Source organism: Molothrus ater, chromosome Z, assembly GCF_012460135.2.
Source record: "Molothrus ater isolate BHLD 08-10-18 breed brown headed cowbird chromosome Z, BPBGC_Mater_1.1, whole genome shotgun sequence".
Lineage (NCBI taxonomy): Eukaryota > Metazoa > Chordata > Aves > Passeriformes > Icteridae > Molothrus > Molothrus ater.
In genome coordinates, this window is record NC_050511.2 from 57,950,759 (window position 1) to 58,022,847 (window position 72,089).

At 37.3% G+C, this 72,089-nt stretch overlaps 1 protein-coding gene across 2 annotated transcripts; it reads left to right on the forward strand.

Annotated features, from left to right (window-relative positions):
• Positions 1-2,766: 2,766 nt before the first annotated feature.
• Positions 2,767-58,074, forward strand: LOC118699215 (chromodomain-helicase-DNA-binding protein 1). Of its 2 annotated transcripts, XM_036403053.2 has the most exons (37): positions 2,769-3,095; positions 4,851-5,060; positions 20,961-21,165; positions 22,168-22,269; positions 23,565-23,632; positions 25,847-25,996; positions 26,301-26,575; positions 28,975-29,200; positions 30,071-30,171; positions 30,415-30,593; positions 31,605-31,732; positions 32,302-32,518; positions 33,172-33,261; positions 34,109-34,299; positions 35,364-35,552; positions 35,868-36,030; positions 36,437-36,589; positions 37,076-37,147; positions 38,805-38,954; positions 39,538-39,686; positions 39,951-40,047; positions 40,141-40,236; positions 41,161-41,337; positions 41,505-41,665; positions 43,006-43,047; positions 43,765-43,895; positions 44,283-44,421; positions 45,134-45,284; positions 46,212-46,334; positions 46,677-46,814; positions 49,035-49,298; positions 49,696-49,836; positions 52,616-52,794; positions 54,637-54,733; positions 54,956-55,013; positions 55,959-56,169; positions 56,375-58,074. In XM_036403053.2, the coding sequence occupies exons 2-37, from the start codon at positions 5,008-5,010 to the stop codon at positions 56,736-56,738; spliced, it is 5,430 nt and encodes a 1,809-aa protein (XP_036258946.1). In that variant the 5' UTR covers positions 2,769-3,095; positions 4,851-5,007; the 3' UTR covers positions 56,739-58,074. The 2 variants fall into 2 exon arrangements, with proteins under 2 accessions (XP_036258947.1, XP_036258946.1); XM_036403054.2 differs by lacking the exon at positions 49,035-49,298 and having other exon boundaries at positions 2,767-3,095.
• Positions 58,075-72,089: the final 14,015 nt, after the last annotated feature.

The window sequence follows — 72,089 nt, forward strand, 5'->3', positions numbered from 1 at the left end:
CAAGGCTCAGAACTGAGAAACTCTACTAAACATATCTAGGGTAAAGAAAACTGAAAAAGCCAAGAAGATTATTAAGTAAAATACAACAAACATGTAGGTGTGCTAGTTTTGGCTGGGATAAAATTAGTTTTATTTACAATAGCTGGAATGGGGCTATGTTTTGGATTTGTGCTGGAAACAGTGTTGATAAAGCAAGTATGTTTTAATTACTGCTGAGCAGGGGTTATGCAGAATCAGTGCTTTTCATGCTCCTCATCCCATCCCACCAGTGAGGAGGCTGGAGGTGCACAAGGAGTGGAAGCCAGGATAGTGGAGCCCGAAAGACCACAGGGTCAGACCATATGGTGTCATGCTCAGTATATAAAACTGAGGGGAAAAGAAGGATGGTAGGATAGGTGATAGGGCGCTGCTCCTCTAGGGATGGCTGAACAACCACCTGCCCATGGAAGGGGATAGGTATTTTTTTTTAAATTTACCTTAATTACAAGTTATTTTTATTTTGACACTCTTCAATTCAAACTTGAGTCCATTCCTCTTTGCAGCACTCTTATCTATCACAAAATATTCTCTGTTAAGATGACTTAGGCAAACTTCAGTGCTTCAGTAAGGAACATAGTATAATTATCCTCTTGTTGTAAACTTTCAAGCTGTTTTCTTGTCCAAGCAATTCCTAAATGCATGTTTCTTAACTCCAGAGGGAAATTTTTTTTCTCTGCCATCTATCACTGAGACTTTGTCCTAATCTCCTAGACAGTGCTTGATAACTGAAACAATGTATGTGCCTCATCTGGCCTCTGCAGCTCCTCAGACAGGGAACTGAGTGTGACAGCCAACACCACATCATACTTGGTGCACTGAAGGTTCCTTGGTAGGCTCCAGGAAACCTAACCAACTCAGCTGCAGGGTGGTGTGTGCAACAGCTGTCCCACACATCACTGAGCACCAAGGCAGCCAGCATTGCTCACCCTGGAAGAGTTACCATGACTTAAGGCCTCCAGCTGAGTGACTGTGGCTCACATGTGGGTTCAAGCCAACACAACTCTTCAAGACTGAATTAATTTGACAGCTGCTGTGACTATCTTCCTCTCGTATACCTACAGGGTGAGTAGCTTCCTTCAAGATCTCCTCCACTGATGACAGAACTGTTTTCCTGCTGATCTGACCTCTTTCACCCTTGCAGGGTGTTCAACGGTTTGGTGCCAGATGTCAGTCAGTAATGCCCCCATGTTATAAATGATCAAATCTGTAGTCAAATTTATAAAAATTTAACAGATTTATTAGATCGAATAACAAAAAAATAGAAAATTTTGAAATCCCACCACAGCCAAGTCAGCCTCGGGTGCAGCCGCTGGGTGATCTTGGGTTCCTGCTGACAGAGTGACAGTGTTTCCCCTAAGGTTCACCCTGAGTGCTCTGCGCAGCCAGCTTATATACAGTTTATTCTGCCTGAGGCAGAGATGACCACATATTTCTTTGTGTCTCCTTGCATGTAAAGTTGAATCCATACATGTGCAGAAACAGACAAAGACAATGCCCAAGACCCAGACAAGTGTCTGAGTACCCAGCAGAAGATGTATTCACATGGAGTAGGTGATGCTGGCTCCTTGAGTACCGTAGATTTAATCAGTACAGGTGTATGGTCTTGTGAGCTTCTCGAGACATTCCATTAATCATCTCCAGGAAGGTCCAGATGATATCTTCCAAATCCTGGTGCCAGAGGAAACCCCCTCTGCTAGCTCCAGTCTCTCCTATTCAGATCTGGTATTGTCTCCTCGTTGTCCGGGAATCGTTTACAATGTGCATAATTCCGTTCCCAGTCAGAGCGACTGCAAACGTAGCTCATGGCCCAGGGCTTCCCAATTCATACGGTAACAGGTTTGATATTATCTTAATGCCTTCCGGGAATTGGTTATAATGTGAATAGAATGCTGTTCCCGGCCAGAGTGGTTACAAACATAAGTTTGATTTTCTCCTAATATTTTATACATACATATATCTATTTCTACAGCATGAATTATCTCTGTCATATATAACACCCCACAATCCTCTTGCAGAGTGACAGAGCCTTACAGCGCAGGTGTGCTTTCATGGGGAAGAAGGAATGTAAGCTGCCTCCACTTTCCAGCGCCGTGCTGTGTTGTTTACAGCACTCTCTCAGTCAGCTGCTACTTTCCTTTGCCACTCACTCTAAGAACATTTGGACACACAAAATACTTTTTTGCTTGTCTGTTGCTTTTTTCGGGGTTGAGTTGTTCGGTTTTTTTCCAATAACAACCAAGCGTCTCGTTAAACCATGCCGATCACGGGAAAGGAGCAGGTGTAGATATTTGGATTCAAGGAGGAAGGCCAGCTCCCTGCCTGGGAACAGTCCAAACCTCTTTAAGCACGCTTCATCACCGCTTGTGACCACGTAAAGTGAGAAACGCCGTTGCATTTGTCGTCGGGCCGTGATTTTACACCGAAAACCGCAAACAAAACCCCTGCGCAGCGCAGTATCATGCGACCCTGCTCCTCGGGCAGCGCCCTGCGCCCGCACATCGGGATGGGAGTATTCCCAGCACTAGGCAGAAGGGAGGTAAGGGCAGATGGCGAGCGGGAGCTGCAGCGAGCCCGCCGGCTCCCAGAGCGACCGCACGACTCCGCCGGTGCTGTGCGATGCCCAGCAGCGGCGCTGCTACTCATCGCCCCCGCCCGAGGCTCCTCCTCCCGCTGCCGGTCGGTCCCAGGGCGCAGGGCTGACATCACGCCCGGGGTTTCCATCCGACCGCGGGAGGGGGAGGCTGAACGGAGCGGCGGCGTGATGGCGGCGGTCGCCAGGACTTAGGAGTCGGCTGCGGAGCGGAGCTGCGCCCACCCCGGTTCTCCCTGCGCCCCTCCCAGTGTGGTCCTGACCCCATTGTTCGAGCGATAGAGCGAGCGAGCCCGCGGCGCGGGCAGAGCGGAGCCGGCAAGAGCAGCGGCGGCCGCACAGGCCCGGCCGCGGCCGCGGGAGCCGCCCGCGACCCGGGGCTGCGGTACGAGCGGCAGTACGCCCCGCGGGGCGCATCATCGGGGTCCCGGGGAGGGTTGGGCCAGTCGGGCCCTACGCACTGCAGGTAGGCAAAGGCCGCCATGGCTCCCTTCGCCGGCCGGGAGATGAAAGCCAGAGGGGGGCGGGCGGTGCGGAGGAAATGCGGGCCCGCTGCCGGTCTCGAGGGGGGTCGATGCCCGGCTGGCTCGTCGGGCCCTCTGCCTGTTCTCTGTGGAGAAGAGGGAGGGATTCTCCGGGACCGAGGTGGGCAGTGTGGCCGAGCTGCTCCTGCGCGCTCCTGCGGGGGGAGCCAGTGCGGAGCCACCCGGGCGGCCCGAGAGCGGCTCCGCTCCGGGCCGTGGGGGGCGCCGGGGGAAGCGATCGTGGAGGGCGGCGGCGATGGCCTTGGAAGCGCTGCCAGAGAGCGGCGCCCGTGCAGGCCGCGCCGATTGCGATGCGAGCGGGCGGCGCTGCCCGCGCTCCCTGTGGGCGGGCAGCGAGAGAGAGGCCCGGGCGGTGGAGGATGAGAGTCAAGATCGGATCGGCCCAGAGCAGAGAGCAGGCGGTGGGGAGAAAGTTTTGCCGCCGCCCGCGATGTTTCCTGAGTGTCCAGGGCGCGGCGGTTCGTGCCGTCGCGGGATCTCCCGGCGCCCCTCGACTTCCCCGCGGTGTCCCCAGTCGTTCTTCGCGGCCCCGCTGTGGCTGCGGGGCTTCTTCCGATCTCGCTGCCGTTCCTCATCGCCATTGTTCGCGGTCCGGAGCGGCCCGGTGGTGTCAGCGCAGTGTCCGCCCCAGGGCGAGAGTTCCCTCACCACCGCCTCGATGGGCTCGGGTTTGGGCTGTAGCTTGTTCTTGGGGAGCACCCCGGGGCAGGCAAGACCCTAATCGTCTTCACACCACTAAGTCCACGAGGGCGCGAGTTGATCTGATTATCACTGAGCTTATACTTGCGGCCTATTTACCGTGAGCTTAAACTTTCTCTGGCTGCATCGAATACTGACTGCGTAGTAATCAGGCCTAGGAGACTAATGTATACGGTATAATGATCATTCCATCTCTGGGATCTTGCTGATTTGATTTTGTGTAAGCTCGTGTACAGTCTTTTATCTTCCCGCTCCTGCCCACAGCTGTAAGTGGGTAGCATTACTTGTGTTCCTGAAAATGCTTGCACTATATTTTGTGTATGAAATACATTTTACTAAGAAGATCTTAGCAGAATATTAATATTTACTTACCTCATCTAGTAGGCATTTTTTCTTTAATATTTACATCTGTTTTGTCCTGCATTCAATACTATGCCCAAAGTTCAGACACGACATGCAGTGCAGATAGGCAGTAAATTGTTCTCACTCCACAGTACTACTGAAAATGTGATTTCTGTAATTTTTCCTATTCTGGAGCTAGTAGTTCAGCAGAAACTGAGCACCATCCATGAAAAGTTGCATAAAGAAGCATAATGGCAAAAAGAAGTGCGCTAGACCCCTGCTGCAGTCAAACAAAAAGCAAGACAATTTTTCCCTGCATTTTGTGTATTTTATTTAGATATTCCAGTTTTTAAAAAAATAATTAATATGAAGACCTGTTGTTATCTGGACATTATTTTTTCTTGTTTTCACAGATAGCAGGAATTTTTTTGTTTTTCTTCAGAAAAGGAAATAGTGATAAAGTGATCAGCCATGAACAGGTAACACACACACAAAAAAAAGCTTTTTTTGAGTTACAGACATGATGTCAAACATGCCCCCTTTCACTGCTAGTGGAAAAAAAAGTTTATTTTTGGTATATCTTTAATTGCAAACATACTTTAAAATTGTGTTAATCTTTTCCTTTCCTGTTTTAGGTGTTTTGGGAGAAATCTTGAATACCCGCTGAAAACACTAACGCAAACTCGTGCAGTGTCCAGAAAACATACAGAGTAGCAAGAAGTGGATTCCTGATATCCACCTTGTACCTTGAGTGGACTTCTATTTATTTTTTTAAACTTTTTAATATTTACAATGAATGGGCACAGTGATGAAGAAAGTGTAGGAAACAGTAGTGGAGAGTCAAGGTAAGCACTTGTTTATTTCAGTTATTCTTGGCTATGTATTTTCTTACATTTTATTTACTAAAACTAATTTATATTTGAACTGAATGCTGAAATGTAGTGGTTAGCAGGCAGATCGTCGTAAGGAAGACTGGCTTTGCTTTCTTACAGGTGCTTAATCTGCTTGTTACATTCACACTGCTTGTTACGTTCACATCATTTCAGCTAAGAATGGGAGTGATCATGTATATGTCTTACATAATAAAGCTGAAGTAGCATTAAAGCCATGTCAGCATCCAGCAGCATAGTATCTCTCTTGAGGGAAAAAAGTGCCTGAAAAAACAAATTCAAAACCATTGAATTAAAGTGTTAAAGCTATCTTCTATAAAGTGCAACGCACACACGCATAATATATGTTGTATAAAACCCTAATTAGGATGTCTTTAAAGAAGCAGTGGTTCACGCCAGTTTTTGATATGAAATACTTTATGATTCTGTCATTCTTCAGAGCTGCCAGACTTGTGTAGCTGAAAGTGTTAACTTTGTTTTTGGAAGTGAAAGAACTGTTGTCCAGCTGTGTTCTTAACTAAAAGGAAACCTAAAATCAGTTCTCTAATGTCAAATTACAGTCTTCTATCAAGTGCAGAACGTTAAGATGTTTGGAGAAGGATTAAGAATGTCCTTGTGTTTATGCAGGGTGACAGCCAGTTTGTAGGGGGTGGAATTAAGTTCACTTACTGAAACAGTTCTAAGTTCAAAAAGCCCCTCCTGTGCTACAAAGTTCAAATTTCTAAAACTGGAAATATGATAAACCTAGAGGTTTAAAAATCAACTTATCAATAAAAGGTGAGCATTAGACTTCTCTTCTAAGAGGTGATTTGTGACTGTGCTGTTTTTCTGCCCCTCTTCCTGTCAGATTACAGCCTGTTCAACTGGTTAGCTAATTCTGTCAGTCAGAGGGCCATAAAGAAAACTACGTTCTGCAGACTATGAAACTTACAGCTGGGTAGAGAGAGATCTGAATTACTGCCTCAAGAGAAGAAATGCAAGAACAACATATAACTGGCAGCTAATCAGACAGCCTGTGCTGGCCATCAAACTTCTACAGTGTATGATGGACTGGGAAGACAGGGAAGAGAGAATTGTTTAGGAGACCCTGGGTACAAATCACAAGGAAATTTATGAACAGTGAAACTAAAGAGACTTTTATTATTGTGTATTCTTATGTCAAGATTCCGGTTATATGCAGAAGTGTCGTAGAAAGACAGTAGATTCTCAATTTTGTGAATAATTTGTAAGCTCTTAACACATAGTAATTTTTGAAGATTTCTGCTTCCTATAAAGTTGATACTGTTACAGTTAACAAACAAGTATGAAGTCTCTTATGGGAAATAATATTGCTTGTAGCTTAAAAAAAAAAGGCAAAACAAAACCTTCCAAGGAACATGAACCTACCTGGGACAAGTTAGCATGTGAATTTTCTTACTGCTTGAAAGAAGCCACCTTGCTAAAGGTCTATGGAGAATCTATTTTGTATTGAACTGTGATTGCTCATAACTATCTGTATATCAAAGTTACTTAAAAGCTGTAGCAGTTCATAAGACTAAAGTAACTAAATGTCATAAAGTTACCACGAATTTAATGAAAAATAAGTATCAGGAGGATGCACAGTGCTCAAAACTTCGTTTTTGCCTGGAAAGTGAGGCTTTATTCTTCCTCTTAAATGTCCTGCTGAGCACATCTAAAAACTTTTATAAATTTTAAAATCCAAACAACTCTGTTTCCTAGACTGTGTCACTTGATAACCCATAGTCTAATTCACAGGCAGGCCTTGGAAAGTTTATTTTCATGTTCATTATCAGAAAGCTGTTTGTATAAGTGAAGCAAGAAATCTTGGCATTTAAAATGATGGAACTCTCTTCAGTCTAACCTAGTTCTGTTATTAAAATAATGCAAAATATTTTTATATTACTTAGCCTTGGTTTATAGCTGAGCAGTTTTTTACTTTAAGGTGTAGATTTCGAGTACTCTAGATGATTTTCACCCTGAGGTGACGTACCTTAGCAAGGTGCAGCTGTAGACAGATACTTTACTGTAACTTGGGATGTGTTGCTGTAATTATCCTTCTAATCTGGATGTATGAATTTTAGAGGATGGAGGTAGAAATTGGCAACAGAATATGTTTCCTAAGCTTATAGTGATCCCATTCTGTTCAGAATGCTAGGGGTGGAAATGAAATAAGTGAAGAAAGCAATTGAGAACTGCTGCTGGGAATGCATTGCAAAGAAGATCAAATTCAAGAATTAGTAGGAAAAAAGAAGAGGTGAAGATGAGTACAGTGATCATCTAAGCGGCAGCATTGGTGTTAAGTAGGAGAAGTCTTTGAAAACTTGTGTCAGTTTGCAAATTTGATACTGCAGAAGTGCAGTAAAGCAGTTTGCTTGCCTTTGGTATATGGTGTCAAGTTCCATTCCTGTGTTGTTTTATTATCATTACTTTCATTTATTTTCATTCATTTCAGATTTTCATTCATTTTACATTCATTTTATGGAAACACCATGACTTGAAAAAGTTGTTGAAAGTTTGTAGTATTCTCAGCAGTAGGAGGGCTGGAGAAGGGACTGATCATAGACCTTTGACTTGGTGCACTGTGGTAAGGGATTGTAGCTTGCCTTTATTCACCGTGTCTAGATATGAAGGTGATTGTTTTTTCTTAAGTGAGAAGAATGAACAGTTTGCCACACTGCTTCACACCTTTCCAGCATTGCATCTATTCATCTGTCTGCTAGATCACTAGAAAACTTTCCCTCATTGCAGGTATTCATCCTGAAGTTCTCTTTTGCTACAGGTGGAAAAGTGCATGGTCACACCATTTGGACTTTCTTTGCCTATTTCAGCCTCTGAAGCTCTAAATCACTACTAGAACTGAGCGTGATGGAAATTGTTGTAAACATTGTTAACTAATCTTGTTTCTTGGTGTTCCAGTTTCTGTCCAGTAATCACAATGGAGTCTAGTTTCCAGTTTCTTGTTTACTAGAAATAACTATTCTATAATGTTTTTATGTAGCTCAAGGTAAAATATCACAGATACTGTTTATCTGGATAGCAAGTGGGTGTAGACGCAGACTTATTAGCAGTATGCTGAGAAGCTTACTCAAGCAGAGTATCTTTGTATAGTGTTCTTGACGTCATTCAGTACAATTCATCATATAAACTTCAATATGAATACATACATTCAAGTTACATAGCAATAAGAAAGCTTAATCAGCAAGGAAGGGCAGTTGTACCTGAACTGCAAGACAAGTGCTAGGTAGAACAAGGACTGCAGCAATGAAATGTTGGCACTATTAGAATAACAATCTGATTTCCTATCTCTTTGCTGTTATGTGTTTCTGCAGAACAAGGTATAGAGGACTTGAGCATACCTTTCTTTCCTAGGTAAAAAGGCATGTGCTCAGTGTTGCTTGAGTGGTAGGTAGCTGGCCATTTTTACAGTAAGCAGGAAACAGCTGCTTATACCAAAGACTTCTACAAGTTTTTACACACTTGAAAGTTGATGTTAAAATAAGATAGGAATTTCAGTGGGTTTAATTTGTTTTGTGAACTGCATAATCTCTGAACCACATAATTAAGTAAAGATGAGGTCAACAGGCTTCAATTTACTCTATAAATGCATACCTTCCATAGAAAGTAAAGATGATTTGTTTAAAGCTGTGACTTTAGGTTCTTGCTTTCCTGAAATCTAAGTAGGAGTTAAAATAGAGATTGACCAAGCATATTTGCAGAATTATTTGTATGCACTGGCTTCTTTTTAGTTGGAGTTTAATAGATGGTATTAGTAAAAATGTGTGTATGCATCAAGAGAGAGCCTATAAATAAAACTGTATATATTTAGATACATATTTACTGCACAGGAATTCTCAGATCAACGAAAGTACCTGAATGGTGAAGAAACCTGTTGGTAGCATGAACTGTAAATAGCTAGTGGATAAAGCAAGCTCTTTGCAATATTTTTCTCCTTAATTTACAAATGGTTATTTTATCAGGAACAATCTCTTAAAAAATTAAGCATACTAAAGTATGATAAGGTGTCCAAATCCAAGTTAAAAGCATCTTTTCCCTTCTTTTTGGAAGAGTTCAGAGAGAGCATGTATCCAAGCCCAAGTATTTTTTTCCTAGAAACCTTTCTAACTAAAAGGAAAAATTAAAAATTCATGGTCTGGCTCTTGATCTGCATGTGATCTTAACTTTGGTTTTGTAACTCTTGCTGAGTTTATCCCTGTGTTTTGTGTAACCCAACTGGATGTCACATACCTGTACCACATATTTTGAATTAAATTCCTTTATTCTGAGAGTTTCAGGATTTTAGCTGATGCAAGCTTTTCATGTTCCTCAAAACAAAGTGTTACGATACCAGCAGTGTATACATCAGACCTGTCCAGATGTGGTCCCTCAGCTGTCTTCAACTGTTTTCTTTGGTTGGGTTTTTTTGTCTGTTTGTTTGTTGGTTGTTTGGTTGGGTTTTTAAAGGCTTGTTTTGTTTGTTTGTTAAATTCCATGTAATACTTTTTTGCTGGTAGTCTCTAAGGAGCTTCCAGTAAAGACATCATTGTGTTGCTGCTGGATCCAGCTATGTGTTGAAGGTTTCTCAGATTACACAACAAAGTAGTAGACCCCTGGTAATCACTGATACCTCCTGCATGTGAAGCGTTCCTGGAACAACTTTGTGCTCTTAAGATGTGTGACTTGCATCTTTCAAATAAAGACTTCCAATGTAGTTCATAGGTTCATGAAAGTTGGTAGGTAATTAGTTTAATTTTGATAACATTGCTTTGCTTACAGTAGCAGCAGCAAATAATTAGTCTGCAGGACAGGAAACACAAAATTGGTGAACGTTAGCCCATACCAGGAAAATTCAATGCAGTTCATACTCTGTAATAGCTGAGAACAGGAAATAACATTTGGCAGATTGAACATTATACTCTTTGTGCCCTCTGTTCTTTACTGGCAGTGATGAATAAGATAAATCTGCCTTATGCATTGTAATTAAGTTAAATAGTTAAGATTTCTGGAAGAAATAAAACTGTATACATAACATTTGCATATAGAAAATTATTTGTAATTTTATGAGTTTGCCATTTAGTATCTGTTACTTCTGCATATTTTGAATGGGCTCTTCATATTCCTATGCTTTTCTTCCTTCAGCTTTTTTTAACAAACCCAGCAACCAAGCATCAAAGGAGACAGTCCGTTGTCATCTCAGATAAGTTTCAAAGACTTTGCAGATAGAAATCTCTTTACTTTTTAGTGTGTTGAGTTTCAGTTTGCTTAAATTCTTACACTCTGTCTTACTAGCCTTGAAACAGAAGATAACTAAGGTAACATTGTCTAATGAATGCACTTCAAATCAGTGATGTTTAATTAGCTGTTATTGGATCAGTTACTATCCTAGACAGGAGTCTAAATTTTCTGTCAGTTCTTCCAGAATGTGGCTTGTTTAGCTTTCCATTTTAGGATTTGTATTCCTAGTGCCTAGATTCTCAGTGTACGATCCTCTCAGGGGCATCTTGTTCTAAAGAATCAACTAGTGAAGCTGAACTTGAGACTGTGGCAGCTAAACTAATGGCTGTGTGGCAGGACTTGTTTTGAGCCTGTCATTTCCCCAAAGTGTTCCCCAGTTTCATTGCATAGGTATTTATCTGGGGAAGTTGGAAAAAAAAAATTTGTTTTAACCTGTTACCTGCTTTGGTACCTTCTTTAACCTATGTTTCTTTTCTTTCAAAGAGTTCATAAGTAAATACTACATTCAGGCATAGATTTGAATATGTAGGGAGTACCCAGAGACAGTGTTCATTAAAAAACCAGACAAATTCTTTTCAGAGTGTTTCTAAATTCCATATGAAATCAGATTTGACATGTGCTGCTGTACAGTTGGAACTATCAAGGGCTAGAAGCAAGAGATTTCTTAAGTCTATATCCTGGAAAATGCTCTTTCTAGACTTTACACCTCAGTTTGTCAACATACACGAAACTAATTTTTCATGTACAACTTCCGTCCTGACACCTGCTATTCATTTTCAGTATATGCTGTTGGCCTGCTACTGAAAGTTACTGCTGACTGGTAAATTTATCATCATTACTGGGGTGCACAGTAAAGAAATCGTCTCACTTCAGCAGTACCAAGAAGATCATTAGTGCTTTATCCATCATGCTTGTTTCTATTTTCCATATCCTTATGAAGGTCCACTGTTCTGCAAAGTCTTTTATACTAGTGTTAGTTTAGTTTGGAGAGGGGACATTCAGTGTTTTAGGAAATGCCTAATGTTCCTTGCCATCGTTCCCCTAGAGATATGGCACCAGAATCTCAGTAATTTGTGATATCAATTCAGGTGCTTAGTTTTGTGAAAGTCAGTGGTGCTGCTTTGCACTAATGGGCATTACTTATTGCAAGGAAAGTTGGTCAAATTATGGACCCTAGTTAAATTGTATTAGCTGACACTTATAGTTCTTTGGCTAGAAAATAAATTGCTTATAGACTGTGCCTGGAAAAATGAAGGTGAAGTTAAAGAATCCCATAGGCCAACATGGAAAAGAAAGCAATCAGATATTATGACTACCTCACTGCTATTATCTCCCTGTGTTTGTAATACCTGCATTGCAGAACTTAGGTTCTGTTTAAGTGCAGGTAAACCACCTTTCTGTCAGACAGGATTTTGTCTTTATTGTAGCAATAATTTTAAAAGTAAAATTTTAGCATAGGGTGAAATATTCTCATTTATCATTTGGTTTGCATGAGTAGCAGCCATTGAGTATTTTCAGAACATATATGTTTTCGTCTTATTTCACATTTCCTTTCCTTTCCACTTCAAGGAATATTAAACCATTTCTGAAATTCTGCTAATACAAGTTGTTGAAATCAGAGATTACTTAAGAGATTATTTGTCTTCATGCTCTGAAAAGCTTTTAGATCTCTCTCCAGCTGATTATAATTATTTTTGCCTTGTTATAGCTGATTGTTGGGGTGTCCCATTTCAGCAGATGAAGAAAATGTCAGCTGAGCTACTAAAAATCTGCCTGAAACTTCTGTATGTATTTTCCTATGACCTTCAGAAACTGAAACAATTGCATTTCAAAAACTGGTAAATGGGCTCTAAATTTGCAGTGGTGCTGCTAGACACTGCAGTGTGGTTTGAGTTGTCTCTGCTGTTGCCTGTTTTATCAGTCACATCTGCAGTTCCATGTGCTAGGGAAAAGGAGAGAAGGTGTTACACCATGTAGTAGATGTGCTGAAATTGAATAATACCAAAGACGCCTTTTTCATTTGAAATTGGTTTAGTATTTTTTCCTAGATTATATGTTGATTTCCACTGGTTTATGCCTTGGTTTCAGGAGAGCAGTCTCAAGAAATACTGCCTGATTGTTCCTGCTTGTTTCTTCCACATTTTCATAGATGCTTAAGGAAGTTTATGAGAACAGAAGTGGTTTTGAAAAGTTCTGTCTTCTCTTTGACACCGTAGGGGACATTGGAGAGGGCAAAAATATCAGTGTCAGAAAAGGTTGTTTTTATATATCCTCACCAATAGATGAATGTATTGGTGAGGACTGAATGTGTTTTCAAAGTGTGGCAGGGCATTCTGTTCCCAGTATGAATTGTGTAAATATTTCTGTAACTCAGAGCAAAGGTAGGAGCAGTTAAAGAAAAGTTTTACAGTTCTGTTTCTCGTTTCTGTGTTCCCCTTTTACTATGAGGAGATGACAGATGTAGATGTTCTCTTTGAATCCATGTGTGTAAATGTATATCCCTCTTCTTAAGTAATTCCATTTCTATAAGTTTAGCATCTAGCATACTAGGATTTAATCTGAATTACTGCTCATGTGGAAGAGGGTCATAGTTAATTTTGCAAAATAGATTACAGACTGATCTTTGTTTTTAATAACCAAGGCTTGCTCCTTGTCTGGGTGAAGGAGGACATCTCTCCTTTACCTTTTTTATTTAATGCCTTAGTGCAGTGGTCTCCAAAATTGTTGTTTGTGCACTCCTGTCAATATTTCAGCATGCATCTCAATGTATATATATTTCATTTATGAAGTATATAAATGTAATAATACTTGTACTAAAATCTACCTTTATAAAACATAAGCAAGAATTAGAAAATTTAAAATTCTGAGATAAAGATTTAATATTTGAAAATATTAGATTTTTATTGATAAAAGAGCTCTTTTAGCACTTACTAAAAATATTAAGAATATTATTGTTTAGTAATATCTTGGTTTAACATTTTGTGACACAGTGGCTTGAAGGTATGGTTCCTCATTAAGTTTATTTTGTTACCTTATTTTAATGACTAGCACATCTAAGAAGATACCCAGCAAATATACATGGCTTCATATGGAAGAAGTGCATTGTCTACTGCACTTACTAAGTTGTAGTACTATTTTTTTCAATCCCATCAGCTAATTATGTGAAGGTTTTTATTATATTTTGTCTAGTAAATTTCCAAGTACCCTGTCAATCATTTCATGCCTGTTAATCTGAAGGGATAGCAGTTTTCATGTTTTTAACAAATGGAATCAAAACCCACTGAAACTTCTTGGAAGATTTTTATAAAGGCTGGAAATTTTTATCTCCCAGCTTTTAATGTGTATATATACAATAGCTTTTTTAGGTAACAGGCATTGGTTTTAGTAATATCATATAATGATGGAAACCTTTCCAAATATATGTTTTCAAAATGCTATCTCTATGGCATGAGTTTCTTTTGAAAAGCACCTGCTTTTTCACTGTTAAAATGTCACCTTCACTTGGAAGGGATACATAAAGTCTGTTTATTTTTTTCAAAAATATCTGCTAGGTAGCATACTACTGGTAACAAATTATTTCCACAGAAACGGTTAGTATATTTGAAGCACTCTTCTTTTTAAAACAAACACCCTCAGAGCTCACCCAGAACTAATATTCCTTGTCGACAGTGCTTCTTAGCAGTTAAACCTCTTATAGCATAAATAGTTTCTTAAGTTAATTTCCTATCTTGTTACAAAATATGGTAAATATTTTACTTTTTCATAGACTTATTTTCATAAAATTAAGAACATCAGTGACTTCCTGCGTTCTTCTGGCTCCAGATTTTTTGCTGCAATAGCTTACCTGTTGTTGATGGAGTGGATGAACATATTTTGTACTGCAATCTCTTACCACCCTTACTAGACTGTTTTTTATTCCAGTCAAAGCAACCACACATTCCTAGTTATATTTGCATAGTTTTTTCATAAAACTTTTTTTTACTTTTTTAATTAAAGAAGTAGTTTACTGTTGATAAAATAACTTCTCTAATGCTTTTCCTTTAGTGGCTTAGGAAAAGTAATTTTTAATGTACCTCATTATTAAAATTCCAGAATTTGAGACATGTTAGAAACATCTGTACTTTCATCCAATTGTAGAGCAAACCTTCTGAAATGGATGATTTGTTCTAGTACTTGTTTTTTTCAAATCTTCAGCAATGTTTTCTGTGTGTCTTTGAACAGCATTTCCTGACAAAGAAATGAGCTTCAGGTTGTCACTGTAGTTTTCCATGCATTATTTTACCTATTTTTAAGTCACAAAAATTCAATTCTCAGATGGCATGATGGTTTTTTTCCCCCTTGATCTTAGGTAAGAAAACCTCAGAGTAGGCTGCTACTTTAATTTATCATTAAAATAAGGGACATTTTTAAAAGTCCAAGATTTACTATTATTGCATTCCTTGAAACATTGCTGGAAAAAAATGAAGGTTTATTTTTGTGTTTTGGATGGTTAATTTTCAGATGTCTTGTTAATTGTGATGGTTTCATGCTACCATTGGCTAATATCTCAAGATATGATACACATTTAGGGTACGGGTAATTGTTAACAATGGTAAGTAGTATTTTGAATAGTCTTGATAAGTGAAATTTTCTTTAATCCAAATTCTTGTCAGATGTCATTAATAGTCATTGTTTGTTACCTTGGAGTGTGGCTTATGAAGAGCTCTTACTGTAGTAGAAGTGTAGTACTGCCATTTTCTTTTCACATGCATTCACAGTACTTTGAGTCCATTGTTTCCTTACAGGACTCTTTTTAAACTACTCCATTCTGTAAGGGTTAATTTGGTTAAAACTAAGTAATACAATCCAGGAATCCACCTCATCAGGCAGAGATAAGCTGCACACAAGTCTGTCTCACTTGCACACAGAAGGAAAGGAGTGATTGTGCCACTGTCACCCTTCTGGGTGGTGGAGCACATACTTACTCCAGGGCCTCTCAACTGCCTTATGTGACACTGGGCCATCAGACAGACATATGGGCTGAGTGAGCTTACAGGTGTCAAACTGTTGACGATGGAGAGAGACTGGGAAGACTGATTCGTTGATGAGAATCCAGTTTTATTGGTGGATACAAACGCTTATATGCTATTTCAGAGAGACTAGTAATGTGTAGTACAATGATTAAGTTAAAATCACATACACAAACCTAAGCATATAACATCTCTTGCTTGCAGAGTTTAGTGGGATTTTTTTTCCGATAAACCTGTCTGATTTAATCTTCTTGCAATTTAGGTCTAATTTTCAAAGTTCCGTTTGCTTTTGCCAAGGCATCCTGTAATCAAATCTCTTATGTTAACCCGGTCCAAAGTCCATTATCTTTCTTATGTCCCTCAACATTCCAACATCAAACCATTTATTTAATAGTTGAATGTTTGTAGAGTTGAATTTGTGGTTTGGGGTCTCCCTTCCTCCCCTTCCTTCCTTTGTGTCCCTTGCTGTCCTTCCCATCCTTTCCTTCTTGCATTTCCTAGGTTGTTACTTTGGTTTGGGTGGTGTTTTTTGCTTTGTTTGCTTGTTTTAGATAAAAATTAAATCTTAATATCAGTTCCAATGTATTCTTTACATACCCCCACTGATTGTCTTGTCTGCTTATGTGCACTCCTCTTTGATAACCATTGTCTTCATGTGCCAGTTTTCTTTCATCTGTGAAGTGTTGGTGAGGCTGGGAGAGGGGGAAGCTACTTCTCATTCATAGAACACCTTAGGGCAAATAGTGCAGCTCCAAGGCTGGCTCCTTGGAGCATGATAAAGCCTTTAGGTAAATCCTGGCATTCCTCACATCAGTTTGAAGTATGGATTGTCTTGATCACTAGAAAGGCTGTCTTTAAGAGATAGTTTCTCAGCTAAGTCCTGAGGCAGGGTCAGTCTGGCTCATTCGATAATGTGAAGCAATGACTCATTGTTTTGTTCTACTGTGAAACAAAAGTAGAAGTACAGATAATGTCCCAGTGATGTTACATCTGCAGAGGCAAAGTGCTAGAAATCATTGGTATCTCTGTGTGTTAAATTGATATGATATAGTAACTGCTAGTATCTATGCTTAATAGAAGTTGAAATGGAAAACTGCTGCTACATTGGGTTTTCAGTAAGACTTAATTTTTTCTGCCCCATTTTTTCGTTATGGAGAGTGCTTAAGAGATATGGCTAGAAAATGCCACAGATATATTCAACTTTTCCATCTGTTGTGAGGGGAAACGTAATTCTTTATTCTCCTCTTTACATAACTCTTCTCCCTTTTTCCCAAATAAGTCTGTGCACATTTTGGTGGATTTGTTCATTGTTAGAAAAAGTTACATAGGTCTATGCTTTTACTTCATTGCTGGTGCTTTTTTACAGGTGTTTTGTAAAAAACTAATAAGGTGCTCTGTTATTTCGATAGTGGATTGTTAGTTGAGTCTGATATCGGTCTAAAACTGCTTTACGTGAGATATGTGAAGAAATAAAAAAAAAAAACAGTTGATAATCAACTCTATTCTTTCTGTCTGTCTTGTAGATACAGAACTTTATAGCTAATTAAGAACTAATTCTTGGACTGAAAAATTATATTCAATTTCTGTTTGAATAGATACCTAGTCCTGTTAGACAATAGAGGTTTTGTTGTTGCTGTGTTTATACAAAAATGTTTTCTTTAAACTGCTGTGTTACACAAAATATTATCATTAAAAGTGCTAGACAAATATTTTATTTTTTTTAAGTAGGGGAAAAGCAAAAGGACAGTATGCATCCAGAAGTGTATAAAATTTTGATCTTGGCATAAACATGCTCTCTTTTGGGTCTTTGACTTATAGAAAGAAAAATACTAATTTTCTCTCTAATATTGAAAATATTTTACACACTGAAAACTGAGCCCTAAGCCTGTAGTTCTTCCTGTAGATGTGTTTTTTGCCTTATGTGCCCCATCTCTGTTACTGTTGCTTCAAATCCTTCATATTTCTGTGGAGGAAAGTCTTTTGAAGTATGGACTGTTGAAGCTGTCGGGGATTTGTAAGTGTTCTAGCTCATGCAGTGCTGCTTGTCTATACTGTCTTGAAGATCTGCAATTTGTCATTATGCAGAGCTTATTTATTATTCGACTTTCTATCTCCTTTGCAAACAAGAGCTTTAGATTTCTGACTTATAGTGCTATCTTTGTAGAGTTTGTGCCTTCAGGTTTCAGGCTGAAAGAGTGTATGAAAGTACATGATAAGAGAAACATTGCTTTGGTAGCCCTCAAGAGAGCCTGTCAGTTCCTTGTTCTGCGGTAAGTCAACCAAGAAGAAGTCAACAGGCAAGTCAACAGTAGAAATGAAAACTTATTTGTTTTTCTTACCTAATTTTCTTAATACACACTGTAGTTCTATGAAGATATCCGGAACTATGCGGTGCACAGGCAGAACTTGTAGTTCACACAAGTTTCGCGCAACTGCATTAATTTGGATGATAATAGTTGAAGTAGGCTCTTCCCAACATAGAGTTGCCTTGTGTGTTTGAACTTCTGTAGTGCTTTTTGTGAGTTAATTTCAAATGTTTTATGCATGTATGTAAACTGTCATGGATTACTAAGCTTTGATAAATATTTCAGCAAGTTGTTGCTGTTACCCTGATTGTAAAATTATTTCAGGCTACTCAGTTTGTCTTTTCCCCTTTCCTTGTTCTGATTTGACGCTGTGGGATAAGAAAGCCTAGTAAGTTATTATTGGTGCTATAATGTTTGTATTTCATTTGACTATTTTTTCTGTTCTATATACCATATATTAATCTCTGGTCGGGATCCTACATTGTCCTTCGTGCATGGTATTGTGAGGGAAGCTCTAAATCAGTTGTGGTGAACTTTATTATTTTTTTTTCTTCTTGTAATTTCCTGTAATTTTCTTGTAATTTCTCTCCCCATTTCTTTTACTTCTGTGTGCAGGTTTGTTTTGTAGTCTTACATTTATTAGTAATCTGGTTGAATTAAGATTTTTACTCTTTGTCAAATGTTACTGTGTGTTGTGATGTGAGTTCTATTAGGCTGTTCTTCTCCAAATCAGGCCAATTTATTTTGAAAAACAAGGATTATGTTTGCTGGTCCTTCTAGGTCCTTCTTATAAGCCTAGTGGAAATTCATTACCAGACTCAGCTTCAATGAGAGGTAGCTGGCAAGATAAGGAGTCCATGTTCTTGTTTTCGAATACTACATGACCTACATCAAAATCCACATGTTGACATGTTGGTATTGTTTAACAGAGACCTTAGATGATAGGTAGCTGATCTCTTAATAAATAATAAAATCTGGCATTAGCTTTTTTTTTTTTTGCATTGAACTCTACAGCAAATAGCATTACCCACTACAGTTTTATTTTCCTTATTTCAGTCCCCTTTGGTTTTGAACTTACATTCAATTTCTGGGAAGAGCATAAAACAACTTAAAATTTCCCATCAATTGTTTATCCCTGGAGATGTCCAAGAGGCATTTCGTCTGGTGCTGGGTGATGTGGTTTAGGAGTTACAGTGATAGTGCTCGGTTCACTGGATGTTCTTGAAAGTCTCTTCCAATCTTGATGATTCTGTGCTTCTGTCTAATCAGTGTAATTCTTGCTTACTTATCTGAGTAAACTGAAATTTTTTTTGTATTTTCTTTAAACTCTCCACCATTCTCTTCTGTATCTGGTTTAGATATTTCTTACAGTGTTAGCAAGTTGACAAAGATGTATTATTCCAGTGTTAGTTTCCCCGTGCTACCTTAGAAAACAGGCACTTTGTCTTGGTTGCCTCTGTCTCTGTTATGCTGTTAAACCTATGGTTAGCACTGTATTAGTATGTGTGAACAATTTTACTGCTATATGGAAAGCTAACTTAATTACCATCCATATGGCTTAGTGTTTTGCATAAGTTTTTGATTTGGTAATACATGTTATTAATGTCCTCTTCAAGCAAGCCTTGTCCTGCATGAAGGTACTTGATTCCTTTCCCCTCCTTCAAGGTTCTGTAGGATTTACATATTTTGGTTAGCTTTTTATGACTAGAACTTTGTCCGGTATTTACTTGTGTCTCTCCATGCTGAGTTTTCTTCTATATATCTTCATTTACAGTTAGTAAAGGCCTTCTATAGTCTCTCTGGCATTTATTTATGGCACTTTGCTTTGCTGAGCAATATGGTTGTTTTATAAAGGTGCAATTTATAAGGTAAGGCAATACTTGTGTGCAAAAACTCTATTACAATAGTTTTTCCTTCTCTTAAGAAGACAGTCATGGAGTGTCATTAATTTCTGGTGTCATTTAACCTCCAGTCATATATTGTAGCATCATATTCTGTAACCTGCTTTTTGGGCAAGTGGAGTTAGTGTTACAGCACCATGCCTGAAGTAAGACTTTAATGAAAGAAATTGGAAATTTCGGAGCAGCCTTCTTGTTTCCTAGCTTTCCTCTTGGCAAGTGCAAGGAACCCAGTAGCAACATGTTTCTCCACATCTTGCTCTTCAGAGCAAGGAAGCTTTACTGTGTTCACTTTGCCCCTCTTTTCCTGGTTGCTGGTTGCAGATGGCTCATGGAGGTGCATTCTGCAGGGATCTGTTAATGAATAGCTTCATTTCTTCTTTTCTGGCACAGTTTTGTTGGTGGCAGCAAAAGCAGAGGAGCGATTTTGCTTTGTTCTGCAGTTCTAAACTAGTCAGTTAAGTATATTCTGGGGCAAATGATCAATCTTCCCTCTCCCCCACCTCACCTCCAGCTGATTGTCAGCCAGATGAATTGTGCTGGCAGAGACAACTGGGCTTTGATACGGTTTTGGCTTTAACATTTCAGTTCCAACTTCATGTTTACTCTGGTTTTTAAGCATTTGTGTCAGTGTGTACATAATTTGAAATAATTTTGCTGTGTGGTATTTCTTTCTCATGGTATCTTTGAAATATAGTATTAATCTAGTAAGGAATTTTACTAAAGTTTCAAACTCATCTTCTCTGTGGAAAACAAGTGCTAAAATTATAAAAGAAGTATCTTTAATTAATGCGTGTTCTAATTATGTTAAATGTGGTGTAAGATGAATATACAGATGAAGTAATTTAGACAGCTCAAGTGTATGCCAAGGAAAGTGCTTTGGCATAAGTCATACCACCTCTGACAAATTCAGAGTTGCCTGTGTGGGAAAAGTTTGTACTGCTCTTTTAAGAGAAGACCACAATCTGTGTAGCTTTTTGTTTTGTTCTAAGGACTACCATGGCTTTATGAAGATTGAAAACAATATTGGATAGTCTTTTGTGAAGTAGACAAAACCATTAGCTAGTATGGCATTTGATGTCGCTAAAGCAGGGATTTTGAAGGGAGTGAAGCTTGTTTGTATGGCTACAAAGTGTTTCTACCACTTTTAATTTCCCTGTATGACACTGCTGTATTATGGTAAATAAATGGTTTTGCTTTATCTTTATTTTGGCTTCACATAAAGTATCTAATTACACTTAAAATTCTTATTCCCTGTTTATTTTTAGTTTTATTCAACTCAGCTTATGTAGTCTGGTCTGACTTAGCACTTGAGTTATAGGTAAAGCTAAGGTGACTTATTTTTTAATCTTAACTTTTAATCCTGTTACTTTTGCACTTGTGTAATATCCTACTAACTTGTCATTGCAGCCGATCAGATGATGATTCTGGGTCAGCATCAGCTTCTGGATCTGGTTCAAGCTCTGGAAGCAGTAGTGACGGAAGCAGCAGCCAGTCAGGCAGCAGTGACTCTGACTCTGGTTCAGAGTCAGGGACTCAGTCAGAATCAGAGTCTGACACATCTAGAGAGAAGAAACAAATTCAGTCTAAACCACCAAAAGTTGATGGATCTGAGGTAAACAAGATATATGAATTCTTTGTCAAGGAAATGGCAAAGGAAATATTAAAAAAGTGGCAAGGAAATAGTAAAAAAATATTTTAAAGTTATTTTAAAGATCAGTGCTCATTAAAAAAAAAGAGGTAATGAAATGTTCTTAATTAGATTTTAACTTGATTGGGGTAGTGAAAGCATGTACTTTGCTGCCTTAAACATTGGGCAGGTTTCTCATATAAGTGTTTAGATTTGTGCTTTTAAAATTCTCACATTTGTAAGTATTTTCAGTTAAAAGGCTACCTAAATTTCATCATACAGAAGCATGTGCTAATTTACTGGAACTTACTTAAGAGAAAGATAACATATACTGTTGTTCCTGAATTCTGTTTTTACATTGTTTCTCAAATGCTTGGCTTCATTGTATGTATAAATAATTGTGTAAAAATTTCAAGCTTACATATGGTTAGCTTTCTTTATCAATAAGTCTGCTAAGAGCAGGAAAAAAGTGATGTTGAGAAATCTCTTCAATCCAGTGGGCCAGAATTACATGCACTCTCCCATGTTTATGGAGTGGTATACCATATTTATGAAGGTAGTCATGGATGAGTCACACCAAGAACTGAAGACTGTTAAGGATTCTCTGTTAAATTTTTTCCCATATGTTTAACTATTACTGTATGAAACAAAATCATAGCAGTTGAGCAATCTGAAAGAATTTATCTGTGTGAATTTAAAAATGTACTTTATGAAGTTTTGCTTTAACAATTACCTACACAACTATGGTTAAACATGTTTCAGTAATCATCCTAGTGATTAGCATATAACATTCTGTTTTGTAGAAATCTTACGACTTTAAAAAGCTGTCTGATATTGTTAGTTAATGTTAGTGTTTTGTAGTGAATTTTTTTGTAGTGAAATGTTTTAATTGATAAAATTAAGATGCTACTTAGGAAAAGTAAATATGTGGTAAACTGGAGATTTTCAGTATGTTTAACTGTCACTTGCATGTCTATTCCTGTTTAGTTTTGGAAGTCTAGTCCAAGTGTACTTGCCGTGCAAAGATCAGCAGTACTCAAGAAGCAGCAACAACAAAAGGCAGCCTCATCAGACAGTGTTTCAGAAGAGGTGATTAATGTAATTTTTAAAATGTACATATTGCAATAAAATTACATTGAGCGAATTTATATTCTCTGAGTGAGCATAGAAGCCTGGGCTTAGTCTATAAAATTAACATTCAAATAACTGTCATTTTTATGCAGAAAAGTAAAGATACCTCTGGTTACTTGTTTCCAAGTGAGTCGTCCCAAAATTACAGCAGTGCTATTCTGTGCTTTTTTTAGGTAGCTATTCTGTGTTGTCTAGACAAAATTTTCAAGCCACACAGTACTGACTTACACTATATTTCTGGCTTCTTGAGTTTATTGCAAAGACAAATAAAAATGCTAAATTATTTTTTCAACGTGTTTTTGGAAAAGATGTCTGCTATAGTTTTCAGAAATTCCATATGAAGTAGAAAACTATTTTTTACAAGTCTTGTAATAGTTACTACAGAAGAATTCTTGTATTTTAAGTATGAGGCCTGTATTCCAGGTATTTCAAAACCTAAATCATAGGCTAAAGAAATACTGACTTTTTGCAGTAGGAATATCTTTTAAGAACACTAATCAAAACTGAACTGTATTTTATTTGTAAAGATGTCTTTTTGTCCTGTATTACAAAGACTTTGTACTGTAGTCACACTCATTTGGTTGAATTTCTGGTTTTGTCTGATTTAGGAGCTCATCTTTTAAACAGAAAACTTAATCATGTATCATTAAAATTTTAATTTACACCTGTTAAGCACTCTCTTCCAGAAAGATGCTTTTCAGGATAAAAGTTATTCTAAACTAAGTTTAAGACAATGAGACTGGTCTTAAGAAAAGCTAGCCTTAAGGGGGTTCTTGTTTTTACTTCTATTGTAAAGAAAGAAGGGATATGCTATTCTCAAAATTTTCTTAAACTGGTGTTTTAATGTGAATGGATATGAAAAGTGGAAAAGCTCTTGAGGGTAGGAGATTTCATTAGAATTTTTATAGAGACGTCATCTTGAGTAATGTGGAGCAGCTTACACCATGACTGTTTTTATGTGGGCACAATGTTGATTTTTTAAGATGGGAGTTTTATGTGGTGTTCTCCAAAGCAGTATTGGCATAGTGTATTCATAGATGGATAAGTACAAAAACAATACCAGGATTCAAACAGCTAAATTGGAAGGCATGAAGAGGGTAAAATTTGACAGTGGAAACTCAAATTTGGCAGTGGAAACTGATATATCTTTTCAAAATCTACTTGTTAGAAGATTTCTTACATAATTGTTTTTGTAAAAATGAGTTGCCTTTGGTTTATTTCCTTTGGCTTTGGTTTATTTCCTTCCTCTGCAGGACTCCTCAAGTAGTGAAGATTCAGCAGATGACTCATCCAGTGAAACCAAGAAAAAAACACATAAAGAGTAAGCTATTTTCCTAAGTAATAGCACACATTTTTTATCAGAGACAGATGCTTATATTTGATTTCCTCACTCTTAAGATGCTTAAGTTCTCTTCTTGTCTTGATCTTTCATTTCTTATTTTGTAATTTTAAAATGAACTGTCAAATGAGCATCTCTTATCACACTAGTTTCTCAGCATGAGTCTGCAATATGTTTGAAAACATTCATCAGTGCTTTTATTTCTAAAATACTTTGTTGCAGTTTAACTTTGTTGCAGTTTAATAACAACTTCACTTGATTAAGTTGTTATTTAAGGTATTAAGATTGAATTTTCCTGTATAAAGTCAGAGTTTGAATCAAGATACTGTACATCATCTTTCCTGTCATGAAGTAAAAAATTTCAGTTAAGCAGAAATCAGGGGATCCTGCTACTCAGAGTTCTGTGTTGAAAGCAAAACCAGAGAGAGACTCCAAGTCAGAAATACAGTTTATTAGGAAAAGGGAACAAAACCTAAAGCGGCCAGCTGGAGAAGGATTGTCCTTCTCGGACATCCCTGCTAGCAATCCAGCACCGCTAGCAGTATTGGGGCACTATCCGGATTTCAGTGATCGAGGACAGCACCTAAGGCAATCGCCCTGTGCTGTGACAGCAGCGATAGCCTTGTTAAAGGACGTGGCTTGCAGCTACAATCAGCAGAAGAAGACAGCTTACTCCAGCTGTGGTGAATCCAGGTTTATCGGGTCCCAGGGGAACCAACAGCCAGAGACAGTTGCAGAGAGGTTACAGCAGCTTATAAGGGGCGAGGGAGACAGGGAAAGAGTCGGTCCTCAGGCGAATAGAATTTCAGAGGGGAGTGAGATACAAAACATTGACTTAGGGAAAGCACCAATGGGGATAACTTGAGGGTGGGTCCCCAGCCCCTGAGCCAATCACTTGACGCTCTAGCTGGAAGTTTCTGGAGAGAAAGTTGGGAGCGCCAAGTGATGGACAGGGCACTGGGGAGGGATTTGAGATAGGATACATTAGTTGCCATGGCAACTGGGGAGGAGTTGGGATAACTGGCAGCACAAGGGAGGGAGGAGATAACCAAGGCTGAGCCATTACAAGAAAGGGGGAAACAGAACAGTCCAACTTTAACAGACACAACACAACAAAAACCAAATACATGCAATAGTACAAAAGAAGAAAACCATTGACAGAGTCAGAATACAACCTGACACCCTGCTAGTTAGGGTGGTGGTAGCAGTCTAGATAAAAGGGTCTTGTTGAAGTGGTGATCCTGTGAAAAAGATCTGGAAGCTCTTGTCCTTTGGAAACTGGTAAGGGCTGCCAGTTCTGTCCCAAAGCCCAGATTATAGCCAGGTGGTGATGCTTAGCTCCTCCCCCCTGGGTGGAGCATCTCACAATGGGCTGATATCATTCTGAGTCATGCAGTGGGTTCTTGATTACCCATTAAATAGAAATGGCTCCTGGAGGGAGTTATCTCTGAGTGTGGCAATGTGGCAAGGCATTGTTGGGCCCATTAACAGGAGATGAGGGGAAAATGCCCCTCCTGGTTTCAGCAGCTTTTGAGGATGGGAATAGAACACATCTTTATATTGTAACCTAGGACACTCAGTCACAAGTGTCTTACTCATAGTACCTTGCCTGGCTGTGAAGCACTGATTTGAGAGTTTAGTAGAAGCTTTTGGGAGCCAGTGCCACTCACTAGTTGTTGCAGTTCAGGTTTTCAGGTTTTTCTGCATTTCTCAAATCTGCCTGTTATTTTTCATTTCTCGTGCCAAAGTTGCTGATTCTTCACATGGGCCACAGAGACCATAGGCATTAGACAATATGAGAAATATGAGACTCTCCAAAATACAGTATGATAGAACTTTATGCTTTGAACACATCTAACTTCTGATGAATATGTATCTTACCAGGTAGACTTGTTTTCTTAATGTCACTTTAACTCATTTCTTCATGCTGAAATTTATATAGAAATCCAGACTTTTGTTGTTATTTTAGATTTTAAATCTACCTCTTAGTCCAAATCCCTTTCATGCCATTGGACATTTTTTAACTTACCTAGTATTCACTGAGGACAAATTTCTGTCTCATCAATTGAAATAACTGTTACAAGATTTTTATTTCTGTGAAGGATCTTGAAATAACAGCAGGTCCCTCATGGGTGAATAACAGTTCTAAAAAATGCAACAATATGAAATTACTGTTTTGTCTTTCATCATGTACAGTGAAGACTGGCAAATGTCAGGATCAGGGTCAATGTCGGGAACAGGTTCAGATTCTGAATCGGAGGAAGACAGGGAGAAAAGCAGCTGTGAGGAGAGTGAATCTGACTATGAGCCAAAAAACAAGGTCAAAAGCCGTAAACCTCAAACCAGGTAAGAAGTTGGGCATTTGAATGCTCTATTCTAAACTATTTCTAAAAATAATTGAGTATTTACTACTACTATGCATGCAACTGAAAATGGTAGTACTTACTGATGAAAAAAAAGGGGTTTTTTTTAATATACATAATATGATAATATATTAATGCTTTCTAGTGACTGCCTTTTCCTGTGTGTTTTAAATGAAAGGAGAGTAATTGAACATTCATTATATACTTGTATTCAGAAAACAATGCAGAAAATTAATTGTTGCCTCCATTGAAACATCATTGTTGTGTCATACATTATTGTCTTGAAGAATTAAGCCAAAAAGTGGGAAAAAGAATGCAGGACCAAAAAAGAGGCAACTTGATTCTTCAGAGGATGATGATGAGGAGGAGGATGATGATGATTATGATAAGAGGGGATCTCGTCGTCAGGCAACAGTCAACATTAGTTACAAGGAAGCTGAAGAAACCAAGACAGATTCTGATGATTTACTAGAAGTTTGTGGAGAAGACGTTCCACAACCTGAAGAAGATGAATTTGAAACTATAGAGAAATTTATGGATAGTCGAGTTGGCCGTAAAGGAGGTATATTTTTTAAGTGTTTTTAAAATCCTTGTTAAGATCATGGTGCAACTTCAACGCATATTCTCATCTATAGGTTAAAAAGCAATCGTTTTAAAGTTACAAAGAAGTCATACTGTTGCACCTTTAATATTCGTAAGAATGCTTCTATTCCTTTCTAAGTATTGTAGAATACAGGAAAATTGCATACCTGAGGAGAAAATAAAAATCAGATGGAAGATAACTCTGTATTGCATGAATGCACACCATGTTGTTATGACACTGTTTGTACAGTTCATTGGTCTTGATAAGTGCAAGTTATGTATGTGGAGAAAGTAGACTACATGGGAGAGTTGACTAGTAGTCGGAACATTGAAAGACAGTGTTGGTAAGGCTAAACCACTGAAATAATGTTTTCAGGTACTGCAGTACAAATACAGAACAATGGGTGGAATGGCTACAAAAAATGCATCTAAAATTGCAATGGTATCTAGAATTCTGCTTTGTATTTGAGTTTGCAAGTTAAAATCATAGACTCACAGAATGATTTTGGTTGGAAGGGACCTTAAAGATCAGCTAATTCCAACTCCTCTGCCATCGGCAAGTATATGTCTCACTACACCAGTTTGGTCAAAGACGCATCCAACCTGGTCTTGAACGCTTACTTCCTGGGTTACAGCTTCTCTGGGTGTAGCCAGGCAACCAGTTATGGTGCCTCACCCCCCTCTTAGCAAAGAATTCTTCCAAATACTTTATCTAAGTCTCCTTCAGTTTAAAGTCATGACCTCTTGTCCTACTACTATGTGCCCTTGTCTAAAGTCCCTCTCCAGCCTTCTTATAGCCTCCTTTAGGTACTTGAAGGTGCTGCAAGGTCTCCCCAGAGGCTTCTCTTCTCCTGGCATAACAACCTCAACTGTCAGCCTGTTTTCATACCATAGCTATTCCAGCCCACTTTGCCGTGTTGGTGGCCTCCTCTGGATGTACTCCAGAAAGCCCATATCATTGTTACAGTGGGGACCCCAGAGCCTGGGGTCTTCCTTTTTTCTCTTTTTCGAAAATGAAGTTTATATTTCTCCTTTTCCAGTTAGTATGAACTTCCCTTGACCACCATGACCTCAAAGATTATGGTTGTGGCTTAGCTATTTCGTCTGCCAGTTCCCTCGGGACCTGTAGATGTATCTTATCTGGTGCCATGGACTTGAAACTTTCAGTTTCCTTAATTGGTCTCAAACCTGATCTTTTCCTGGAGTGGGTGATTCCTCCTTCTCCCATTCCCTCCCTGCCTTTGCTTTCTCTGGTGTGGCTTAGTCACTTGCCTAGTGAAGACTGAGGCAAAGCAGTTGTCGTGTATCTCAGCCTGCTCCTTGTCCCAAGTAACCAGTTCTCCCATACTACTCTTAAATATCTAAACAAACACATGAAAAAACCCCACCCAAATGCTGAGCTCCTTGCACTGCAGGGCTGCCTTTCTCCATTAGTTATACTTACTGTCTTAAATGATTGATCCTTGTCAGAAGTAGTATTCTTCTCTCAAATTCCCTCTCCCGTGCTATCCCATATCCTGCTCCAGTGTATGGTGTTACTGCTGTAGTCAAAGACTTAGGAACGAAGATTCTTTCATTCTTCCTGCACAGATGATGTTGCTGCTTTTTTGGCATTGCCTCTCTGGGCAGAGTTTATCTTCCCCAGCAGCTTGCTGGTCTCATTTCCTTATCAACACCACTGAGATAAGCTCACTTGGTTAGATCTGGATGGTAATAATGCCAGGGTTAGGGTTTGATCCCTATACAAGCTGAAGAGTTGGACTCCATGATCCTTGTGGGTCCCTCCCAGCTCAGAATATTCTGTGATTCTGTACCCTGTCCTCACCAAAATGAGCCTGTTACCTGCTGCTAGTGTGCTGCAGCTACAATACAGTCTGTGCTTAATCTGTACTTTATAATTTTTACCTCATAAGATAACAGAGGCAGGACAAGCAACAAACTTGTTTAGGAAAAAGGAGATTTATAGTGTCCCCGTTAGTAGGTTTTTCATGTCTTGAGGCTGATCAGACATAACATCAGATGTCTTTTTCATGCCCAGAGATAAAACTAGTGTAACAGAAGATGACAAGCATTGTTAGTGTGGAGCATTCCCTAGTGACTACTTTAAAAACCAGGAATACAAATAAAATTTTCGTGAGGAAAGATAAGATACTGCAGTGTAGAAATGTTGGTTGCTCTTTTATTCTCTTGACTACTTGTGCATATCTTAATATATCTACATCATAATCTTTCAAATAATAGTAATGACATGAGTCCAGTAGACACTGGTCTACTATATGCTCATCTAAAATTACCACCAATTACTTTGCTACATTTTTAACTGGTTAACTTATGACAATGCACACTTACTCAAGGCATATGATGTGGTTTCTTTCTCAGCCACAGGTGCTGCAACCACAATATATGCAGTTGAGGCTGATGGTGATCCAAATGCTGGGTTTGAAAAATCAAAGGAGCCAGCAGAAGTACAGTATCTTATTAAATGGAAAGGTTGGTCACACATCCACAACACTTGGGAAACTGAGGAAACACTGAAGCAACAAAATGTTAAAGGAATGAAGAAACTGGACAATTACAAGAAAAAGGATCAGGAAACAAAACGATGGTGAATACATTTTTTTAATTATACTTATTTTGAAACACTGTAGGTATTCTATTGTGTTTCTAAGACCTGTTACCTGGTTTTGAGAAGGTAACAGGTTTTTGTCTTTTTGGGAAGACAAAAACTTTGAAAGCCAAAGCCCCTTTAACATGTTCCAGTAACATAATTCTCTGAATCTGTTGTGTGTGTGCGCGTGTGTGTATGTGTCTGTATGGTATAAATGGAGTTTTAACAAGATGGGTAGTATTTAAAAATGAATAATAAATTGTAGCTTTTGGTAATTTTTCCATTATACTTTGATTGGAGTTCTTCAAGAATTGCTTCAAGGATCAATGTTTTTTTGGTGCATTAGCCATTTCAGGTGACTTTGCAGAATTCAATTTTCTTTGCTGAAACCTGAGGTTGAAGCTTGAGAATAAAAACCATGAAGGAATACATGCATTTTAAAGTCATCTCTTTGGTGTCCAGTTTTATTAGTATGTTTAATATAATCAGTCAATGCTGGTGGGATTTTTAGCAACTAATCATTAGATGGATTCTTACAGAGTGAGTCACCCTGAATACTATTCCATGAAAATAACCTGTAAAGTGTACTGCTTATTTGGAGGGATAGCTACTACAGTTATCAGTTGCACTAGTCAAGCAACTAATGGAGAATACTAATTTTCAGCGATAAGTATTTTCAGTCATTAATGGTGAGGCACTTAAGCCAGACGCAGCCATTTTGTAGTAGGGATTTTTAAGTTGTTCCTTAAAAAAACTTTCCAGGCAAGATTCGTGGGGTGATTACATTCAGAGCTGTAGAGTTGCTGAATTTTCTTAGTTTTAGAAGTATATGGTGTAATAAGTGTTGTGCATTAACTCCTGCTCCAGGCTGAAAAACGCTTCTCCAGAAGATGTGGAATATTACAACTGCCAGCAGGAGCTTACAGATGATCTACATAAACAATACCAGATAGTGGAAAGAATAATTGGTATGTTACAAACTTGTGGACAGAAATCAATGTCAGGGATTCTGTATGTTCTCAATGCTCTTGTATTTATAGTTAAGAAATGTAAGATATTGGTACCACAAAATTCTAATCCAAAACAAAAACGGTAAAGAGAAGAGCTGTCGGGCTGTCTGTATGGGTCTAGCTTCTGTTATTATGTACAATGAATGTTTCCATACAGTACAGAAGTAAAATGCTGATTAGAATTCTGATGCATTTTTGCAGCTCATTCAAATCAGAAATCAGCTGCTGGTTATCCAGACTACTATTGTAAGTGGCAGGGTCTGCCTTATTCTGAATGTAGCTGGGAAGATGGAGCTCTCATTGCCAAAAAGTTTCAGGCACGCATTGATGAGTACTTCAGCAGAAATCAATCCAAGACCACTCCCTTTAAAGATTGCAAGGTGAGTAGGTAACTTGCAATGGATTTATAATCAGCTGTACTGGGTCTGACTAGGATAGGGCTGATTTTCTTCATAGCAGCCTCTGCAGTCTGTGGTTTATTTTTGTGACCTAAATGGTTTTGGTAACACATATTGGCTGTTACTGAACAGTGCTTGCACAGTGCCTTCTCTGTATCCTGTGTACTCATTCCCCACCATGAGTAGGTTAGGTGGGAGCACACCAGTAACAGCTGAACCACCTGCTGACCAAAGGCGTGCTTGGTGCCATTTAATGTCTTACTCAGCAATAAATTAGGTGGGCCGAGCAGAGGCTGCCTGTTGCCTGGAGATTTGTTGGTCATCAGTCTGCTGGTGAATTGATGTGTGACTCATTCTGTCCCTTGTGGGATTTTTTTCTATGTGTTTTTTGTTTTGATTGGGTGGGTGTTTTTCCTTCACCCGGTAGACTCCTTATTTTGACCCACAATTTTTTTCTTACTTTTTACATTTTCATTTCTCTCTCTTGTCCCTCTAGGGTGGTAAGTGAGTAAGCAGTTGGGTGGCGGCTTGGCTCCTGGCCAAGTTCAACCTACCACATCAGTTGCAATAGTAAAAATGTGATTTTTTTTTAAATCTACATATCAAATACAGATTATGAGGTTTTTTGAAAGTTTTTTCAGAATACCAGTAATGATGTATAGTAGGATGTCTGGACAGTAGCACTACTGAGAATAGGTTTTGTAGATGCCAGTCCCCTGCATTTTTACTAGCATTCAGAAATGGATTTGTTTAGTATTGTAGTTTATTTTAAAAGAAAACTTTAAGTGAGTTAATGTCATTCATGTTGTGACATTTAGGTTGGCATTCAAACTAGTTTCAATTTGCTAATTACTTGGCCTGGCTTACATTGGTAGATAAAAACTAGAGTTGATGAACTAGTAAATACCTCCTGTTACTTTTTCTATAGGAAGATCTTTTGGTAATTTCAGTTACAGTTCAATCATTGACCAATGATCAATTTGCTTTTCACAGGTTCTAAAACAAAGGCCACGATTTGTTGCACTAAAAAAACAACCATCTTACATTGGAGGACACGAAAGTTTAGAGTTAAGAGATTATCAGTTAAATGGGTTGAATTGGCTTGCTCACTCATGGTGCAAGTAAGGACTCTAAATTTTGTTTGTAAATTGCAAGCATTTGTAACATATTGAAATGTTTTTTTCTGTTGGGTGGGTTTTTTTTAAAGTTGGAAACTTTCATATTGTAAGCTCAAAACAGAGATCTGAAGGGACTGGTTTTGCTCTGAGTAGTACCAAAATTATAATTTTATGGCCATTCTCAACAAAAAGCAGCTAAGATGTGTCATTACTTTGGTTTTAGTTTCAATGGAATAAGTAATGGTTTTAAAACAACCAACAGACCTAAAACAGTAATATGAGAACAAACATTTATGGAATGTCAATATTACTGTTAAAATTTAAAAATTAGACTCAGGAGAACTACTTGAAACCTTTTAGTTAATTCAGGGGGGTAGGAGGGATTGGAAATCTTTGGATGGAAAAACAATGTAAATAAATGTCTTCAAAATGTGTAGTAGTAAAATCTTGAAAACTGTTATGATTGGATTTTATATTCAAAAGATAATGATTTCTTAGAATCCAAACCTTCCCGATCTCCACACATCCCCTAAATAGTTTTGTTTCCTTTTTTTTTCTTCTTTTTGTTTTAGAGGAAATAGCTGTATTCTCGCAGATGAAATGGGTCTAGGTAAAACCATACAAACAATTTCTTTTCTGAACTATCTGTTTCACGAACATCAATTGTATGGGCCATTCTTGTTGGTTGTGCCACTTTCTACCTTGACGTCTTGGCAAAGAGAGATTCAAACCTGGGCTCCTCAGATGAATGCTGTAGTTTACTTAGGAGATATAACTAGTAGAAATATGGTGAGTATTTTTCCTTGTCATTGGAAAGTCTTGTTCGTAAACAAGACATACTTAATATTTTTATCATCTGAATATCTCAAATTTTTTTGGTTGGGACTGAGGAAATATTTGCTGAAGCCCTATGCCTTTAAAATGTGAATTGAAGACTTGGATTTTGATCTCATGTAAATGTGTGTGAGAAGTTTCCTTTCTACTTAATAGTGGACAGAATTAAGAATTTTGCATTTGAAAACCAGTTATCTTCCCCCATGTGATTATTTAGGTGGATATAGTGAAAATAAGTATATAAGAAAGCCAGTCATGATCTTACTTTCTTGAAAGGTTGTTGGTTTGTTAATGTTATTAATCTTACCCATTAAAGTAAAAAGTTCTTGTCTGTTATAAATGTGTATGTGTGTGTGTATATATATATATATATATATAGTATGCATATGCGTGTGTAGTTATTTATGTATAAAATGTATATATGTTCATATGTATATATATTTATATGTTATATACATACTTATATTATATATGTGCGTGTTGTCCTTCTGTTCCGTTATCATATTGTTTTATGCTAGTAAATATCTTCATTGTTGCAGTATTTCAGTTGATTCCAGTCAGCAAGACCTTTTTTCTGCAGCTAATAGTTTACTTGTTTCTTTTTATAGATAAGAACTCATGAATGGATGCATCCACAGACCAAACGATTGAAATTTAACATACTCTTAACAACATATGAAATTTTGCTAAAGGATAAGGTAATTGCCCTTCTTTGGGGAGGCAAAAATAATTTCCCCAGTATAGAATAATTCTGTTTAGGCTTGCATATATTTGATTTATGGCCCATTAAATTCGTGGAGAGTCTGATAGTTGTGCTACAGCAGTGTGTATTTTGGGGTTTTGGTTTTTGTTTCTTGGGAATCTTCTTATTTTAAGCACTTCTGGATTTTTCATACATGTGGTGAGGCTTTCAGCCTTTTCCCATTTTATGAGGTGGGTAACACTTAATTTTCTTCAGTTTACTTGAGAGTGTCATTGCTGTAATGATCTCCTCTCAGCTTCTTGCTCTGCTTCTTTGCAGACCACTATCAAGGAACTGAAGCAGAACCTAACAGAACCTTAATCCCAAATTTGATACAAAACTAGGAAATCCCAAATTATTTTTCTGTGATATTCTGCATATGTATGCGCACATGTATTAATACTGTCTCTGAAGTGATAGCACGCAGAGTTATTGTTAATACTTCTAACAGTATGTGGAAATTGATACAGTTATTCAAGAAGCACTTGACTTTGTTTACTTCATTGTTTGTATGGGAAGAAGTCAATAACGATTTTTTTCCTGCCATGTAAAAAAATGTGGGTCAGAGTTCAGGGCATTTTTTTAAATAAGAGATTGAATTTATGTTTTCTTAGGATGACTACACAGCTTTTCATTGAATGTGAAAATGTAAAAGCCATAATTAGTACTAAAAGCATATAGCTGTTATTTTATTGAAATAAACCAAGAAGTAATCGGGTTGATAGCTTGTTTATATTATGTGGAAAATAATGTAATTTGTTGATTTCAATAATGTTTTCCCCCATCTCCATTTCCTTTTCAAGTCATTCCTTGGTGGTCTGAATTGGGCATTCATAGGAGTTGATGAAGCTCATCGTTTAAAAAATGATGACTCTCTTCTGTACAAAACTTTAATAGACTTTAAGTCTAACCATCGTCTTCTTATTACCGGAACACCTCTGCAAAACTCTCTCAAAGAGCTTTGGTCTTTACTCCACTTCATCATGCCAGAAAAGTAAGAAAGATTTTTTTTGTTAAGTTTTTTATTGTGAAGTAGGTAGTGATGTGTGAGAATCGGTAGAAATAGGGAATTGTACTGAAAGATAGCTTAAATATCCTACATAAAGTATCTTTTTATGCTGCTTTAGGCAAGTAATGCTGGTAGCAGATGTCACCTTTTCCCATTTTAGCAGTGTGCAAAAATGATGGATTGATGTATGGGTCAGAACCTGGGGAAAAGGCTTCATCTTGACCTAAGAGAAAAACCATATAGATTTGCTCTGGGGGAAGAAGAATGAAATTTTTCATATGATAATACAATTGATGAAAACAAATTTGTGTCAAGAAGCCAAAAATACTGTAATTTAATCAGATAGCTGGTTTTCCCATGTGTTTTGGATACAGTAAACTTACTGCATTGACTTGATTGTGTACTGACTTGTTTAAACCTAAGGTAAACTAGAGGTCATGTGTGAAAGCGCATGTTCCTGTGAGACATCTTGTAAATCCCAAGCACCATAGCTCTGTTTAAACTGAGCTATGGATTATACAGGACAGTACAAGCAAAGCCACTGAGGTTGGGTAGCCATTATTCATTTGTTTAAACATAAACTCCATTCTCCAACTCTATTAGTAAAGACAATAGCTACACATTAGCTAGACCATACAAGCTGCAAGACATGTTTTGAGTCTATTCTTATTCTCTTGCACACCCTCTGGACATGGAGCTGGTTTTTTATGCTGTCTTGATAAAATATAATAATGGACTTTTCTGCAACCATCTAGACAAGTGTCCTTGCAGAGAAACATTGCATTTCCATTGTGGAATCAGAAGTTTTCATTCTGTAGACATTTTTGGAAAATTCCATTCTTCTATTTACAGGCACAGTATCTGGGATTTCTTGGGAGGTGAAAATTCAGAAATGGGATGAAACAGAAGGGAGTGGGGAAGAAATCTGAATGTATATGTGTTTTTGTGGTATATGTTCTGTGTCTGTGTTACCTTTCTTCCTGAATTTTGCTTCATCAGGGTGTTCACAATATTTCATTATTTTGTGCTTATACTTTTTTATGTTAAAGGTTTTCTTCATGGGAAGATTTTGAAGAGGAGCATGGCAAAGGGAGAGAGTGTGGTTATGCAAGTCTTCACAAAGAACTTGAACCATTTCTGCTGAGAAGAGTTAAAAAAGATGTAGAAAAGTCCTTACCTGCTAAAGTTGAGCAAATTCTGAGAATGGAAATGAGTGCATTGCAAAAGCAATACTACAAGTATGTACCATCTCTTCGTATAGTCTGCTGTTTCAGTGATTATGTCTATGTACAATTTACTGAATTACAGTGATTTGTATACTGTATGGAAGTTGGGGCTTTGATAGAGTTTCACAGCAATAAAATCTTGTGAAGCAAGGGCTCAGGAATTGCATTGGTCTAATGTCTATATATGTAATTTCTTTTATTCAGCATATTGATATACTCTTTTGGGAGATGCTTTTAATCTTTAGCTTGTTCATATTTTGACAGCGACATCTGTCTTACTTCCACATATGGTTAGAAGTTACTAATATTGCACATTTTATTTCATAGGTGGATTTTAACCAGGAATTATAAAGCCCTTAGCAAAGGTTCAAAAGGCAGTACCTCAGGCTTTTTGAACATCATGATGGAACTCAAGAAGTGTTGCAACCATTGCTACCTCATTAAACCACCAGATGATAATGAATTCTATAATAAACAGGAGGCCTTACAGGTAGTGTCACTTTTTAATTAAAAAAAAGAGATTTTACATCTGTAGTTTTCACAGAATTTTATAGTTTCTTGGCAGTTCATTGCTTCTTATTGAAGTATACTAAGGAAAAACAGGTTTTCCATTAAATGCGCATCCTGTGTATTTACATTGGAGTAATTTTTTATTCTTAATTGGAATTGAATAATTGACAGAGAATTGAGTAAATAAATATGCCCAGATTTAATTACATACTATTGTATGGTATTTTAAATTGTAAAATTTTTCAGGAATGTCATAAATACCTTTTATTTTTCCGCCCACGGTAATAAAAAGAAAGGCAAACTTCAGATGGATGTCCAATATACCCCCATGTCTATTAGTATTGAGATTAATTTATTTTGCAATGTGTGTTTCTTGGTTTTTGTAGCATTTAATACGTAGCAGTGGGAAGCTAATCCTTCTTGACAAGCTACTGATTCGTCTGCGAGAACGTGGCAACAGAGTCCTGATTTTTTCACAGATGGTAAGGATGCTGGACATCCTGGCAGAATATCTGAAATATCGTCAATTTCCATTTCAGGTAAAAAACTTGCTAATAATAACAGCTAAGAACTTTGATCTTGAATATTAATTTTTTTTTTCTTTACTGTGTGGGTGTCAAAGCACTGGAACAGGTTTTCCAGAGGTTATGAAATTTCTGTTTCTTGTTGAGGTACAAAAGCTACTTGGACATGACCTTGGGCAGCATGCTTTAGCTGTCCCTGCCTGAGTAAGGGATTTAGACAAGATGACTTTCAGCAGTCCCTTTGAGCTTTGTTTATGATTATGTAGCCTTTACCCCTTTGATTTAAAAAAAAAGGATGAAAATGTCTTCTTTTTCCAGGAGGGGACTGGCTCTATGATGAATGTTATTTTGGAAGTGAAACAGATGAATTAAAAATTATGTGAGCTGTTTATTTACTTTTTTTCCCCTTCACGTAATAGTTTGGCAGCTGGCAATTGAAATTGCTCTGATGTTGAGTACAGTATAAAATTACTTTTTAACTGTAGTTCTCAATCTCTCTAGAGACTTGATGGATCAATAAAAGGGGAATTGAGGAAACAAGCACTGGATCATTTTAATGCAGAAGGATCAGAGGTAAAGTTTTTTTTTCCCTGGGGAGTCTGTCTTATTTTTTCCCAAGTACCAAAAGACATTGCACAAAAAAGGAGAGAAGAAAAAAGTGAGGAATATATCAATTAGGTTGGAAATTCATTGCTACTGCCTAGAGTATAAGGTTTATGTAATATTTTTTTAAGATGTTAAGTAGATAACACATAAATTGGGAAAGTGGTAGCTGATTGCTCTATAAATGCTGCAAAATTTTAACCCCAGCTTTGTTCCTCTGTAGAAATTAGTAATATTTACAAAAGTACTGAACTTAAGCAGTTAGTATCCAGAAGTCCTTTGGCAATAGGGAGAACTAACTTCAGATATCCTTGCACAAACAATCATATTTTACTTGTTTCAAATACGATTCCCGTTGTCTTCATTTGTTGACACCCATTACATGCCGTGGAAGAAATAGTAAAGTACTGATTTCTAGCAATTCTTTGTGAGCAACCTGTGAGTACGTAGGCATCTGTCACGCTTCTTTAGATTCTGAACTGGAATATTTGTACCTTATTTAGCACTCCTGTTAGGCATGTCATTCCATACAGTTGGATTGGTTTAAATCTTTTGTCCTACACTCTCAGATTTGAGGGAGAGGAGGTTGGTTGGTCATTGATTTTGGTTTAGTTTAATTTGTATTTGAAGACAGCATTTCTTAGTTGCTGCTGAGCTTGTTTCTGCTTTGTGTAGGGAGAAGGACCAAACTCCATGTTAAGTACAAAAGCTAAAACTCTCTTTCAAATTTCTTTTGTAGACATTGTTGACATTTTCCGAAATCTTAGCAGTAACACTATATATTTTTTGAGATGAAGAAGAATTTATGCATTTCTAAAATTGAGGCAAACTCTGCATTTGTGCAGCAAGAAGAAGAATGCTCTCAGTTTTATTTTTTATTTCCTAAAATTTCATAATATTTTTGGGTGGCTTTTGTAGAGTTTTTGTGTTACTGAGCTACAGGCTACCTGAAAATCTTTAACACAATTCTCAGGACTCTTTCCTTATTGTAATGGTTGCTGCTTCCTGTAACTACTGAAAATTTGGTTTGGTTGGGGTTTTTTAACCTGCTTTAGTTTAGCTTGGATTTCATATCTTGTTTTTCACATGTCTCAATATCCTTCTACAGGATCATCCTTCTCAATAAGTTTATATTGCCTACAATATAAACTGCTTACCCATTTTCATATTGTTTGTGAATATGCTGAACAGCATTGAACTTGAGAGAAGATTTTTGCTTCTGTCTCTTAATCAGTTATGTATAGGCTCAAGTGCTTTCCCTGCTCTGACATGACTGTTTAGTCTTCCAGGGCTTGAGGCAGGGAGGGTGGGAGAGGGTTTTTGTAGCATTAAAGGCTTTGACAGTAAGATTTGGTAATTTTTTGGCCAGTCTGGTTTTGTTGGGATGTCTTGCTCAGTGATAGTCATCTAGGACACTATTTCCTTTAAACTGACTTGAGAAGTCAGTAACTTTATGAAAGAAATTGGTAATCAGCATTTGCTTTATATTTAAAGATGCTTTAAGCATAGAACAATTATGGATTTGGTAGCACCACATACTGCATAAAGTATATTATGAAGTGTGTTGTCTCCTTTAGGAATATTACCAGTATTGTATATAAAACTATTTCCTACTTTATGATTTCAGGACTTCTGCTTTTTACTGTCTACCAGAGCTGGAGGATTAGGTATCAACTTGGCATCTGCTGATACGGTGGTTATATTTGATTCTGACTGGAATCCACAGAATGATCTGCAAGCACAGGCTAGAGCACATAGAATTGGACAGAAGAAACAGGTAAACACACTCAGTTTAAGCTCCAGACCTGAAAGACAGTTCTGTACATTAGGCTGTCCACCCTCTGTCTGCACCATTCAGTCCTCATGTATTTTTGAGAATAACTAATACTTTCTGCATATCTCCAGAAATGTTAGTAATGCTGATTTCTTTTTTCCTAAGTCTCTATACAGGAAGAAATAATATGGCAGCTGTGGTATTTGGGTGGGAGAGGGAGAAGAGTTGTCAACTTGTCTGTCTTATGTTCGTTGGTATGATGTCATTCTACAAATTAACTGCTACATCAGGCACATCCCCAGTGCTTAATTATTCTAGTTCTCAAGATGATTCTTTCCTTCTTACTGAAGACATACAGTAACAATTAGAAATATGACATTATTGCCTCTGGCAAAGCTTGTGCCAAGTCACTGAAGTTTATAAAGAAAGGTCTAAGATGATTTAATATAAAACATTTCTGTAAAGACTGTGGTAATGTGATTAAATTAGTATTTCATATTTGAAACCCATGAAAAAGTTCAGAAATCATATAACAAAGACTGAAATTTCTGCTTTTAAATTTTTTTTATTTTTTAAATACACCTAGGTTAATATTTATCGACTAGTCACAAAAGGATCAGTAGAAGAAGATATTCTTGAACGAGCCAAGAAAAAGATGGTGTTAGATCATTTAGTAATTCAGAGAATGGACACTACAGGGAAAACTGTGTTACATACAGGCTCTACTCCTTCAAGGTACCTTTATGTTTGTTTCTCTACCAACTTACCTTAAGAATATTTCAGTTGTAAATGAAAGGCAAAACAGAAGATGCAAAGTCTTTGTAGATTTTTATTTGCATAATAAATGCATATCACAAATATATGAAGAGTTTATATTTAAGTATATTTAAGTATATATATATTTAACAGTAAGAAGAATGCCTAATTGACTCATGATTATAGAAGACTTTTGCAAGTTTATAAGTGAAAATGTTTTTCCTGAAACATCATTTATTTCAGCTCAACACCTTTTAATAAGGAGGAGTTGTCGGCAATTTTAAAGTTTGGTGCTGAAGAACTTTTTAAAGAACCTGAAGGAGAAGAACAGGAGCCTCAAGTAAGTAGTGCTTCTGGACTAGATAGATAAATCAGCCCAAAATATTTATGAATTATTTAATTGTAAAGAGAAACTTCTTTTTTTTACCCTCAGGAAATGGATATAGATGAAATATTGAAGAGGGCTGAAACTCGGGAAAATGAGCCAGGTCCATTAACTGTAGGAGATGAGTTGCTTTCGCAGTTCAAGGTATGGCTCTGTTCCCTCCTTCCTGCCATAATTATACTTTCCTTTTTAAACACTACTATTTCTCCTCTGTGTATCTATCTCTTGATTCTTCAGAAATAGATGCCTCAATAAGTCAACTCTGTATCACTTCCTAGTAAAATGGTTTTTGCCTCTACATATCTTACCATCAGTATAAACAATAGAAATACATTATGTATTTTGATAATAAAATGAGATGTATTTATTAATGTGTTAATGCTTAGAATTTAAGTTTACGTTTTATTTACTGTCTTTGTTATTAAGCAGCTATAGTTTCAATAAATGCAATGTGTTTTTTGTGTTTCTTAACTGATCATTTCTCCAAGTTGCTTTTAGCCCCAAAGTAAACTTGGAATGTCACATATTTTTAAGTGTTATCTGTGATACATATTATGTGTGCAAGAAAAAAAAATGCAGAGCATGATATGTTTGTTTAGTTCAGATTATTAAATAGCTCTCCTGCTAATCACTCATTCACAACACATTTTTATATCAGCATTGTATTAATGTTTGATTAATTTTATATTATTATAGTTTCACATTAAATCAGTCATTTAAATGTTGTTAGCCCTATTTTGAAGGAAGTTAAACCACAATCATACAGGTGTGAGTGGTGTGATTCTTCTTGTGTCTCTTCTTAGCCCATGCTGAAAGGAGTCTCTCTTTCCTAAATGATTAAAAGTACTTTCATTAGAGTCTGTTTCATGAAACATTTTTAATTTATAAATTTAGTATATATCTTATAAAACAATAGCATATATATAGATAAAATATGTAAGTGTTATGTGTATAAATGCATAAAATATGGGATCTGTAACCTTGTTTTCCTTAAATAGTAGTTGATTAGTTTTTTTTAATTGTATCATGTATTGACTTGATGAGAATGTATATGTTTTGATGTACAAGGTGGCAAACTTCTCCAATATGGATGAAGATGATATTGAGTTGGAGCCAGAAAGAAATTCAAGAAATTGGGAAGAAATCATTCCAGAGGTCCAGAGGCGAAGAATAGAAGAGGAAGAAAGACAAAAAGAACTTGAAGAAATATACATGCTTCCAAGAATGAGAAACTGTGCAAAACAGGTATCTCTTGGTTTTGACTGAATTATAGTTCTGTGTTGCTTTTGGTATAGTTTGTTGCTTTTGGGATTTGGCTTTTTTTTTCTTTTTCTGAACACTTTTTTTTGGCAGAGCAGGTAAAACTTGCTTGTATTTGTTACTTACATAGCTTGCTTGCTCTGGAATTCCAGATTAGCTTCAATGGCAGTGAAGGGAGACGCAGTAGGAGTAGAAGATACTCTGGATCTGATAGTGACTCCGTCTCAGAAAGAAAAAGGCCAAAAAAACGTGGAAGACCACGAACTATTCCTCGAGAAAATATTAAAGGATTTAGTGATGCAGAGATAAGGCGGTAAGATATGGGAGGACATGCATATTTAAAGGAACAAGAAATTATGATTATTTTTATTAATAATAATATTATTATCAGTCTGGAAACTACAGCTGGTAATTTGTTTTTCCTGAAGTTGTTTGACGTCTTTTTATTCTAGACGTTTCTTGCTTTTACCTTGTGGTGCTGACATAGTGAACTGTTATAGCAAGAATCTGAACCCCATTTTAATGAGGTATAAAATTAGGTTTTAAAAATATGTATGATTGGTTTAAATTTTTTAGTTCCTGCAGCCTATGAAGACAGTAATTTCACTGAATAATTACTGACATGATTTTACAAGGGGTGCTTTCCTTTAAAATAAACAAGCAGAATAATCTGGTTTCCACCAATTTATCTAAAACTTGTAGTGTTCAAAGACTATGTTAGGTCTCTTTGGTGACAAATGAAACAATTTGATTGGATTTTGTTTTCATTTTAAACTTCTTGGTACTATAATTGAATTGTTACATCCTGCTTTTTTAAAACTAAGAAAATATAAAATCCTATTTGAAACTCGTATTATCATTGATCCCTTCTGTATATGCTAAATGCTGAAGTATTGTTTTGGGAGGAGGAATTCTTTTGGTTAGCATTTTTGGGTTTGTGAAATGCTACTTTGCTTCCGAAATTGAAGTGTGCATGTTTCCCTAAATTGCTGTAAAGTCTTCAGAGTATTTTTTTAGAGGAATAACTTCAAAGATCCTTTTTGGCTTTCTATCTCATCTAACAGTGGGGCAAATTGGTACTTTTTTTAAGGCTATTCTTGTGCATGAACAAGCAATTTCGTTGTTGAGGAAGTTTTCTTTCTTCTTCTTCTTCTTTTTTTTTTTCAATTTTTAAAAAATTATTTCTACTTAATTTCCTTTCTCCTCCAAATATCTCCAGTTTCTTTCCATTGCTTAGATATTTGAACAGAGAGTATCTTTCATGTAATTTTCCTAAATCTTCCAGTTACCTGTTGGAGATTGCTCTTTTTAATAACCATACATAACGTGATGTCTGAAATCTTCATTTACTGTAAATCCACATTCAGTTTTCATTTTTAGATATGTACAGCTGTGGAATCCTCAGTCGTGTGAAATTAATAAAGTGATTTCTGAAATAAATTATATCTTCTATTGTTTTATTTATGTCAGTTCTTAAACCCATAGAACTGATTTTATTTGAGTTATCTGAATATATGAAGCTGCTCTACTTTTTTTTCCCCCCATTGTCCACGTAGCATTATACTAAGATTAAGAATTGTATCAATGCAACTTTAAAACAAATGTTATTTGCTAAGCATATATTTAAATGGTAACATCATTTTCTGTTACTAGGTTTATCAAGAGTTACAAGAAATTTGGTGGCCCCCTTGAGAGGTAAAGTTGTTTGATTATTATTTGTGTGGCAGCTTGAAATCTCTTTTTCTATAGACGTTAGAATGTATCATGAAACTTTGGGCAGTAGGGGAAATACATCATCTTGAATATAGAGTGACTTTAGTGTAGTATCTTCCTTTTCTTCATGTATGGTATGTGTGCAGACTGCCACACAACAGACTTTGCCGTTTGGAGGAGCACTTGCTTTATATGTATCTGCTGACTTCTATCTACTCTTCATTGGTGATAATCATTCGCTTGTCATGTTTGATAAGCCTGTTGAAAGCCTATCAGTTTATCCACTCTGTCAAAGTTAGTTTAGCATTTTACATTTTGCCAATTGTTATTTTTAAGCTTCTTTCATTATTCCTATTTTAAGAAAAACTTCCCATCCTTAAAAATATTAATCCTTAGAAATATTTATATTGCATATGATACATATATGTATGTATGATTTAAAGATTCATTTTCTTTTCTAAAGAAATGTGCAATAATTTAACACTAGGGTTATGGTTCTTTACAGTTCTTGTTTTATTGTCCTCATACCTCAGATTACTGAGGTTTTTTTCTTGGATCAAAATTGTACACCAAACAGAAACCACAGCTGACTACTAACTTACATGATCATATAGTTTGTTTTCAAGTCTGAAGGAAACATTCACAACTGACAAATTTTCAGAGTTACAAAAATTAGTCTTTTTTTTTTTTTTGTTACAGGTTAGATGCTGTAGCTAGAGATGCTGAGCTAGTTGATAAATCAGAGACAGATCTCAGACGTTTGGGAGAGCTTGTACATAATGGATGCATTAAAGCCTTAAAGGACAATTCATCTGGACAAGAAAGAGCAGGTACAGTATTCAGGGGGCTTTAGAGGACAATGAAAAATGACAAGAAAAATTAGTCACTCTTGCACTCTGATGATAACAGAAAACAGTTTTGTTCGGAAATACGAACAAAAATGTTAGGGTGCATACTGGATAATTTAAATAAACCCAGAGTTATAGTAAGGTGACTTTTTCCCCTTTCCGTGTGACTTACCACTGAAAAATGAAATAGATTTTTGATTTGCTGTGAAATTTAGATGTACTTGTGTTATGTAGGGACTTTTCAGTTCTGAAGCATTTAATTCAAGCATTTGGTCAAGAAAAGGTGATGTGATATAATTGTTTTCTGTCCGTTTTTCTCATGTTATTTGTAAAGGTAAATATTTTAATAGCATTGTCATTTATTTTAAGGAGGTAGACTTGGGAAGGTTAAAGGCCCAACATTCCGAATCTCAGGAGTGCAAGTAAATGCAAAGTTAGTCATCTCTCATGAAGAAGAGTTGGAACCATTGCACAAATCCATTCCTTCAGATCCAGAAGAAAGAAAAAGGTACTGATTTTTGCATATTTTTAAGGGAGTAGTAATGCAAAAAACTTCTCAAGTCCTTTTTTTTTTCTTTTTGCAACTTTGATTCAAACACTCTATTAAAAGCATTGTCCCTCTATTCCTCTATTCCCTTGAAGAACTGGCAGCAGTAACTTGCTCCACAGCTGTACTTTGTTTTTTCTTCCTTTGCCACAGAAGCCATTAAGAGCTTTAATTTTTCAATTGTATTAACTATGAACTGTGTTCAATTACTAATAATAATTAGGACTAGAATTCAGACTTGAGGAGGAGCTAAATGTGTCACCTCTGCTTGAGAGGAGTATCAAAGTGCAGCAGTAGTTGTTCCTACCCTCTAAACTTGCCACCTTGTGTATTGCAGTTCCTAAACTATCCACTTAGTTAGAACACTTGGATGTTCATTTTTGCTTTTATTCGTGGCTAGCCAATCCTATCACAAAGCTCATGGCTACAGACAGATATCTGTTCTTCATATTTTAGTCTTAATCGGCTTTAAAACACATTCCAGTGCTGATTTCAATAACTGTTTTATAGAAACACTAAGAAAATATTAATATTTGGATTAATTCCTTAAATTTACCAGCATCTCAGCAGAGAAAATAAATCTAGTTACATTGCCTTCAGTATGTTCTCTTTCCCCTCACTAAGTTTCAGATGTAAAAATCACGTATTTTTCTTTCTAATACATTTCTTGTAGATACGTCATCCCATGCCACACTAAGGCTGCTCATTTTGATATAGACTGGGGTAAGGAAGATGATTCCAATTTGTTGATAGGCATCTATGAATATGGTTATGGCAGCTGGGAAATGATAAAAATGGATCCTGATCTCAGTTTGACACAGAAGGTATGTCATCTACAATAGTTTATCAAGGACTGTTTGCTTAGGTATTGATGCTGCTAAGTAGTGTTACTGAAAGAACTTATTTTATGATAAATGAAATTGTAAAAATATTATATGTCAGTACTTCATACGTAATTCATATCCTTCTCATAGTATAGTACTAGATTTTGGGTTCTTGAGTATTTTATTTTGTAGCATGCATTCTTGCAGTCAGTGTGTGTTTTCATATTCTCACATGGTTGGTTCTGTGTAATTTGATTTTTTTCAGTCTTTTCTTTCTTTACTTCAGTAGTTCTGGTTTTGTTTCTCCATCCCTGCTTAATCCCCAGATTCTTCAGTTGAAGCTGTCTTCCACTCCCAACATTGAGAGTAGCTATACTAGAATTAGTGCAGTAACTTCTTAGCAATAGTGAGCAGCAGATACTGAGGAAAAGCCTGGGGTGAAGTAAGCTTTGTGACAGTGACAACAAACCTATAGCTTTGGGATTTGAGAAGACAGGTTTGTGTCCAAATTTGCTTAGTAATGGTTCCTACACCTGCTTTTCATTCGTTTGTCTGGCTTTTGAAACCATGTATTTGTGTTCTTGGCAGCTGCATTTAGAAGATGAATGAGTCAGAGGCAGGAGTTCTGTGACTGACTGGTACAGGTGCCTGTAATTTCTTAGATGAAACATCAGAGTGGAGACAGAAATATGAGGCTGGTTTCTTGAGCTGGTTTTAAACTCTGAGGCAATTTCCAAGCCTGCATTGGTCGCTTGCATTGGTTTCATTGGAGAGAAATGAAAACATTCTGATATATTTACTGGGTATAGTTGGAATGGATTGTTTACCATGTCCTTTTGCAAGCTTTTTCTATTCTGTGTGCTCCAGGCTACCATCTGAAGTTGATAATCTGTACTCACAGCTGTGATGCTACCATTTTCTCCTCAGATTTTGCCTGATGATCCAGATAAGAAACCCCAGGCAAAGCAGTTACAGACCCGTGCAGACTACCTCATTAAATTACTGAATAAAGACCTTGCGAGGAAGGAAGCACAAAGGCTTGCTGGAGCAGTAAGTAAAATGTGGCATTCATTAATAAGGTAAAACAATATGCTTATTGGCATGTCACCTGATCGTTTTCATTTTTCAGTTCTGCACTTTTTATTTGTGTAGCATGACAAACTCAGGATATTAATTGCAAGTTTCATAATGTATTAGTCTCTTATTATTTGTGTGTATTCTCTATTGTTGCACTAAGCTCTGTCTGCAGTCCTGAGTAAAGTGGTGGTCGTTAGTGGCAATGAATAAGATAAAAGGAACCCTCTCTTTGATGTAAAATCAAATCTTACTTTGCAAATATAGTGCAAGGATGCCTGTCAGTTGACATGATTAAAGAGATCAATTTACCTTCAGGGCAATTCAAAGAGGAGGAAAACAAGAACTAAGAAGAATAAAGTGCTAAAGGCTGCAAAATTAAAAGAAGAAATAAAAAGTGATTCTTCACCACAACCATCAGAAAAATCTGATGAAGATGATGATGAGAATAACAAGGTGAGTATCTTTCACACAGTAAAGATACTTACCATACATTCAGTTCTTCCTGTTAGTATCAATTTGTATTTCATCTTCTGCTTGGTTTAATAAAATTATAACACCTGAATGTCATTCTTTTCCCGTGGCCACTACAACTGACGTTGCATCAGTACGAACACATGGAAGACTGTATCTATTTCAGTTTAATGATAAATAAATAAATAAGGAATTATGAGTTTTCCAAATAGTTATTAAAATATTATAGTCTAAATACCAGTGACATTGCTCAGTTTCAACTTTTTTTTTTTAACCATTAGCCCTGTATTTGCAAGAATTGCAAATCACAGTTGTAAAACTACTGGATTTTGCTCATGTGTTACTACTACTGGTAATGATTCTTAAGGTAAAAACTTTTTTATTGAAGCTGAGAAAAATGTCACCAAGCTCCATTGGAATGTGCAGCATCAAAGATTGTATTTGAAGGCTTGCATATGAAAGCTCATTTATACATCATGGCTCTCATTTTTCAGAAAAACTAACCTTGTTGGGTTTTTTTACGTATGATTATTAATCTTGGTATTATGCTTTTGTTGTGTCTTTTTATTTTTGTTGTTTATCACATAACAAAATCACTGGACATAAAAGTTTGGATAAAATTTAGGGTCATGTCACAGCTAATTTGAAAGCAGCTGAATTAAGTCACTGCAATTCTATAATCAATAAAATACTTTGCTTAAAGCAAACAGTTACAAGCCATTGTAATTGTCAGCTTGTTCTAAAAGAAAAACTACGTATGGAAATACATAGTTAAAATTAGCATTAGAAAAGCCATTATAAATCTATGAAAAAATAGTAATTTTTAATCACTCTTTCAGTGTTGTATGTCTTTAAATTGTACTATAAAGAATAAAATGTGAAGCAAGCAATAAAAAAAAAAAATCAATGTAGACTGCCCTGTGTTTATAGCTAGAATAATCTGCCTGGAATGTAAGACTTAAGACCTGCAAATGTTGCCACAGTTCCCAGTACATTAATGGGGACAACTGGACCCTAAAACTAAGCAAATTAATTGTTTAACTACTTTAAAAATGAGTGTTAGTCTTCATCTCCACTCAAAAGAAAAGACACTGCCATCAGCTGATGGATTTAACTGTGTTTTGGGAAACTGCCTAGAATGCTGTCCTCTTTGTTAATAACAGGTACTCATCACTTCAGTACTTTTGGGCACTGAATAACAATTCCATTTCTGAATACTGGACTGTATACTACAACCTTCCTAAACTACTGGCTTTAGTTACCTAGATTCCATACTGTGTGCAGTATCTAAAACTTTCCTCTTTTACTGCTAGAATTAACAAGAAAGTTTTTAAATAATTGGATTTTTGCTAGAAAGTTCTCATGATACCTAAACACTAAAACCTAGCCCTGACTGAGCTCATAACTTCATACTTGTTCTAAGTAACTTGTTCAGTTCAAGTACTAGACAGTCTTTCATCTGTTTTCACGCAACAGATAAGCAGTTTCTGTATGTGCCTTTCTGGTATGTTCAAATAAATTCAAACATGATAATGATTCTTCCATCTGTGTTGTAATAATACTTTATTTATAGTATTTTTCTGTGTCTGAAAGGATATTAGTTTTTATCCTAGACCTTCTCAGTGAATATTACAAAGAGCAGTGAGTAATACTTTGTTCACCTCCAAACAGTTAAATGGGCACATAACAGAGAGTCTGTAATTAAAGATTTTTTTAAAGCCTAGTAAAAGTAACAGTTCTGGAAAAGAGAAAGTTGGGATTCTGTTACCTTCTCCTGTGATTGTATAATATGGGATTGGGACAGAGCTAATTAGATCAGAGGTCTTCTAACCTCTCGCATCACTTGACTATCTTGACTGACCAGGTCCGTTTTGCAAAACCATACTTCCTTTTAGATTTCAGTTCTTCAGTCTAACAGCCTTTAAAGGGATCAAATTCAAACTTTATTCCAAGTTGACTGGATGCAATTTCTCATGCCCACTGCCTCTACCAATCAGTACTTGCTTTGTCACATCAAGGAAGTGAGTGCATAGCTCTCATATTTCTTGACCAACTGCATTCCAGTTTTATTTAGAGGTGATTTGATAAATCTATGACCAGAAATAAAAAATTCACAGATAAAAAGTGTTTTAATCTTATAGCTGCTAAACTTGTATAGATAGGAACCCAGTTTGATGTTACGTATATGCTTGCATATTGCAGGATGAGATTGTTTCAGTGAAACATCTGCATAAAAAATTTAAAGCAGAAAAAGAAAATGAAGAAAAGCCTGAGCCAGATACTGGTATAAAGAAGGAGGCTGAAGAAAAAAGAGAGACAAAAGAAAAGGAAAATAAGAGGGATTTGAAAAGGGAGAAAAAAGAAAAAGAGGATAAGAAAGAATTAAAAGAAAAGGATATTAAAGAAAAGAGAGAAAACAAAGTAAAAGAATCCACACAGAAAGAAAAAGAAGTAAAGGAAGAGAAGGTAACTAGGTTTACTTATCTTACATAGTGCTAGAGAAGGCCACCAGCTGTATGTAAATGATTTTGAGATGAAAAAGTGTTGTGGATCTGATTAGTTGTCATTTCAATAAAGTATTTTATGTTATTTGAAGCTTTAACCTGAAATCATTAGGACAGGCATTTGAAATGGGGAACTTCAGTGATACAGCTCTTAATTGGACTGAATGTGTGCAAAAAATTCTATTTTTCCATTTTCCTTTTCCATTTCACAGAGCAAGTAAAATGTACTGTCATTGAATGTCAGCATATATTTTATTCTTATACATTGAAGAGAATGCAGTGGTTATGGATATTGTCATCTGTTATAATTGCAGAACCAAAATAAAATGTAGTTAAATATTTTTGTATCTTGTTCTTAGGTTAATGAAATCAAATCCGAAAATAAGGAAAAAACTAAAAAAATTCCATTGCTGGATACTCCAGTTCATATTACTGCATCTAGTGAACCAGTTCCTATATCAGAAGAATCTGAAGAGCTAGATCAGAAAACTTTTAGTGTGGTAAGTCACCTTTTAATAAATTAGTATGTATACTTAATAGTCTAAATGAGGACAATTACTGATATTCTTGATATTGTTACTTGGCACAGTAACACAGGTGATCTTTTGCTATGTCTCGGATCAATGAATGTTATTTATTGACAGTGTCCTAAAGTGATTTTTGACTCTGTTCTAGCAGTTTTATTTTGGCTTTTTGTTGTATATATGCAAGATAATAGAAAAACTTTCCCAACAGTTTGTAGGATTAATAGGTTGAGAATATAAACTAAAGCTTTATCCATGAGAATCACTTGTATATCCTGCTTCTTAAGAGCAGATGTGTATGAATGTTATTGGAATTGATGGAGTCTTTGGCTTCACCAAATAATATATGCTTTTCTTCTTTGTAAGATAGCAAGAAAAACTAGGATTCAGCACTTCTTCTGAAGTATTGCAAACTTTAGTTAGTAAACACAGGAAGAAACAATGCTAAAGCACTTAGAAATATCTTGCTGAGGTAATGTCTCTGACACCAAAAGAATTCTGTTTAATCACTACTGCTTACGAAAATATAATTTAGCATTTGAGAAAAATGTATATGCACAATTTATATGAAGTTTTATAGGTTGGCTGAGGCCCGTGGAAAATTATCAGTGAATTACTTTCACAGCTGTGGTTGTTTTGTAATTCAGATTTCAACAGCTGTGTTTTTGCCAGCTAGGTCTGTTTGGTGTATTGTGGATCCTGGCCGTGAGAATGCCAGTAGGATTCTTATCAATATGGCAGTTACTGTCCATGGGTTTATTCTTAACTGACCTGTGATTTTCAGCATGGGCCTTGAGTGATTCAAGTGGATATGTCAGTGTGGCTAATGACAGAAAATAATTTGATTTCCGTATGCAGTTATATATTTCTGATCACTTCTCTATTTAAGAATTGCACTCTATAAGCTGTCTTTTAAAAAGCTGCTTTAATCTGTGGCAAGTGCAATATGTAAACCAGATGCTTGATTCCTTAGTGGCATGGGATGGCAATGGAACAGCTTCCCCAGTTTTTCTGAGTTGTCCCTAGATGCTTACCTGGTAATGGTGATACTCCATTCCATTCCATTCCAGGTATTTGTTTGGTTTTTCTAGGTTTGGTAGCATATAGTGGGGAAGAATGGGGGAAGAAGGTGACATTATGTTAGTCCCTGACCTGCTATGTTTATCATTATGCCATGGTCAGGTGCAGTCTAAACATACTAGTTAAGTGCACTTTCAAATGGAAATGTTGTTCAGGCTTAACTGACATAACCTTGAGGACAAGGAGGATATTCTTCTGGTCATGGGTGCCATGCTATTGGAGTTTGATGTATGATTAAGCGAGTGTCTGCAATTTAAACCATGCCAACTGGATTTGTCTGGATTTATTATTAAAACACTGGATTCAAAATGTGAAAATTCAAGAATGTGTGACCTTTTTCTGTGGCTAGTCTAAGCATTTCCTGCGGCCACATCTTAAGTGCTGTGTTCAGTTCTGGGCCCCTCAGTTCAAAAAAGGACATTTTGGTGCAGAAGTCAGTCCAGAGAAGGGAATGGAGCTGGGGAAAGGTCTGGACCACAAGTCTTATGAGGAGTAGCTGAGAGAACTGGAGTTTTTGAGCCCAAAGGAGAATCAGGGGAGACTTTACCACACCCTACAGCTGCCTGATAACAGGTTGTAGCCAGGTGAGGATCAGGTCTTTTCCCGGGGAACTGGTGACAAGACAAGGAGAAACGGCCACAGGCTATTTCAGGGAAGGCTTTTGTTGGATGTAAGGAAAGATTTCTTCAGTGAAAGAGTGGTTGAGCAGTGAACAGTCTGCTCAAGGAGGAAATAGAATCAATTTGCCTGGTAATGTTCAAAAGAACATGATGTGGAACTTGATATAGTTCAGTTGGGATGGTGGTGTTCAGTCAAAGGTTGGATTTAATGATCTTGGAGGTTGTTTCCAATCTTCATGGTGCTGTAACCAAACTAGCTTTCTTCTAGGTAGCTTAACTTCTGCTAATATCTGCAAAGGAGTGAGGTTTGAAAAATGCTCAGAGAAGCAATTTTGATCCTTTGTTGAATGCCAAGTGTAATGGTGGCAGAAAGTATTTGTTTGAAATGTACTGAACACTCTAATACTTACTTTTGACATTGAGTTTGTATAGCTTTGTAGGTGGTAAGTCTTGCCCTACATGATTATGCTAAGAGTTGTAATTGCAAAATACAGTTGTAGTAAGGCCTTTTCCTCAAAAATCCTATATATTAAATTAGTGCTTTCTCATATCCTAGTGGTGTCCTACCCTTAAGGGGAGGACATCACCCTAGATTTGTGGAAGCTTGCAAGAGAAAGGAACTTCAAAAGTGAGCAGGTCTGCAAAAGCTTAGAAGGTTTTATTAGTAGATTACACACTTTGAATGAAAGGCATTATGTTAGTCCCTGACCTGCTATGTAAGCCCACAGCAGTGGGTTTTGAACAGAAAAAAATGTGGCTTCACAGCTATCCGGCTGCTGATGTTTGAGATATACACATTAGCACCTTCTACATCTTGATATATGTATTTTATACAATCTGATGCTTTCATAGAGAAGTGAATTTCCAGTTGGATTGATAATCTTCCAAAGGGAACATGTAAAACATTTTTAGACCTCTGAGGCAGTCTTGTGTTTCATTTGACTTCTAACAATCCTGTCTTCACCTCTGGTTATATATCACAGTAAAAGGTGAGTCATGCTTGAGAATGAATTTTTTTCTTTTGAATTGATACATTCCTTTTTTCCATTTTACAGTGCAAAGAAAGAATGAGACCTGTCAAGGCAGCATTGAAACAGCTTGATCGACCAGAAAAGGGCCTTTCTGAAAGAGAACAGCTGGAACATACTAGACAGTGTCTTATCAAAATTGGGGATCATATTACTGAGTGTCTAAAGGAGTACACAAATCCTGAACAAATTAAACAGTGGAGAAAGTAAGTTATTTTCTTGGATTTTACTTGAAAAAGGGAAATCTACAATTGGTTCCTTTGAGAAGAGTAGGTTTTAGTTATTTCTCCTGTTTATTTTTCCCCTTTTCTTGTATCTTTCTGCTGTTTTAAATAGGAGTCTATTAAAAGGTGATTATACATTGTTCTGACTTGTAATGGACTGACTTTAAGCATTGATGCAGAGCCCTGTATTTTGTCCAGAGTGTGGAGACATCTCTCTCCTTAACAGATGTGGAAAGACTGACAGCAAATGCTGGAGGCTGGTCACTGCCACTGTATTCAGTGAAAACCATTCTTACCTTTAACGATCTGGTTTTTCAACTTCAGGTCATTTTGGTTTTTTAGTAATTCATGTTGAAAATACACAGTTCTAAAATTGTGTTGAATGTATGATTCCAAGTTGTAGAATTCTTTCTTTTTTTTAATGTACTCTAAAATGAAATTGTGTATTATGTATTAACTATTACTTGATAACAAGTATTTATCATAATGTACTCAGATGCACTTGAAAAGCGAGGGAAGAGTTTGCATCTATATCAGATGACAGTATAAAAAGAACTAAGAAAAAAATACTGGTCTTGTATGTCATTTTTACGTTCTTAATGCAATTTTACTTACTTTTGTCAGAATGTTCCGTTAATGTCTCTATGCTTGAAAATACATCCTGTGATGTATCTTGCATTTTTTTGAAGAATTCTGTTAGTGTAATTTGCTTCTGCTGATTTTACTTCCTTTATTTGAAAATACTAAGGTGATCTGAGATATAAAAACAAGATCCGTGTCTTAGGTTTTGATAATTTTTTTATTATTTTAAGTGGAAACTTGTAATAGAGCTGTTATTGAGAATAATGCTGTGATGTTATGTGTAGATAAATAAAATTATTTTAGCTACATTTGATAAGAAGTATTGTAGTTTATATTAAGTTAGAATGGTCTCATTAGACACAGCATTGATTGGCTGCATACTTGGTCAAACTTGTGGACAGAAATTATCATGTTTAAATAATCACAGTGAAGGAGAATCCTGCTGTTTTGTGAAGCCCCACACTTCAAATATTTTGATCACTGTTATTCTGTAGACTTTTCTAAGCATGCCACCTGCAAATTTCACTTAAAAAATCAGTATCTGTTAAAAAAACTTTACCTGTGATCATGGAAGAAAAAGTTTTCTTCAAACTTTTGGCATCTTGACAGCAAAAAACCTAATTTGCTCTTCTTTGGTTCCTTCAAGCACAGATTTGGCACAGATTTATTACCCTATGGCTTCTGTCCTCTTTCACATCTCTTACTTGGTTTCCAAAAGCCTTGACTAGACTTCCAAAAGTCTGTGGAAAATTTCTCTTGCTGATGGTTTAGTACAGTAAGGTTTGTTGTATCAAGTTGTGTTATCCTGTAAGAAATTTCACGTTTGAAAGAATTTTTACTTCCTTTAGGTACTTAAATTTTTTATTTACAGGCTGGTAAATACTCAGAATTCAAACAAATTTTTAGAAGATATATATCTATAAACTCATAGCTATGGTTTAAATAAGCATTTTACAAAAATTTAACAATTCTTATTAGTACTATTGTCCTTGCACTTCACACTCTGAAGTACTTACAATAAATATTAAAAAGTGAAAAAATTTTAAAGGGATCAATCTTTCAAATATTTAATTTACAACTGCATAACATTTCTTGTGCAATTTGGCAATATTGTGTAGCTTATATACCATTTCCAGTCTACTGAAGTACTGTTTAAATAATTTCAGTCAAATCCATGTTCTGCTACATAATAAAGGGCAAAGAAATTTAAAGACTTACAGCTTCTCTTTTCTTCTTCCTCAGAAATTTGTGGATTTTTGTCTCTAAGTTTACAGAATTTGATGCCAGAAAGCTACATAAACTGTATAAACATGCAATCAAAAAACGTCAAGAGTCTCAGGTAATATTTTTAAATTGTTTTGAAATACACAAATACATATTTTAGTTAGTATAACTTTTATTAGATTTAGAGGATTATGAAGAACATGGAAATACACTTCAAGTTGGTATTTGTGTTTGCAGTATAATAGTCTCTTTTGATAGGGTATTTTTCTAATGTATTAAAATGAACTTTGGGATTTATTAATAAGTACATTTTTACCAGTGTACTTGTCTTTTTTAGCAACACAACGATCAGAATATTAGCGGTCATGTGAATACACATGTAATTAGAAATCCAGGTAAGAAACTTTCAAGTATATTCTTGTGTTAAATACCTTAAGTAGTCATGTTTACTTCATTTCACGTCTTCTGGTTCTGTTTTCCACATGGTTAAGTACCACAGTAATAGACTGATTGGAAAATCTTCACTAATTTGGTCTTGAAATCCAGCAGAGTGCAGAGTGAAGCTGGTACTTACCAGGTTATTTGAGCATCCTTAAAAAAAAAACAGTTTTGTGTTAAATTTTGGAGAGGGCAAGAGGTCTACTTAAAACCTATAAATTTATCAGAAATTCTGAGACTGTAGCTGTCACAGTATCACTATGATGAAAGAAAGCAGTTCATTAGTCAGTCACAGTCTGACAGGGGCTGTCACAGTTGTTAGTTACAGGGGCTGTCTTTTATTGTTGTCAGTAACACTGATTTTTTTCCCCACATGTTCCCACACCTGCCTTTTTGTATGTCGTGCTTTATTTAATCTTGTGTTACTGAACTTCCAAGTGTATTGTTATGGACTTGAAATCAACGATCACAAATTTTAGGAATACTACTGAAATTTTTTTGCTAACAAGGTGTTTCTTTAAACTATTACTCATACTAAGTCTATCCCTTCTTAGAGAGGAAGTTGCTGCCATTCTATCTAAAATTGCTCTACTAAAGGTACCCTCTACTCACTGCCCATTTGGACACTCAGCTTCATAGACTGAATGGAGAAGTTGAGAAGTTCTATGCATCTACATTTCCAAGTCCTATGCATCTACATTCTAGCTTGATTTCCTCTTAAATCTGAGATTTTCTTCTGTTCACTGGCATTAGTGCATTTCATTTTCAGCTATTTAGGTCTTGTTTCTTTTAAATTATGTCCGTTTCATACTGGTTTACAGCTGATAGATAGAAGTGCTGTTTGAATTAGGTGAAGTAAAAATGTTATGGTATTTCCTTGTAACCTCTGCTTTATTAAACAGATGTGGAAAGACTGAAGGAGAATACAAACCATGATGACAGTAGCCGGGACAGCTATTCCTCTGATAGACATCTGTCACAACACCACGATCATCATAAGGACAGGCATCAGGGAGATGCTTACAAGAAAAATGACTCCAGGAAAAGGCCTTATTCAGCCTTCAGCAATGGAAAAGATCACAGAGACTGGGAACACTACAAACAAGACAGCAGGTGAGTTTCTTTAGCAATTTTGAAATCTGGTCAGAATTCCCTTTGTGTTTTTGTAGTTATGCTTGTAGGAAGCACCAAACAATCTTTTCTGAGTAACACAAAATTGCAACAATGATCTTTCTCTAATGCAGTTCTGTCAATTTTACATAATTGTGGCTCTTGATGTGTTACCAGTAACTAATACAAATAAGTTCTTGGTTTTTAGGTACTACAGTGATAGTAAACATAGGAAGTTAGATGACTACAGGAGCAGGGACCACCGGTCAAGCCTGGAAGGGAGTCTAAAAGACAGCCGGGTTCATTTGGATCACCGTTCCCATTCAGACCACAGGATACATTCAGATCACCGTTCCTCTTCCGAGTACAGCCATCATAAATCTCCCAGAGATTATAGGTACCACTCAGACTGGCAAATGGACCACAGAGCTTCAGGTAGTGCCCCAAGGTCACCCCTGGATCAGAGATCTCCTTATGATTCAAGATCTCCCCTCGGTCACAGATCTCCATTTGAACATTCATCAGATCACAAAAATACACCTGAACATACATGGAGTAGCCGGAAAACATAACAAAGACTGATATTTTCTGGACCTTCTTTTAGCCATATACAGTAAATTAACACAGTAATTGCCTTACATGACTTGAAAGATACAGACGGGATATTCTATCAGTAGCAGTATTGTTACTTCTTTCCAGGATGCAAGGTCTATTATCCCAACAGAAGAAAAATATTTTTGTATTTAAAGTTTATGCTGCACTGTGCTGCAAATGCTGTGGCACTTTTTTTTAAGAAATGGAAGATGTTTACTTTTACAGGGACCTCAACACTGCCCATTTCAGACTGGATCTTAGTATGACACTCTTCATGTCAAAGTGGTTTGAGGCTGATAATGTTTTAAGTTATGTTTGTAAATGAACTTTTAAACACTGATCTGTGCTCATATTTCAGGAGGGAATGGGGAGAATATTTTTTTTTCTTAGTAAAGAATTCTCAAGGACTTTGTTCACTTTCCAAAGCTACTTGTTTACATTGTACACTGCGACCACCTTGCCGCTTTTCATCACAAGCTTGAATATTTAAATTCTGTACCTATAACTGTAAAATAGTCAGGATTTGTCCTGTTTGTGATCAGTTACAATGCCTTTTTACAAAACAAACAAACAAAAAAAATAAAAGCAAAACACAAACTAAAGGCTGTAAATTGTTGTAAATTTATTAAATGAGCTTTTTCCCCCGTCAGGCTTTTTTTGACTCTTCCTTTCCTCACCAACTCAGGACTTCTTGTCACAGTTATGAAACAAAATCAGTGTACGTACATCTTTCAAGAAAAGATTTTGATGGAGTCACTGTTCAGAATGTAAAAATGGGGAAAGGAAACTATTGTATTTAGTGCTCCCTTTTTTTGATACTTTAGATACATGTTTTGTTTTGTGGTTTTGGGGGTTTTTTTGGTTTGTTTTGTTTGTTTTTGTTGGTTTTGGTTTTTTGTTGGGATGGGTTTGTTTTGGTAGGAGGTTTTTTTTGTTGTTTGTTTGGGGTCTTTTGGGTTTTTTTTTTTTTTGGGGGGGGGTCTTTTTTTCTGTATGAAGCTGTCAGTGTTGTGATTGTTTGTAATGAAATGGTAAAAAAAATCTAGCTAAACTGTGCTCTGGAAAGCTTTTCAGGTGCATTGGTTTCAAAGGAGGTGTGTCAAATACCTGAACAGTTCAGTATCCAAATCAATCAAAATTAATTGTAAATTCATATGTTCCCTCTTCAACATGGGCAATAATGTCAAATGTGCTATGCAGGTAGTTAATATTTTAAAAGATTTGAATTATGACTTTATTGACAGAATTGTTACAATGCACACTGATTGTACATAGATAACTTCTATCTGACAAATTAAATTTAAACTAAAAGGACATGTGGGTCTTGTAGTTTTCTGCTGTGTTTTTCTATACTGTGTTACTTTTCCCCATGTTTACCATAAAAACATTAAAAGTACTGAATTTTATTCCTGGTGATAAATAGAGAAGGTACCTAGCCTGGCATCAGATGGCAGGAGCTGCATCTGCTGCTGCAGTTTTTCTCTGCTCCTGCAATATGGAGTATTTTTTCCAATTAAGCAGGTTTATATGGAAGCATTTCCATAGAACCACGATCTGCCACAGAGTATGTCTAAGGACCTTATTGTAGGCACAGTTGCTGCACATTAAGTAGTTGTTGCTCATTTAGTGTAGGCTGGGACTTGGTTAATTAATGCTGCTTCATTTCTTAACTTTTCATCTTGACAGGAGCTGAGGGGTTTGAGTGGTTCTGCTTTCAAGCTTGATTGTTGAGCAGTGTTCTAGGCAGCAGAGTCTGATAAGGTTTTTCATGTGTACCATGCACATTCCACTTCCAAGGGTGGAAACATAGAAGTCAGAACATCTCCAGACACATCCTATAGCATAGACAGGGCATTCCCATGGAGCCTGGTTTTCCATCAGTGTGGCTGTGATACAACATTGCAGCTTCACATGACATGATTGGTCTGTACATTTTCACCGAAGGTCCCGAAGGTCTCTGAAATGCTTGATGGCTTTGATGATGTCAGTCTTTGGGAATTAGTCTCCTTATACTTTGTAAATATAACTTTTACTCAGTCATATTTTCAGATCACATTTCCAATAGTTTCATTTTTTCCCCTCTGCTTTCCATTACATTTTAAGTACTTGAAGTTTGATGATGGAAGTTATCTTCATTGCTGGTAATGCCTCTTATATTATGCTGTATCTTACTTTTCAATTCCATATCCTCTGCAAATGATCCTTTTATCATTCAGTCTAAATGTAAGTTTGATCCTTGTTTTGCTCAATTTTAATGAAAAGTCTTCAAGGAGCGTGTCCAGTCCTGAAGCATCCATCAGATACTAATGTTGCCTGTCTGTCAAAGATTTTGGGAAATAAGAATTCTGAAGACTGCAAGTCCTCATATGGCTATTGATAAAGGCTTAGGTGTTTCATCTACCATGCATAGAAGTCTAAGACTTCCATCTTAATCCTGTTATGTGTTTCTAGTCTACCATTCCCAGTACTACCCAAAAAAGAGTAGATTGTTTTTAAGTATGAAAAAGCAGATTAAAAAATGCATTACTGCTCTTAAAGTTTTAGGGTCAGAGAAATGCATATTCTGGTTGCTGTTAGTTGTCAAGTGTGATGTGATCATCATTTACCTGATCACAGTTGCTCTGTTTTCCCCTATTTTGATCCTCCATGCATATGTCGTCGTGTCTGATCAGCATTCAGACAGTTGCTGGATTCTGAGAGTCTTTCACCACAATCAACAGGACTTGCAAAGAGGGCACCTCTCACTGAAGGATTGGCAGTTCCTGCGGTGTTAACATGACACTCCTATGAAAGGAGTGTGCCCTGACCTCCCTTTGAGATTCCCTAGGATAAGTATCTTTGATGCCCTTTTGAAGCTTGATTGCTTGTTTTGTCCCTGTGAGATAGTTTGTCATCCACAGACACATCTTGTGAGTTTCGAAGCCCTAAATGGGTAGTTGCAGGGCTCCACTTACAATATAAAATCCCAGGAAGTCCTCTGGTAGCAAAGCAGTTTTAAGGAGCTGTTTTCATCTCCAGTGTTGCACCTAGTGTTGTGTTCAGTGACAAGAGCTATTTTTGGTAGGAAATTACCTCACCATTACTTAGGAATTATACAGAAATCAATGTAGAAAATTTCTTGTTTCTGTTAGAGAGTAGTAAATAATGTTAAAATAGTAATACCTGGTATGAGTTATCCATTTGTACCAAACAAGGTTTGTTTTACTGAACTGTGTTGGGACAGGTGTGTGCTGCCACTTTATGTCATCATTATTCCAACAAACTAGTGTGGCTGCAGTTGAAATTTCAGTTTTGTTCTTAAAATTTTACGCTGAATCTTTTATTTGTGAAACAGTCTAGAAGCAGTAGCTAAGGAACACAATTTTGTGGGATGCTGATAGGAGCAGAATGAAGAGAAGGTTCATGGAATTAGTTGTTTGTTTCTTAAGCTTTTATTTTCCTCTCTATTCCATTTACTTATCTTAAGATATAAGTGGAGAACACCTGAGTAATGGTAAGTACCTTCTGGTCCACCTATCCTTAAACTCCCATGGTGTATTTGGATATGGTCAACACAAAACCAATATTTCTAGCATGTATTTTCCAGGCCCATAGCCCTACCAATTTATTGTTTTGTTGGTTTGTTTTTTTTTTTTTTTTTTTTGTATTTTTAAAGCTTTTAACAAATGAAAAATTTGTCATAAAAGATGAAATTTAATGATGATTGTTAATTTTCATAAAAATGTAAGAATTGCTGTTTAATTGTCCTGATTAAAAGAAAATAACTATTTCTGAACCTTGCATAACAAAATAATTCTGATTTGTAAATTATTTTTAGCATCTTCATAAACCTATTCAAAAACTACTCTTGAGATTGAGGCATTACCACAGTTGATCCCATTTTTGCAGTAAAAAAAAGAAGGGCTTTGCTGGAAGGCTGACTGTCTCAGCTGTGTTAGGATGAGTCAGGTGAGTGCATGTTTCTTGTATGCCAGATAGGTGACTGTGAAGGAAATTGTGCCCCAGGCTGCTGCAAGTCCCTCTGATGCCTGCTATTTAAACTTGAAGTGTCCAAACCCAGCCTGATACTGAGTGAACCTATTTTTATATCCCAAATTCCCACCCCACTACTTCACCCTCAGTGTTTCTTGAAGACTTTGGAAATCGCAGCTGCAAGACTTCTGAGACATTTTGACATATAAACTTTAGATCTATATTCTAGTTCAAGAACTAAGAATGAAGCCTGAATAACACACTTGAACATTACACATTATTTATTTCATGCAGTTTTTTCATCAGACAAGTCTGTCTTCTCTGAAAATAAACACACAGATACCATGGCAGAAAATCATGTAACACTGATCCCATGAGAGAAAATAATCAGCTTTTATTACTGCAGTACTCTTAGACATCCACTGTGTTTTATTTGCATCAGAACTAGTATTTGCTGCAGTAACTGAAGCATTTGGAAAGTAATCTCATTCATCACTTAAAATTAGCTACCAGATTTGGGTTTCCCTAATTCTAGGATTGATAAGTGGCTACCTGTATTGTATAGACCAAATGATACTTTGACATTCTTTTTAATCACTAAGAAGCACAGCAAACTTCAAAGCTTTGATTTGTATAAGCATACTAGCTCATCATTCTTTTGCAGTCTTGGAACTGTGAAAAGTAGTCAATGACTGAGCAATGTCTTAGTTTGAAAGACAGGTGTCCACTAGGGTAGGCAGAAGCCTTGAAATGGAGAATGTAAACACTCTCCCTCCAAATTATTGTAATTTTGAAATTAAGGGGCTCTCGGGCACATATATGAAGATAGTGTTATAAGCGATCAGTTGAAAAGCCAACTTATCAGAAATGTGAAAATATTTTATTTTTCTTTTTCCACGACAAAAATACGGTTCTCAAAACCACCACAGCCAAAGAGACAGCATCGAGCCCGGGGTCAGCGCTGAGTGAACCTAGATCCGACCTCTATTGCATCAGATCTATCCCTGTTCACGTGCACTGCTTTTTGCGGGGCTGTTTTATACAGTTTTTTATGCCTGAGGCAGAGGAGTCCCAGTTTCTTTTGTAACTCTGCATATTCAAGACCGTTTCTTTCACTGTGCAGAGCTGGAAAATCGCTGTTTCCTGGTCGATAGCCAGTGTTAATCTCGTCAGGGGAAGTCACGTACTCAGATGTATCTTTCTGGCAACTCCTGCTATCTCACTCGGGATAGCGGTGATCATCGCGCTGGGCACGTCTATTCATAAGTTAACTGAGTATTGTTCTCCTCCTGCCTCCAGGAATCTCAGAACTCAAGTAGACGTCTCTCTTTGGGCTGCTTGTGGTCAGAGACTCGTTTGGATTTCACAATTTTATAAAATACATTCTCTCATGGATTATTTCATAACATATATTACAATAGTGTGTAAAATGCATGTATTTTATGATTGGCTTTTCGCAAATATTAAAATGAATATTATATGTGTTGTGTTAGAAAGTAATGCTGTATTAGTTTTCTTAAGTACTGTGTTAAATATAGTTTTAGGTTATAAAAATTGTTAAAATAGAAACGATGCTATGTAGGATACTTTTTTAAAAAGAAAGGACTTGCAGCAAGATAGCAGCCACAGGACAACTAAATCTTTCAGAGAAGAAGAATTTATGACCCTCTTATGAGAAGAAACGAACTTCTTCCCACCTCGAAGGCGCTGTTAGGATTCGGAGGAAGAAGTTGACGATGACCAGACAGAATCCTGTATTTGAATGGAATTTATGCATCATGTATGAAGTGTATGAATATGCAACAGGCTATTGTTTTTAAGGGTTAATCCTTTGTTAACAGGTGTCCTTTTTCGGGCTCGTGCTGCCCAGAAAAAGGTACTCGGACGTCCGTAACTCTTTGTCTTTATTGTCTCATATTGTCCTAATTCAACTTGTCCAAATATTATTACTCTAATTGTATTACTATTTTTATAACCATTTTATTACTATTAAATTTTTAAAATTTTGAAAACAAGTGATTGGCGTTTTTAACAATTTGGTAGCAGAGGATGGTTAACACCTCGCTGCCGGTGCTTTAGGAGAGTCAGAGTAGGGAAGGCGCGCCCTGCCCTCTTTGGCAGCCTCGCTCTGTCTCCTCTGAAGTGACCGACAGACGCAGGTTACGATCTGTGGACAAAAGGAGGCAATAAAGAGAAGGGAAAAAGGCTCCCTACAACTGCGGTAATTGGCCCCCTAAGACTAGTAGTGCGCACGAAGAACCCGGGAAGGAAAAGGGATTGGTAAGTTTTCTCGGGCGGGCAGGTACGGGGGGATGAATGTGTGTGAATGAGAGGCGGGCTGGTTGTCCCAGACCTGCCAAGTGAGTGATGAGTCTCCCATACTGTGTTTCTGTCTTTTCGCGAGAAAAGCAGCCAGTAAAGAGATGAAGCGAGTGATAAGAGAGTGAAAGAATCCCCCGGGGTTACTGGGACTGGGTCTCAGGGAGGGGTTGGACCCCTTGGAGGTAGGGAGCAAGGTTTCCTAGCCCAATCCACTAGGAAACAGGACAGGAGGGGCCCCTAAAAACCTGCTGGGTTGAGGGATTTATATTCCAAGAGCATCCAAGAGCAGGGTTGAGCAGAATTCTGTCGGAGTGAGGATATGCCCGAGAACACTCAGGGTGGGACAACACAGCTAGATTGAGGGATGAAAATTTTGCCCAACAGTATCCAGGGTTGGACAACACAGCTAGATTGAGGGAAAAAAAATGCCCAAGAATATCCAGGGTTGGACAACACAGCAAAACAAATTAAATGCCCAAGAGCATCTGTAGTTGTATCACACTGCTGGGTTGAGAGACAGAAAATGCCCAAGAGCATCTGGGGTTGAACAACACAGCTGGATTGAGGGAAAAATACCCAAAAGCATTTGGGGTTGGACAACACGGCAGGACTGAGGGAAAATTGCCCAAGAGCATCTGGGGCTGGACAACACAGCTGGGTTGAGGGATATCCAATAGCACCGGGACTGGCCAGTAACACCTAAACTTGTAATAGGTGATGTGAAAGTAAGAGGTACCTTATTGTTGTCTTGTTGCGTGTGTGAGAGTGAATCACACACAAAATCAGTCTCAACTTCCCGGGCGGGTGGGAAGGGGGAGGCAGTGGAAAGAGGAGTGAGTGACCCGCACACCAGGCTATTGTTCCCAGGCAGGTGGGAAGTGTATAAGTGACCTGCACACCAGGGTATTGTTCCCGGGTAGGTGGGGACTTTTAGGCCGAAGAGAGTGAGTGACCTGCAAACCAAGCTAGTGTTTTCCGAGTGTCTGAGGGGGCCGTAGCTGAAGAGTGTGAGTGACACGCAGGCAGCCTCACAGGTGAATGGGCACCAGAGGCAACCAGAGTCAGGGCCCTTCCATGAGGCCCGGAGATACTGAGACCTAGAGGCCAACCCCAGGGCGAGGGGGGCCACAGGGACCCGTGATTTTCTGGCGACAGAGATCCACTTTGTGTCTTGAGAGTGTGAAGGAATGTGTGAAAGTGAATGAGAAATAAAAGTGAGTGAATGTAGATGAATGAAAGTATAGGTAATGTGGATTGTGCATTTTAAGCCTTACCATATCTCCTTGGAGGGAGGTGTATTGTATTGAAAAGCAGTGTGAGAAAAAGGGGGGTTTTTTTGAGTGTAAGTAGTTGGAAGAAAAGTGGTATTTAAGTTGTTAGTAAAAAGTGGAAAACAGATGCAGGGGAAAAATAGATAGAATACTGAGAAATGGGGCAGAAATCCAGTAAGGTGGATATGGGAAAGAAAAGTGGGGAAAAATTACCAACAAAAAAACCCCAAAATAGCCCTTTGGGAGTTATGTTAGCAAACAGAAATACAACTCCTTGCAAAATACAGGGTATGTAGATGTTGATGAGAAAAAAAACATGCAAACTTGTGAATTACATACTCTAAAAAGAGCATTAGAATATTTAACACAAAAGAAAGGAGTTATATATTGATTCAAGGTATGCCTTTAGAGTAGCACATACCTTAAGAAAAATTTTAAAAGAGAGATTACTTAATTCAAGAAGAAAAGGATTAGTACATGAGAAACTTATCTTAGAGGTTTTAGAGGCATTAAAATTACCTAAGAGAGGTAGCCATAGTACATATTAAGGAACACCAAAAGGTAAAGACCCCAGAAATAAGGGGAAATAATGTGGTGGATCAAGAAGCTAAAGATGCAGCAGAAAATGGAGCTGAAAGAGTTAATATTAAATCCAAATGAGGAAAAATTGGAAATTCCAAAGTTTAGAGAAGCAAAAAAGGGGAATTAAAACAAGACAGGTGGCGAACAAGATAAATCGGGAAAATAGAAACCTCTTGATGAAAGACAATTAGATAATAAAATGCTTACCAGTCAATAGCAGAGGACATGTATCAAAAAGCCCAGTGGGATACTCGGGCTTTGTGTGATCGTTTTTTGTAAGGAACTATGGGTGCATTGGGATTTTTGAAATAGAAAAACAAGTAACTGAAAGATGCATAATTTGCCAAAGGATAAATAAAAGGGGTGATGAGAAAAACAACATGAGAAGGTCGTGAGTTAACTCGTCGACCATTTCAAAGTAACCAAGCAGAAGTTTGGATTTGTTAAGCTCTGGATTTATTTGTAAAAACCGTTTAATCCAGAAGAAAAAGAGTATACCACATGCTGGGGAGGGGGGAGGTTGTAAGAAAATAACATTTTTGAAAAGCAATAAAAGAAAAAAACAGAGAAAGTATAAAGCTGGGAACAAAAGTATTATCTCATCCATTCCCGTCTGTTCCCCCACTCGTTCGCAGCTGCACCCCCCCCCCCCCCCCCCCCACCCAGCCCCTGTGCCCGCTCCGGCATAGTCCGTCTGTCCCAGTCCGTCTGTCCCATCCCCAGCTGCCCTGCAGCCGGGGTCAGTCGCCGGCTTTGTCTCAGCCAGATCAGCCATGTGGCGCCGATCCACGCTCAAGCTCGGTCTGCACCGGAACAGCCCCTCGGGCAATCCCGGCTGCAGACCCCGCCTTTGGAGGACCGAGACCCTCAGCTGTGCCGAGTCCCCCGTCCTGCCCTGAGCTCCATTCCCTTGGTAACCACAGCTCCGGCTGCTCAGGGGAACTCTCTAAAGGAATCACCTTATCGAAACACTAAAAGTTCAGTTAAAAGAAAGCCCTCTCCTGATTCTTCCTAAAAATATGGGAGAAATGCTATAGAAGATAAAAATCCAAAAAGAATGGCATAAAGGGATTAGTCTATTTCCATTAAGAGAGGTTCTCATAGGAAGGGACGGACCAGAGTTTGTAAACGCTCCTTTGACTTCGTCTGAAGTCTGAAATTTTAAGAAATAAATAAAAAGGATATTTAGAAGATTCCATAGGCATAGCTGAACAATTAGACCAATTTTTAGGTCCAAACATTTATACTTGAGAAGAGATGCGGTCTGTAATGAAAATAATATTTTTCTCAAGAAGAAAGGTAATTGATCAGAGCAACTGAAATAAAAGCTTAGGAAAAAGATAATCCACGGGGACCCCCAGAGAAGACAAAATGTCAACTGTACCTCCTAAATAAAGTTAAAATATTGAGGAGGGGAGAAAATACATGAATAATTCTTGTAATTACATAACCAAGGGAATAAATGAGACATATCAAAGGCGAAATGCAAAAACAAAAGGTTTTTGAGGGACAGCTTTTAGAGAAGAAAGAAGAAACTCCAACTAAATAGATAAACAAACTTAAGAGAAATAGGAAAATGGTTCTAAGTAAGCGGAAAATCTGAAAATCTTTAAAGAGATGGGCACATAGGAGGAATAGGGAGGTCATAAACTCTAATTTTTTTGGGGGGGCAAATACCATCTGGAGCCTGTGATAACTTTAAAAGTCGGTCCCCAAGAAGAAGAATTAGAATTTGTAATAGACACAGGGGCAGAGAGAACCTTCCTGTTATATGTTCCAAAAGTTATAGTGTGAGCAAACATATAGTGAAAGTAACAGAGGCAAAAAGAGAAAGTTTTACATTTCTGGTCATTAAAGATGTGGTAATTGAGAGAAGAAACTAGAATTTGGATGGGAGATGTCTTATTGGTCCCAGGAGCAGGTAGCAATTTATTGGGAAGAGTCTTACAAGTGCAATTAAGAATAGGAGTTATATCAGAAAATGGGAAAATGACAGCTAGGGTTTTAAAATTAGGCCAAGAAGATGAAGGAAAAAAAAAATCAACAAAGAAGTTTGGGCTGGAGAAGGAAATAGGAGAGGATTAAATATCAACCCCCTAAGGGTTACAATTGAGAGAGAAGATTGTCCCCTACGTGTACATCAGTATCCTGTATCTTTAGGAGGATGGGAAGGTTTGAAGCCAGTAATAGAAGGACTAATAAAGGATGGGGCATTAGAACCTTGTATGTCTCCTCATAATACCCCTATTCCCCCAGTAAAGTCTGATGGGAGTTATAGACTAGTACAAGATTTAAGGGAGGTTAATAAAAAAACTCAGACTCACTACCCAGTGGTAAAATATCTTAGACACTTAATAAATAAAAGTAGCTGGAAACCCAACCATGAGAAAATTGCAAGAATTTTGTTCCTTCTCCCTCCCTCTTCAAAGAGGGAGATCAGAAAATTACCTAGATTATTGAAATATTATAGATTATAGATTGAGGGGTACACACAGGTAGCAAAATTTGTGTATGAAAAAATTGACAGAAGGAGATTATATAAAATGGACCAAGGAAGATATTGTTAAATTAAAAGAGTTAAGTTAAAACTAGCCTAAGTACTAGTTTTAAGCTTACCCTTGTTTGAAAAATCCTTTATCATTTATACATAAATACAGAAAATGGAGTAGCTCATAAAATTTTAATTCAGGAGTGAAGAAGAGTAAAAAATATCTAGTAGCTTATATATCAAAAGATGTTAGACCCAGTAAGCCACAGCTAGCCAGTATGTATTTAAGTTATAACAGCTACTGCAATCCTAGTAGAAGAAAGTTCTAAGCTTACTTTTAGAAGTAAATTAGTTAAGTTCGCCTCGTACCGTCTGAGGTGTGTTGAATCAAAAAAAAAAAAAACAAAACAAAAAACTCAAACAAAAAGGTAAGAAGGAAAGAAAGAGAGAAGTTGAAGTAGGGGGGTGGTTAGCAAACTCTGAGATGTTGGAATGTGGAGTGATGACATCTTGGTGCTAGAAGAGAGCAGGAGTGTGAATGCGGGTTTTTTGCATGAAAGGCAGGGAAGTGTCTTAACACATGGTCGTTAAGAGGTTATTCAATGCCGAACTGGGGTCCAGAAAGGGTTTAGCAGGACGGACCCTCCTTGAAGAGAAAAGAGGATAAGTTGACTAGAGAAAGAAAATGTCAGGAGCACCTGAAGACGCCAAGTTGGGGTTGTCAAGGTTGGGAGGTGTCTGACCGCTCCCTACGAGCGGCGGGGTCTCAGGGGCTGCGGCAGGGACCGATCCATGGAGGTGACCCGGCAGCGGTGCTGGCAGCAGAGGACACAAGTTTGCCGGGCAGGAGCGGGCTGGCTCCGTGGCGGAACTGCCGGGGTGGCTCCCAGACTGCCGGGGTCCCAAGTCCAGGATGGCAGCGTTGACCCCGGTAAGTGGGCCAAGAGAGAGAAGGAAAGAGAAAGAGAGAGAAGAAGACAGAGAGAGGGGGCAAAAGAGACCCAAGGCTGCCCCCAGGGTCCCCATGCCCGTGGCTGTTCTCCCCTGCTCCGGCCCTGCAGCGAAGTGGCAGCACCGGGAGAAGGGCAAAGAACAGCATTGACAGCAAGGTCATGAAGAGAGGGGGAGGGGGCTAGCACTAAAAGATAAAATCAAAGCAGAGATTGCTGACTCTCCAAACCTCACAAAGTGGTTTGTTTTTCTTAAGTTAGTGGTTTTTTTCTTTTGTGTGTTTTGTTTGCTGTTAAAAAGAAGTTGTTTGGTTTTTTTTTCCTGAAGAATGGGTTTGTAAGGCTAAAACAATTAAATGCTGCCCAAAAAGTAAAAAGCAATAGATGTGATACATCTCGTGTTGAAATTGGTCAGGCTTTTCTTATTTAACTAACTGTAACTCACAGAAAGAAGAATTTGCCGCTATTAGCACAGCTGGATAGAAGAAGAAGAGGCTGCTGTGGAGAAAGCTTTTAGCTAAACCCAGAAAGTTTAGAAGAAAAGCGAATGGTAGAAGTTAGCGCAGTACTGTCTTTCTTTTATTACTATGCTATTAAGAAGTCCTTTCCAGGTACTACTGAAGCAACAATCGGAATCACAGAAAGAGGGTGAATTAATGCCAACAGAATCAAAAGACTTGTGAAGAAACCTGAAGAATAGACTAACACATTTAAACCGGGTGATACCGAACTGACTTTCCAATGGGGACGGAATGGTAATAGTTTAGAAAAACCCAAACGATCCAAGAAATGTACAAAGAATAATACTGAATTAAGAAGTAAGACAATGCTTATATCACTGGTTTCAAGCACTACCTGAATAAAACATCTCCTTTGGGGAGGAATACTTCAGATAAAAAGATCAAGACTGTTTTTGTATTCTGACCTTAGCCTGTGAATTGTACAGGGGAGAAGGGAAATTACTATTTCCATTAGTAAACTTTATTTGATTCATTCCAATACTGGACATGCTAGCTGGGTTATAAGTAAATGCTTGAATTGTGGGAATAATTAGTATTGTGGTTCACAAAATTTATGCTCTTAGTGCAAAAAGTGTTAAAGTAATGACTTTGTTTTGTGGATGGGAATTATTAGTGCCTGTTGAATGAGAGATACCTGAGGAACAGTAAGAGACCACAGTTAAAGGGTGTCAAAAACAATTTGCCTAGAAAATAGTTAAGAGAAAGTGACAAGGAAATAGAGGGCAAGACCAGATTGGCCTCTGTATTTTGCCACCGAGAAGATCAAATACACCTGCTGTGGGTTGCAACCTCACAGGCATGGGAGGTGGGAGTATAAGCCATACTGGACCTCTGTTATTCCTGCTTCTGGCGCTCATTTGTTGTCTTTTCCCTTTTGGGATACCAGCAAGATTGTGTCACAAATGCTACAGAAAGCATCACATGGAAAGAAACCAAAGTTCCTCTTTTATTACACACACCTATGTCAACAGCCACTGTTATAACCCATCCAAATTAAGAACCTGTAGGCAAAAAGGAGAAAATTATTGGATTACAAGAAACTTAGGAGAAAGTGGTAATAGATTTGGAATTGAATGTCCAAAAGGAGAGAGATGGATTTGTTTTACATTTGATCTGGAATTGAATGTCCAAAAGGAGAGAGATGGATTTGTTTTACATTTGATCTTGAAGAGACAATTCAAGATTTGGTAAAAAAACAAATAGTAAATGAAAAGGTAAAACCAGCACAGCAATTTAACTCTGTATCGGCCCCAAATTATCTATTGAGTTGTATTACCAGACTCCAAGCAGTTATAGAAATGATAGCAAATAAAGCCGCCCAGGCATTAGAGTTAGTATCAAGTCAGCTAAGCCAACAAAACCTGTAGTGTATCAGAATAGGTTGGCTTTAGACTATTTATTGGCAAAAGAAGGGAGTGTTTGTGGAAAGTTTAATATGTCAGATTGTTGAAGATTGATGACCACAGAAAAGTCATTCTAGCAAAAGCGAAAGAAATCAAAGAAGAAAAATATATAAATGCATATAATAACCCAGGTACCGGTCCAAAATAATTAGAAAACAATGTTAAAACCTAGCTGGTGGGGTAATGTATTAGAAGAAATTAAGATCTTTCATTTTATGTGTTACAACTGTTTTTATATCTCTTCCTTGTGTAATCCCCTTTTTTTATTTTGCCAGCATAGTCCAGAAGATGCAAGTAGATAAGAAATACTGCTCAAGCCAAATGATTTACAAAGAATAAGAGTGGGGATTGTGAAAAATGCATGTATTTTATGATTGGCTTTTCGCAAATATTAAAATGAATATTATATGTGTTGTGTTAGAAAGTAATGCTGTATTAGTTTTCTTAAGTACTGTGTTAAATATAGTTTTAGGTTATAAAAATTGTTAAAATAGAAACGATGCTATGTAGGATGCTTTTTTAAAAAGAAAGGACTTGCAGCAAGATAGCAGCCACAGGACAACTAAATCTTTCAGAGAAGAAGAATTTATGACCCTCTTATGAGAAGAAATGAACTTCTTCCCACCTCGAAGGCGCTGTTAGGATTCGGAGGAAGAAGTTGACGATGACCAGACAGAATCCTGTATTTGAATGGAATTTATGCATCATGTATGAAGTGTATGAATATGCAACAGGCTATTGTTTTTAAGGGTTAATCCTTTGTTAACAGGTGTCCTTTTTCGGGCTCGTGCTGCCCAGAAAAAGGTACCCGGACGTCCGTAACTCTTTGTCTTTATTGTCTCATATTGTCCTAATTCAACTTGTCCAAATATTATTACTCTAATTGTATTACTATTTTTATAACCATTTTATTACTATTAAATTTTTAAAATTTTGAAAACAAGGGATTGGCGTTTTTAACAATTGGAATAACAGTTCTTTACTAGTATGTGTAACAAGGCAAACAAACAACAAACAGAACCAGGAACCCCGTGACAGCCTTCTCGGCCAAGATAGGAAGGGATGGAGGAGCGGCTTTGCTTCAGTAAGCCCTGCAGCAGTCAATTCTCAGTGCCCCTGCAGGACTCTGAGGTGCACCAGGCTGGAAAACAACAGAAATGAGCAAAAAAATCCCGGAGTGGTGGACGGGATGTATCAGAAGCTCGGCGGCGGTAGCTGGAACTGCAGGATGTTCTGGCAGGGCAGAAGGGTGCAGCATGGGGAAACCGAGAGCAGTACAGAAGAAACAGCGGGGACAGAGGAGCGGCCTGTCGGCTCTGAGCAGGGCCGGGAGAGGTGAAGCTCAGGATTCCTGGGACACGCAAGCAGATGGTAATTGGTCCTTCAGGGCTGAACTCTAGCAGTGCCAGTGAATTCTTCCCACAGTAAGTGACAGCCTGACCGTCCTTCTCTGGATGCCAAAGAATGAGAGGGAGCAGCTGGCCCAGCCCCTCTCTTTTACCTGCCTCTGTTCTCGAAGAGTCTCTCCAAGAGAAACTCCCTGAGAAAAAAGTAGCCAGATGCCACACTCTTCTCCCGACTTCAGCTACTTCTTTTGTCTTTAAGTACCTGTAAGTACTCAGTAATTAGTTTCCTAGCAACTTATTGGAAAAAATTCTACAAGTAAAACAAAAAAGAAAGAAACCCAACCCCCAACAATATAAAACTACAATGGCACCAAGTATCCATAATAAAGTTGTTACATGTCCACAACCTTAAATGTCCTTTAGTCTTTTCTTCTGGAACTTACAGTTCCATCTCTTTTTTGTACTGCTTGCAAA

Coding starts and splice junctions, on each gene's coding strand:
- LOC118699215 (XM_036403053.2), top strand. CDS start 5,008: ATGAATGGGCACAGTGATGAAGAAAGTGTAGGAAACAGTAGTGGAGAG. Junction 41,666..43,005: donor AGTGATGCAGAGATAAGGCG/GTAAGATATGGG, acceptor TTCTGTTACTAG/GTTTATCAAGAGTTACAAGA. Junction 56,170..56,374: donor CACTACAAACAAGACAGCAG/GTGAGTTTCTTT, acceptor CTTGGTTTTTAG/GTACTACAGTGATAGTAAAC.